This window comes from Salvelinus alpinus, chromosome 31, assembly GCF_045679555.1.
Source record: "Salvelinus alpinus chromosome 31, SLU_Salpinus.1, whole genome shotgun sequence".
NCBI lineage: Eukaryota > Metazoa > Chordata > Actinopteri > Salmoniformes > Salmonidae > Salvelinus > Salvelinus alpinus.
In genome coordinates this window covers 18321505-18393593 of record NC_092116.1, presented here as the reverse complement: position 1 = coordinate 18393593, position 72089 = coordinate 18321505, and the positions used below count along the sequence as shown (strand labels likewise).

Genomic DNA, 72089 nt, shown 5'->3' with positions numbered 1-72089 from the left:
TAACTTTGAATCTCATAAACTGTATGCATCTTTTGATTTTCTTCATGGGTTCGTGCAGGTGACTGTATCATGACCTCCCCAGAGAACTTGCTAGAATGCTTAGAAGTTACTGTTTTGGAGGTTGAAATGTATATCCTGTCTGTTTGGCCCTGTCCGGGGAATCAGTGTCTCCTGACCCCTCCTGTCTAAGCCTCCAGTATTTATGCTGCAAAAGTTTGTGTTGGGGGGCTAGGGTCAGTCTGTTATATCAGGAGTATTTCTCCTGCCTTTTCCGTTGTCCTGTGTGAATTTAAGTATGCTCTTTCTTTCTTTCACTTTCTTGGAGGACCTGAGCCCAAGTACCATGCCTCAGGACTACCTGGCCTGATGACTCCTTGCTGTCCCCAGTCCACCTGGTCGTGCTGCTGCTCCAGTTTCAACTTTTCTGCCTGCGGCTATGGAACCCTGACCTGTTCACCGGACGTGCTACCTGTCCCAGAGCTGCTGTTTTCAACTCTAGAGACAGCAGGAGCAGAAGAGATGCTCTGAACGATGGGCTATGAAAGCCAACTGACATTTACTCCGGTTGCACCCTCTACAACCGCTGTGATTATAAAAAAACTCTTGGGTAGGGGGCAGTATTTTCATGTCCGGATGAAAAGTGTACCCAAAGTAACCTGCCTGTTACTCAGGCCCAGAAGCTAAGATATGCAGGTAATTGGTAAATTTGGATAGAAAACTCAAATGTTTCTAAAACTGTTAAAATGATGTCTGTGAGTATAACAGAACTGATATGGCAGGCAAAACCCAGAGGATTTATATATATATTTTTTGTAATTCAGCATACCACTGATTTCAATGCCTGGCACTTTGATAATAGGGCGAAATCATACCCCGATTGCAGTCCCTAGGGCTTCCACTAGATGTCAACAGTCTTTAGAAAGAGTTTCAGGCTGGTTTAGGAAAAATTAGGGAGAAGTTGTAGTTTTTCTAAGTGGCTCCCATTTTGGCTGTAGTGTTTCCAAGCTCATGGCCGAGACAACGCATTTTTTTCTTTATCTCCGGTAAAGACTTACATTTTATTGTTTATTTGCGTATTAGGGTACCTAAGGATTGATTATAAACGTTTGGATAAGTTTATTGGTATCGTTTGGGATTAATTGTCACGTTCCTGACCTATTTCTGTTAGTTTGTTGTATGTGTTAGTTGGTCAGGACGTGAGGTTGGGTGGGCATTCTATGTTTTCTGTTTCTATGTTGGTTTAGGGTTGCCTGGTATGGCTCTCAATTAGAGGCAGGTGTTTGGCGTTTCCTCTAATTGAGAGTCATATTTAGGTAGGTTGTTTCACAGTGTTCGTTGTGGGTGGTTGTCTCCTGTGTTAGTGTTTGTTGCACCATACGGGACTGTTTCGTGCGTTCTTCGTTTTATGTAGTCATTTTTCCTGTTGTGCGTTCTTCGTGTTTTATGTAAGTTCGTATGTTCAGGTTTGTCTACATTCGTTTTGTTTTTTGTTAATTATTTCAAGTGGTTTCGTTTCGTATTTTTCCCGTCTTGTTTAATTAAAATTATGTCATTTCAAAACGCTGCGCCTTGGTTCAATCCATGCTCCTCCTCTTCGGATGAAGAGGAAGAGGAGTACCGTTACAGAACCACCCACCAAATTACCAGAACCAAGCAGCGTAATACACAGGACTACTGGACTTGGGAGGACGAGCTGGATGGAAAAGGACCTTGGGCTCAACCAGGGGAATATCGCCGCCCCAAAGCTGAGCTGGAGGCAGCTAAAGCAGAGAGGCGGCGATATGAGGAGGCAGCAAGGAAGCAAGGCTGGAGACCGGAGAATCAAGCCCAAAACTGCAGATATGAAGGTACGCGGCTAGCAAGGAAGCCCGAGAAGAAACCCTAAAAATTTATTGGGGGGGGGCTAAGAGGTAGTGGGCCAAGGGCAGGTAGGAGACCTGCGCCCACTTCCCAGGCTAACCGTGGAGAGCGGGAGTACGGGCAGACGCCGTGTTACGCAATAGAGCGCACGGTGTCTCCTGTACGTGTGCACAGCCCGGTGCGGGTTATTCCACCTCCCCGCATTGGTAGGGCTAGATTGGGCATTGAGCCAGGTGCCATGATGCCGGCTCAACGCGTCTGGTCTCCAGTGCGTCTCCTCGGGCCGGCATACATGGCACCAGCCTTACGCATGGTGTCCCCGGTTCGCCTACATAGCCCGGTGCGGGTTATTCCACCTCCCCGCACTGGTCGGGCGACGGGGAGCATTCAACCAGGTAAGGTTGGGCAGGCTCAATGCTCAAGGGAGCCAGTACGCTTACACGGTCCGGTATTTCCGGCGCTACCTCCTCGCCCCAGCCCAGTACCACCAGTGCCTACACCACGCACCAGGCTTCCAGTGCGTTTTAGGAGCCCTGTTTCTCCTCCACGCACTCTTCCTATGGTGCGTGTCTCCAGTCCAGTGCCTCCAGTTCCTGCACCACGCACTAAGCCACCTGTGCGTCTCCAGAGCCTGTACACACTGTTCCTTCTCCACGTACTCGTCCTGATGTGCGTGCCCTCAGTCCGGTTCCACCAGTGCCGGTACCACGCACCAGGCAAATAGTACGCTTTGAGAATCCAGTGTGCCCTGTCCCTGCTCCCCGCACTAGCATGAAGGTGCGTGTCCTTAGCCCGGTGCCTCCAGTTCCGGCACCACGCACCAGGCCTACAGTGCGCCTCAGCCGGCCAGAGTCTGCCGTCTGCACAGCGATGCCTGAACTGCCCGTCTGCCAAGCGCCATCTGAGCCATCAGTCTACCCAGCGCCATCTGAGCCATCCGTCTACCCAGCGCCATCTGAGCCATCCGTCTACCCAGCGCCATCTGAGCCATCCGTCTGCCCCGAGCCATTAGAGCCGCCCGTCTGTCCCGAGCCGTCAGAGGCGTTCGTCAGTCAGGAGCCGCTAGAGCCATTCGTCAGACAGGATCTGCCAGAGCCGCCAACCAGACAGGATCTGCCAGAGCCGCCAACCAGACAGGATCTGCCAGAGCCGCCAGCCAGCCATGTGCAGCCAGATCCGCCAGCCAGCCATGTGCAGCCAGATCCGCCAGCCAGCCATGAGCGTCCAGAGCCGTCAGCCAGCCATGAGCGTCCAGAGCCGTCAGCCAGCCATGAGCGTCCAGAGCCGTCAGCCAGCCGTGAGCATCCAGAGCCGTCAGCCAGCCATGAGCGTCCAGAGCGGTCAGCCAGCCATGAGCGTCCAGAGCCGTTAGCCAGTCATGAGCTGTCCCTCAGCCCAGAGCGGCTATTTATCCGGAACTGCCCCTCAGTCCAGAGCTGTCTCTCTGTCCGGAGCTGCCCTTCAGTCCGGAGTTGCCCTTCTATCCTGAGCTACCTCTCTATCCTGACCTACCTCTCTGTCCTTAGCTATATCTCTGTCCTGAGCTACCTTATCCCGGTGCTGCCCCTTGTCCCGGTGCTGCCCCTTATCTTAAGGTTACCTTTTCAATTTAGGGGGTGTAATATGAGGGTGGTCATTCGTAGGGGAAGACGAAAGCTGGGATTGACTATGGTGGGGTGGGGACCTCGCCCTGAGCCTGAGCCACCACCGTGGTCAGATGCCCACCCAGACCCTCCCCTAAACTTTGTGCTGGTGCGCCCGGAGTTCGCACCTTAAGGGGGGGGTTATGTCACGTTCCTGACCTATTTCTGTTAGTTTGTTGTATGTGTTAGTTGGTCAGGACGTGAGGTTGGGTGGGCATTCTATGTTTTCTGTTTCTATGTTGGTTTAAGGTTGCCTGGTATGGCTCTCAATTAGAGGCAGGTGTTTGGCGTTTCCTCTAATTGAGAGTCATATTTAGGTAGGTTGTTTCACAGTGTTTGTTGTGGGTGGTTGTCTCCTGTGTTAGTGTTTGTTGCACCATACGGGACTGTTTCGTGCGTTCTTCGTTTTATGTAGTCATTTTTCCTGTTGTGCGTTCTTCGTGTTTTATGTAAGTTCGTATGTTCAGGTTTGTCTACATTCGTTTTGTTATTTTGTTAATTATTTCAAGTGGTTTCGTTTCGTGTTTTTCCCGTCTTGTTTAATTAAAATTATGTCATTTCAAAACGCTGCGCCTTGGTTCAATCCATGCTCCTCCTCTTCGGATGAAGAGGAAGAGGAGTACCGTTACATTAATTTTGTATGCATTTTGAAGGAGGGAAACTGAGTGGATTATTGACTGAAGCGCACCAGCTAAACTGAGTTTTTATGGATATAAAAATAGACTTTATCGAACAAAAGGACCATTTGTGATGTAACTGGGACATTTTGGAGTGCCAACAGAAGAAGATCTTCAAAGGTAAGGCATATATTATATCGCTATTTCTGACTTTCGTGTCACAACTCCCTGGTTGAAAATGATTTGTTATGCATTTGTGTGCCTGACACTGTCCTCAGATAATAGCATGGTTTGCTTTCGCCGTAAAGCCTTTTCGAAATCTGACACCTTGGCTGGATTAACAACAAGTTAAGCTTTATTTTGTTATATTGCACTTGAGATTTCATGAAAGTTTCATATTTATAATATTTAAATTTGAATTTGGCGCTCTGCCATTTCACCGGATGTTGGCCAGGTGGGATGCTACTTTTCCACCTATCCATAAGAAGTTTTAAGGCAGTTCAAGATTATATTGTAATCTCATAGCATTGACGGTTCTGATATACTTATTTTCAGTTTATCCTTTGTATGTCAAGATGATGGCTTCCTTAGATATTGTATAAGGCCTCTATTCAATCGGTATCGCGATATATATTTTAAGGTCATTTCTGACTGAGTCGAAAAATTCAGTGTTTACCGTGAATGCTGTTTCCGCTAACGCGGGAACATTGCCTTTTAATTTAAATCTCGCTGTTATCATGAACTTGTGTGACACAGATAGAATAGAACCCTACGTTTAATGGTAATTAGCACTTCTCTATGTAATCCATTTTATGATTCAATTCGATAAATCGTCTTCACTTTGGGACTTTCAAGTCAGATTCATGTAATAAAAAAATGCAATAATCCAGTTTGAATCATCCACCCTAGTAACCTGTAAATCGGAGTCCTCCTCTTGTTGTTGATTCCCTGTTTTCCTGTAACGTATTTACCATATTCATATTTTTCTAATTAATGGAAAAATGTCATTATATTTCACATTCATGGAAAATATTGTACCAGATGGTGAAGTGTGATTCATCACTTTAAAAGAGTTTATGTTACGACCATCATAAACCTGTGGTGGGGGAGAGAGAAACAGGCGGGGGGGGGGGGGGGCTATGATCCTCACCCAACAGGGAAAGTCATGACAGTCCCCATCTGGTGGGTTCAACCTTGTGGTTATCCTGCAAGTTGCAAACAAACATACAAATTACTGTGGGTTGTCCTAGTTGTGGATCATCGTTGCGTTCCCCCTCTGGTGGTTGACCCGGGTAGGATTTCTGCAAATGAAGCAGTCCACCACAAGGATGGGGAGCGGATGTCTGGTTGGTGATCTCAGTTGCAGTCCCCCTCTGGTGGTTTATCTTGGTAGGTTTTCTGGAAGCTGCAAAGCACCACAGGAACGGCCAGGGGATGTCCGAGTTGGGGATCGCTGTTCCGGAAGTGTCGCCTGGTCATCCAGACTGGAAGATCTGGGCAGTAACTTAGGCAGATGTTAACCTGTTGAGTGTAGGGGGCAGTATTTTGATGTTTGGATGAAAAACGTACCCAAATGAAACTGCCTATTTCTCAGTCCCAGAAGCTAGAATATGCATATAATTGTCAGATTAGGATAGAAAACACTCTAAAGTTTCCAAAACTGTCAAAATATTGTCTATTGTCTGTGAGTATAACAGAACTGATATTGCAGGCGAAAACCTGAGGTAAATACAACCAGGAACTACAACCTCTTATTTTGAAACCTCCTTGTTCCATTGCATGCCTTCCCTCCATTTAAAGGCATATCAACCAGATCCCTTTCCCTATGGCTTCCACATGGTGTGAACAGTCATAGGCATATCAACCAGATCCCTTTCCCTATGGCTTCCACATGGTGTGAACAGTCATAGTAGACATAGACATAGTTTCAGCCTTTTATTCTGAAAAATGAGCGAGAACGATCACATCGCGTCAGTGGATGGCTCGGTGCCAGCAGAGTTTTGCATGCGCCAACAGCTTGGAGCAGACATTTTCTCTCTCTCTCCTATTAAAAATGTGATGGTCCGGTCTAAATATTATCGATTATTTATTGTAAAAACAACCTGACGATTGATTATAAAAAACGTGTGACATGTTTCTGCGAACTTTACGGAAACTATTTGGAATTTTCGTCTGCCACGTCATGACCGCTAGAGCCTGTGGATTACTAAACAAAACGCACCAACCAATGGAGGTTTTTGGATATAAAAGTAACCTTTATCGAACAAAAGGAACATTTATTGTGTAGCTGGGAGTCTCGTGAGTGCAAACATCCGAAGATCATCAAAGGTAAGCGATTCATTTAATTGCTTTTCTGACTTTTGTGACCAATCTACTTTGCTGCTAGCTGTTTGTAATGTTTTGTCTGCTGAGAGAGATGTCCTCACATAAACACTTGGTTTGCTTTCGCTGTAAATCTTTTTTTGAAATCTGACACGCCAAGTGGATTAACAACAAGTTAAGATGTGTTTTGCTATATTGCACTTGTGATTTCATGAAAATTCAATATTTTTTGTAATTTTATTTGAATTTGGCGCTCTGCAATTCAGCGGATGTTGACTAAAATGATCCCGCTAACGGGATGGGTGCGCCAAGAGGTAAGCATCTCCAACCCAAAATTAAATCTAGAATCGGATTCCTATTTCGCAACAAAGCCTCCTTCACTCATGCTGCAAAACATACCCACGTGAAAAACTGACTATCCTACCGATCCTTGACTTCGGCGATGTCATTTACAAAATAGCCTCCGACACTCTACTCAGCAAATCGGATGCAGTCTATCACAGTGCCATCAGTTTTATCCCCAAAGCCCCATATACTACCTGCCACTGCGACCTGTACGCTCTCGTTGGCTGGCCCTCGCTTCATACTCGTCGCCAAACCCACTGGCTCCAGGTCATCTACAAGTCTTTGCTAGGTAAAGCCCCACCTTATCTCAGTTCACTGTCACCATAGCAGCACCCACCCGTAGCACGCGCTCTAGTAGGTATATCTCAGTGGTCACCCCCAAAGCCAACTCCTCATTTGGCCGCCTTTCCTTCCAGTTCTCTGCTGCCAATGACTGGAACAAACTGCAAAAATCACTGAACCTGGAGACTCAAATCTCCCTCACTAACTTTAAGCACCAGCTGTCAGAGCAGCTCACAGATCACTGCACCTGTACATAGCTCATCTGTAAATAGCCCATCCAACTACCTCATCCCCATACTGTATTTATGTATTTATTTTCCTCCTTTACACCCCAGTATCTCTACTTGCACTTTCATCCTCTGCACATCTATCACTCCAGTGTTTAATTGCTATGTTGTAATTACTTTGCAACTATGGCCTATGTATTGCTTTGCCTCCCTTATCTTACCTCATTTGCACACACTCTATATAGACTTTTTCTACTGTATTTTTGACTGTGTGTTTGTTTATTCCATGTGTAACTCTGTGTTGTTGTATGTGTCGAACTGCTTTGCTCTATCTTGGCCAGGTCGCAGTAAATGAGAACTTGTTCTCAACTAGCCTACCTGGTTAAATAAAGGTGACATAAAAATAAATAAAAACTGATGCATTGTGAAACAGTGTTGTTTGAAGAAGACATTGTCTGTATAGTTTTTTAAAAACGTTTCCCCCAGCAATTGGGGTGGCAGGTAGCCTAGTGGTTAGTGTCATGTCAGTAACTGAAAGGTTGCTAGATCGAATCCCTGAGCTGAGAATGTAAAAATCTCTCGTTCTACCCCACTGTTCCTAGGCCATTATTGTAAATAAGAATGTGATCTTAACTGACTTGTCTAGTTAAATAAAATAAAATAATGTCCCAGGCATATCTGCAGCAGCAGGAAGAATTAAGTCCTCCCCAATAGTATGGGGCTTGCCTGTCCTAGCCCCTCGTTAACTCATTATATAAGACGCTTCTAGCCCCTTCTTATTAATGGTATCTGTTGCTTTTATACATGTCTTACTACTCGAAAGTCGTCTAAATTCTCACTCAAAAAACTCCCGTGGCTTATTTTTCAAATTGGCATGTTTCATTTCTAAATGTCTGCGCAAGAGTGAAGGTTTCACTCACGAGAGAGTAACGGGTAATGTGATTGGATGTAATTATTTGACTAGGCTACCTGTATTTGACATTTGTGTTGTTATTTCGCTGAACACTAGATGGTTTAATTTTATTTTTGGCTACTCAGGCGAGAAAAAACTCTCACCCAAATGTATAGCCCCGTTGGAAAATATAAATGGACTGTTTGAAAATGTGAAGAAAACAAAAATATATATATATTTTTTTTTTATGTGAATCACATTTTTATTTGGCGTACCCCTGATGGCATTGCGCGTACCCCTGCTCTACATTAACAGTATGTACCTGCACATAGCTTTTATCTGAAATCAGCTGATTTTCTGAGAGTAGATCTGCAGACTGCATTGTCTCCCCTAGAGCACAAGTTCATCGTTGGAATGACAGTCAAAAAGGTTCACCCTTGGAATGAATGTGAACAATGTTAGTGAAGTGACATAAACCTCTGAACCAAATATTGCGTGTGATACCTAGATCTTCTTGTCACAAGATATGAAATGGACTTTGCACTATGTATACTGTGAGCAATAATGAACTAGAATAGAACAATAATATTTTGTTACATATTTGATCCAGTTTTGTCATTATTTGGCAAAGACATGGAAAAAATAATTGTGGCCCTCATTACTCACTCAGATGGTGTGGAACCTACTAATTCTTTGCAGGCCTTACAAGATGATCCAGTCCCCTGTGCAAAAGACAAGAGCGATCAGTCCATTTATTTCCTATTCAGAAACTGTCAAAGAAAGAAAGTTCCACAGTGGAAAAACACCTCAAGAATCAATGCTAAACAGTGCTAAAAATAGCCCACAATAACATACAGGGCTCTATTTTAACAAACCTAATGCAATGGTAAATCTAAGCGCAGGCAGTAGCACTATAGGTTCAGGAGTGTGTCAGAAATGTTTTTGCTATTTTCACTATCACTGCAGTTGACGCAAAAGGCTGGGTTTTGATGAATAAACAAGTTGTGGGTCTGTAGAGGCTTGGCCCCTCACTGACCAATCAAGACGTGCTCCATGGCGAAATATGTGGTTGCTTCAAGATGTGTATTTACACTCTTTTATGTATTGCCTTGGAATCAACTCCAATCTTAGTCCATTATAGTTTTGGTTTACAGAAATTAAATTAAAATGTAGACCTATCTTTGCTAAATACGTTAATTTAAAAGGTTATGATTGAAGAATTCCACCCTGAAACGTAACTGTGAGTGGTTATTAGTTTATGTAGCATGTATAATGGACGTAAAGTACTAAATTTAAGTCCAATAAGGTTCAGGTGGAGACATGTGAGGGAGAGAAATGTGCATGTGTGTGTGACTAAGAAGATCCTGAGAACAATTAAACTGTGTATGACCTGGCCTGGCTAGAACTCTGAGAAACTTTCGATAGGACAGGGAGTCCTGTTTGGGAACTGCCAGTTTGGTAGTGATAAACAGTGGTGAGAACCATGGGGAAGGATACATTCTACCTACTGTCATTTGTATGTATGTGCGTAGGCTATCTACTGTTTGTGTGAAGGTATGTGTGTAAGTAGGGAGTGAGTTATAAAATGGCATGTCTTTGTATTGAGGACTTTAGAACGTTCTTGTGAATAAACTGTACGAACCTTTTGCATAAGCTGAGTCTTTGCCTAATTATTATTAAACCCAGGGTCTTACAAACCTGGGGGATTGGTCAAAGCTTATTGATTGTTAGTTATTATCATTGAGATTGAAAATTCTCGTGACAGCTTGGTCCTTTGAGCTGGATCTCAATATCTTTTTCTGTCGTTCCATGGAGACACCGTGCACGGGCGGATGAAATATCCGTAGATTAAAGACCAGGCCCCAGTTTGAGGGTTCTTCACAGGCCGGTGGCGAACTGGTATACGACAGAAACGGTGACGAGATCCTACCAACATTGAAACCTCAGCTGCAAAAAATAAGGTCAGTGCTTTTTATTCACGGATATATTGGATAATATCTGTATGATTGCATTAAATGAAGTAAATGATTTTAATGTACTCTGTGTGTTAGACGCTAAAATATCCGAAGGAGTTTATATCTGGTGACCTGTCTTTCAAATTTTGTGTGGAGAAAAATGTTTTAAAGGGAACCAAGTATTCTATGCAAATGGAGACAGGAATTAGTTGTAAATTCAACAATGAGGCAGGGTCCGTAATGACCCTGGGCATCTGTGGCCAAGGCCAATTTAACTTATTTGGTATAGGGGGCAGTATTTTCACTTTCGGATGAATTTCGTGCCCATAGTGAACTGCCTCCTACTCAGTCCCACATGCTAATATATGCATATTAGTAATACTATTGGATAGAAAACACTCTGAAGTTTCTAAAACTGTTTGTATGATTTCTGTGAATATAACAGAACTCATATGCCAGGCAAAAACCTGAGAAGAAAATCCAAACAGGAAGTGAAAATTCTGAGAGTGGTCGTTGTTAAAGTCATCGCCTATTCAATTCCCTGTAATATATGGATCTGTTTGCACTTCATACGCCTTCCACTAGATGTCAACAGTCATTAGAACGTGGAATGAAGCTTATGCTGTGTTGTTGTGGGACCGGATGGGAGGGGAATGAGTCAGTGGTTTGGCAGATTGCCAGTTGGTCTTGCTTTCCTCATTATATCGTCTTGCGTTCCATTACTTATAGAGTCTGAAAAGAATTCTCCAAGTTTTCGTCCGAGTTCGCCTGGACCGGCGCCAGCGTTTGGACATGTGAACTAAACATGCTAGCAAAATTAGCTAATTGGACACTAGTAATGGACATTATCGAACAAAACAACGATTTATTGTGGAACTAGGATTCCTGGCACTGCATTCTGATGAAAGATCATCAAAGGTAAGGGAATATTTATGATGTAATTTTGTATTTCTGTTGACTCCAACATGGCAGAGAAATGTGTGTATTTCTGAGCGCTGTCTCAGATTATTGCATGGTATGCTTTTTCCTAAAGTTTAAAAAAAATCTGACACAGCGTTTGCATTGAGAACCTATAATCTTTAATTATATGTAAAACATGTATCTTTCATCAAAGTTTATGATGAGTATTTCTGTTATTTGACGTGGCTCTCTGTAATTACTCCGGATATTTTGGAGGCATTTCTGAACATGGCGCCAATGTAAACCGAGATTTGTGGATATAAATATGCACATTATCGAACAAAACATAAATGTGTTGTGTAACATGATGTCATATGAGTGTCATCTGATGAAGATGTTCAAAGGTTAGTGATTGATTTTATCTCTATTTCTGGATTTTGTTACTACTATCTTTTGCTGGGAAAATGGCTGTGTTTTTCTGTGGCTATGTACTGAGCTAACATACTTGTTTGGTGTGATTTCCCCGTAAATCCTTTTTGAAATCAGAAATGTTGGCTGGATTCACAACGTGTGTAGCTTTAATTTGGTGTCTTTCATGTGTGATTTCATGTGTGATTGATTTTTATAGTATTATATTTGAATTTGGCGCACTACATTTTTTCTGGATGTTGGCCAAGTGGGACGTTAGCGTCCCACATATCCCAGAGAAGTTAACAATACAGGTTATTCATCTTGTTGACATTTGTCCAAGGGCACCTTGATTTGCATTACTGCAGAAACATTTCCACATTAAATAATGTGACTTATTGTTAGAGAAAACAATTCCTGTAAACGCTCCCTTCTACAAGCAGGAAACAAGTCGGACGTGCATGACTCCACATAGTATGTTGTACTTCGTTTTAGTTATAACGTTACAGTAGACTGAGTTTCAGAACAGCAAGAGCATACAGTTACCACAATGGCAGTCAGACATGTTTTCATGTTTTTTAAAACTCAACAGTAACTCATCTGCTCAGAGTAGCATAACTTGAGCTATGATCAAAATCAACTCAATGTGTAGTTTGATGCTATCTGCTGGAGTTTTCACAGAGAAACTATCAGGAATCAAGTTAAGACCCAAATGCAGACAAGTCGAATTGACAATGGTTTAATATTCCAACATGGGCAGGCAATAGACAGGTCAGGGGTCAGTAAACCAGATGTGGGGCAACGGTACCGGATGGCAGGCAGGCTCAGGGTCATGGTAGGCAAAAGTAAACAATCCAGAGGTGGGGCAAAGGTACAGGTCGGCAGGCAGGCGTTGAAAATCTGTGATGAGGCCTGCATTCAGGACCCATCACCTCTCCTCCGGGCCATAACCCTCCCAGTCAACCCCCTGCCCCAATGCCGAACCTTCAGGAGACATCTCACCGTGTTAGCCGGTTGGCCGTCGATGAGACGGGGAAGAGGGGTGTGCCTGGAAACAGGAGACAAAGGGCTATGAGACATAGGTTTGACTCTGGACACATGAAAGGTGGGATGTATGCGAAGGGTACGGGGCAACAGAAGATGAACAGCAGAGGGGCTAATAATCTTGGAGATACGAAATGGGCCGATAAACCGAGAGGAGAGTTTGCGGGATTCCACCCGGAGGGGCAGATCCCGGGTGGATATTCATACCTTCTGCCAGAGATAATGCCGGGGTACAATGGCGATCCGCTTGTCATCGATATCTGGAGATAGTCTTGAGGAGAGCCAACCGGGCTCTCTTCCCGGTTCGACGACAGCGGTGGACAAACATCTGGGCAGAAGGTACGCCGACCTCTTCCTCCTGCTCGGGGAAGAACGGGGTCTGATACCCCAGGGAAAACTCAAATGAAGATAGGCCCATGGGAGCAGGGAAGGGTGTTGCGGGCATACTCGGCCCACCCCAGCTGCTGGCTCCAGGAGGTGGGGTTGGCGGAGACCAGGCAGCGCAGAGTAGTCTCAAGATCCTGGTTGGCTCTCTCCTGCTGGTCATTGGACTGGGGGTGGAACCCAGAGGACAGGCTGGCCGACAACCCAATGAGGGCGCAGAATGCCTTCCAGAATCACCGGGATGAGAGCTGAGGCCCCCGGTCGGAGACCATGTCTACGGGCAGTCCATGGATCCAGAAGATGTGCTGCACCATGAGCTGGGCCATCTTCTTGGCAGAGAGTAGTTTGGGGAGAGGAATGAAGTGAGCGGCCTTGGAAAACCGGTCAACCACAGTCAGGATGGCAGTGTTACCCTCAGACGGAGGTAGACCCGTGACAAAATCCAGGGATATGTGGGGCCAGGGACGGTGAGGAACAGATAGTGATTGCAGAAGACCAGCCGGAGCTTGCCGAGGAGTCTTATTCTGAGCACAGACCATGCAGGAGGAGATAAACTCGGCGACATATGGAACCATCGTAGGCCAGCAAAAGCACTGTCGCACGAAGGCCAGGGTCCGATGGGAGCCCGGGTGGCAGGCAAGCCTGGAGGAATGGGCCCACTCCAGGACCGCAGAGTGGACAGCGTCAGGCACAAACATCCGATTATCAGGGCCCCCCCAGGGTTCGGCTGCGACCGCTGCGCCTCCCGGACCTGTGTCCTTATACCCCAGTTGAGTGCCGTCACCAGGCACGAGGTGGAAATGATGTTTTTGTGCTCCAGGTTGGTACCCATGGGGCTATGGCGGCGGGACAGTGCATCTGGCTTGACATTCTTGGATCCCGACCGGTACGAGAGGGAGAAGTTGAACCGTGTGAACAGCAGGGCCCATCTGGCTTGCCTGGATTTGAGGTGCTTGGCAGGGCGGAAATACTCCATGTTCTTGTGGTCAGTCCACATGATAAATGGGTGCTCCGCCCCCTCCAGCCAGTGCCTCCATTCCTCCAATGCAATTTTTCACGCTACAAACTCACAATTCCCCACATTGTAGTTGTTTTCCGTGGCGTTGAAGCGGTTGGAGAAGAAGGAACAGGGATGTAGCTTGAGGTCCAGGGCAGAACGCTGGGACAGGACCGCCCCCACTCCGACATCAGAAGCATCGGGCTCCATCACGAACTGACGGGAAAGATCCGGATGAACCAAGATGGGAGCTGTGGTGAAGCGATGTTTGAGGTCCCGGAATACCCGGTCAGCTGCTGGAGACCACGTGAACGGAACCTTGGGCGAGGTGAGTGTGGACAAGGGAAGCAGGGTGTTATAACCTCGGAAAAAGTGTAGATAGAAGTTGGCGGATCCCAGGATGCTTTGCAGCTGCACCCTGGAAGTAGGCTTGGGCCAATCCACCACCTCGCTCACCTTCCCGGGATCCATTTGCACACTCCCTGCGATGATGATGAAACCTAGAAAAGGGATGATGGAACAATGGAACTTGCACTGCTCTGCTTTTACAAACAGAACATCATTGACCAGAGCCTGGAACACAGCAGGGGGTGTTGGTAAGGCCAAATGGCATGACCAGATACTCGTAGTGACCGCTGGCCGTGTTGAAGGCGGTCTTCCACTCATCCTCTTCCCGTATCCGCACCAGGTGATAGGCGTTCCATAAAACACGGTGGCCCCCTGGAGCAGCTCGAAAGCCGAAGAGATGAGTGGTAGTGGGTAGCGGCTCTTTATCGTTATGTCATTGCGACCCCGGTAGTCGATGCACAGGCGCAGGGTCTTGTCCTTCTACTCCTGCGCCGGCGGGAGAAGAAGAAGGATGGATGAATCCTGCAGCAAGGGAGTCCCCAATGTAGGTCTTCATCGCCTTGGCCTTGGTCTCTGGTCCCGACATAAATTACAGTCGTCCCCGGGGTGGAGTCATGCTAGGAGAAGGTCAGTCCCGCAGTCATAAGGTTGGTGCGATGGGAGCAAAGTTGCCCGGGCCTTGCTGAACACCTCCCGGAGGTCCTTGTACTCCGCGGGAATGGCGGAGAGGTTCGGGGCACCTTCCAAGCCCCCAGGAAGACGTACCGGGGCAGGTTGTGCTGACTTCAGGCAATGGCCATGGCAGAATGGGCTACAGCCCAGTTAATGAGGGGATTGTGTCGCTGGAGCCAGGAGAATCCCAATACCACTGGAATCAGACGGGACTTGAAGAGCAGGAACTGAAAAGCCTTGCTGTGGTTCGCTGAAACACGTAGGTTGATGGGAGTGGTGTTGTGGTTGACTCTGCCTATAGAGCGCCTGCCCAGCGCTCTAACATCGATGGGAATGGAAAGGGGCTGAGTGGGGATGTTCAGCTCGGACGCCAGGATAGCATCCAAAAAGCTCTCGTCTGCCCCAGAGTCAGTGAGGACCCGGAGAGATTTGGACTGGTCTCCCCACAGCAGAATGTCATGAAAAGGGGTGCAAGCAAGTCCGTCGGCAGCTTCCGGGATGACTCGGAGGCAAGGTGGGATCCCTGGGTGTGCGAGCGAAAACCAATTTCCTCTCCCTCCATCGTTCCCGTAATCGGCCATTGATACGGATGGTCAAAGCAATGAGGGAATCGAGCTCCGTAGGTAACTCCCGGGCTGCAAGCTCGTCCTTGACCTCCTTCGAGATGCTGTGCAGGAACATATCGAACAGTGCCTCTTGATTCCATGCACTCTCCGCAGCCAACGTGCGGAAATCCACCGCATAATCAGCTACACTGAAGCTGGATTAGTTTCCGGGCGGCCTCTCACCCGGAGAACGTGGCATCAAAAACCTTCCTTACTTCTCCCATAAACCCCTCCAGACTAACGCATATGGCCGGCTGTTGTTCCCACACAGCAGTAGCCCAGGTGAGAGCCCTTCCGGGCATCAGCATGATGAGGTAGGCTATCTTGGAGCGATCAAAGGGGAAGGAGGGCGGCTGAAGCTCGAAGACGAGGGCACACTGAGGTAGAAATTCCCGACAGGTGCTCGGCTCTCCATTGAAACGTTCTGGAGGAGGTAAGTGGGGCTCCCGTAAAGGTGGAGTGACCTATGAGATGTCACTGATAGTAGCTAAATCGCTGAGGAGCTGTGGGGTTACCACTGTGGTAGGCGGCCTCCCAGACAACCCATGGAATTGCTCCAGCAAACTGTCCAACGCCCGGTCATGGTGTTCAGCCAATGTTTGGACCTCCTCCACAAGGCCACGAAGCAATTCCTTGTGCCTACCGATAGTGGCTCCCTTGGTGGAGATGGCGTTGCGCAGCTGGCCCAGGTCTAGTTCGAACTATCAGGAATCAAGGTAAGAAGCAGACGCGTCGAATTGACAATGGTTTAATATTACAACATGAGCAGGCAATAGACAGGTCAAGGCAGTCAGGGGTCAGTAAACAAGAGGTGGGGCAATGGTACTGGAAGACAGGCTCATGGTTAGGGTTGGCAGAGGTCAACAATCCAGAGGTGGGGTAAAGGTACAGGTCGGAAGGCAGACTCAGGGTCAGGCAGAGTGGTCAGGCAGGCGGGCTCAGAGTCAGGACAGGCAAGGGTCAAAACCAGGAGGGCGAGAATAAGAGAAACTGGGAAAAGGAGGAGCTGGTTGACTTGACAAACAAGACAAACTGGTAACGGACAAACAGAAAACACAGGTATAAATACACAAGGGAAGATGGGCGACCCCTGGGGGTGGAGACAATCACAAGGACAGGTGAAACAGATCAGGGTGTGACAGAAACAGTTCGAACTTCGTATCTCTGATTCATTCTCAACTTTTTCCTTGCTTCAAGGAACCCATTTGCCTGTTGAAAAAACAATTGCCCTAATCCCTACACACAATGTATTTGGTGAAATATTACAGTGTCAAATGATTTCCCCCTCTATTAAATGATGTGACTTCTTGTTAACACTAGGTACCTGAATAATAAAAGCATTTTGACTCAACAGAAATCCCTTCATGGATAGACCTTTTCACACAGCCTCACCATTTTTTGTTTCACAATCTATCTCTTGATAGAGTCCAGGCAACTTTAGGTTTGTTTAAATCTGGTCATGTTTTAATACATAGATGTTATATATATAATATATATAGTAAATATGGCTATCAGAGTTAATCCTTTAACTCAAGTACATTTTTTCTTATTTTAGTGCATTAATCTGTTTTAATCGTCATTAATCTCACCGTCTGAAAGCATTGACAATACACTGAAAACATCCAAAATACATAATCTAAGCAGTTGAAATCAACAATGCCATGTAAAAACAAGTTGACCATGAGGTTAAATGAAGTGAGCTTTCTCAATTTACCAAATATTGTTACTTTAGACAAAATCTAGACATCAATATTCTTGTAATGCTTTTGTATGAAAGAAATCTTAAATCACATTGAGCAAATTTTGAAATTGCAAATCCTTTGAGTTAACTCAATAACATTTTTACAATCTTTTGACAGCCCTAATTGTAACTAATCTCACTTCTGCAGAAGTCTCGCTTTGAGGAGTAGGTTCCCAAATGCCCTCACAATTGACGATTTACTTATTTATTTACTTTGAAATGGTATGATTGTGAAACAGACTAGTAATTGTCTGGTGAGTGGCAGAATGAGTCAGAAATGTTGGTGTAGCTTAGTTCTGAATGTATGCTAGAGAGAAATGCCACCCTCCAGAGTACTATTTGGATGCTCTCACACTGAAAGCTTAAAATAAATACAGAGCAATTCATTGATTTCTAATTGTTAATTATGTTAGGTCAGAGCCGAGTCACAAAAACACACAGCCATTTTTTTCAGCCAACGATAGGAGTCACAAAAAGCAGAAATATAGACAAAATTAATCACTAAACTTTGATCATCTTCATCAGATGACACTCATAGGACATCATGTTAACTTCTTTCGGCTGCAGGGGCAGTATTGAGTAGCCTGGATAAAAGGTGCCCATTTCAAACGGCCTCGTACTCAATTCTTGCTCGTACAATATGCATATTATTATTACTATTGGATAAAAAACACTCTCTAGTTTCTAAAACCGTTTGAATTATATCTGTGAGTAAAACAGAACTCATTTTGCAGCAAACCTCCTGACAGGAAGTGGAAAATCTGAAATCGATGCTCTGTTCCAGGGCATCCCTGTTAATTTGCTTGATATGTATTAGTATACATGCACTTCATACGCCTTCCACTAGATGTCAGTAGGGAGTGAGAGAAGAAATGGAGTGTATAACTTGATCTGAGGTCGAATAAGAGCTCTTGGCATGACTTGACACCAATTTCTTGTTTTCAGGAAGGCGCGAGAAGGAACCGGGGATTGCCTTGCCTGTCGTTATAGACGGCTACTATCTCCGGCTTTGATTTTGACAATATCATCGTAAAGTATGTTTTTTCAATATAGTTTTATTAGATTATTGCATTTTTTTCCGGGAGGTTAGGCCTGTTGCGTTGTCTGCGTTTGTTCACGAAGGAGAGCTTCGCGCCACTTGGCTAGTCTGCTTGCTAATTCAAGTGGGAAAAAGGCCATTCTAAAACCAAACAACGATTGTTCCCGACAAGGACCCCTTGTACAACATTCTGATGGAAGATCATCAAAAGTAGGACCCATTTATTATGCTATTTCATATATCTGTCGAACATGTTTACTATTAGTTTGCGCCCAGATTTTGTGCGCTCTGTCGCTATAACGTAAGCTGCATGTCGTACTGAAGTTATGTTTAGAATTCTAACATGGCGATTGCATTAAGAACTAGTGTATCTATCATTTCCTATACAACATGTATTTTTTAGTAACGTTTATGAATAGTTATTTGGTTAGAATAGCAGAGTGTCAGAAACATATACGGAGATTCTGGAAAATAATTGCTACATGGGCACATTGTATAACCACGAATGTCAGCTCTAAATATGCACATTTTCGAACAAACCATATTTGTATTGTGTAATATGATGTTATAGGACTGTCATCTGATGAAGTTTATGAAGGTTAGTGAAAAAATTAATATCTTTTGCTGGTTTATTCGTTATCGCTACTGTTGGCTTGAATCAATGCTGTTGTGTGGTTGGCTATTGTAGTAAGCTAATATAATGCTATATTGTGTTTTCGCTGTAAAACACTTAAAGAATCGGAAATATTGGCTGGATTCACAAGATGTTTGTCTTTCATTTGCTGTATATCATGTAATTTTCATAAATGTTTTATGATGAGTATTTAGGTATTTCAATTTGGTCTCTGTAATTGTTCTAGCTGCTTCGGTGCTATTTCCGTATGTAGCTGCAATGTAAAACTGATTTATACCTCAAATATGCACATTTTTCGAACAAAACATAGATTTATTGATTAACATGTTCTAAGACTGTCATCTGATGAAGTTGTTTCTTGGTTAGTTTGGTTGGTTCTTGGTTAGTTTGGTTGGTTTTGTGCAAGCTACCTGTGCTGTGAAAGAAATGTCTGTGCTTTTTTTTATTTGGTGGTGAGCTAACATAAATATATGTGGTGTTTTCGCTGTAAAACATTTAAAAAATCGGACAGGTTGACTGGATTCACAAGATGTTTATCTTTCATTTGCTGTATTGGACTTGTTAATGTGTGAAAGTTAAATATTTCAAAAAAATACCTTTTGAATTTCGCGCCCTGCACTTGGACGGGCTGTTGTCATAAGTGTACCGGCACCGCCCTGCAGCCATAAAAGGTTAAACAATACATGTATGTTTTGTTCGAAAATGTGCATATTTATATAAAAAATCTCAGTTTACATTGGCGCGTTACGTGCAGTAATGTTTTGATTCCTAAACATCCGGTGATTTTGCAGAAATAATCATAATAAACATTGATAAAAGATGCAAGTGTTATTCACAGAATTAAAGATAAACTTATCCTCTATGCAACCGCTGTCTCAGATTTCAAGAAAAATGTCTGGAAAAATAATCATCTGAAAACGGCGCTCAGAACCCAAAACAGCCAAAGAAATAGCCGCCGTTTTGGCGTCAACGGAAGCTACAAAAACACTATAAATATTCACTTACCTTCGAATAACTTCATCAGAAGGCACTCCCAGGAATCCCAGTTCGACAATAAATGACTGATTTCTTCCATAAAGTTCCATAAAGCCCATCATTTAGCCACTTGTTGTTAGCATGTTCAGCCCAGTAATCCATCTTCATGAGGCTCGAGAACTTCCTCCAGACAAAAACTTCTGTTACAGGTCGTAGAAACAAGTCAAATGATGTATGCAATCCATATTTAGGATGTTTTTAACAATAATCATCAATAAGTTTCCAACCGGAGAATTTCATTGTCTGAAGAAAGCATTGGAACGAGAGCATACTCTCTCGTGACCCCGCATCATGAGCCCGAAGCTCACTGCCAGACCCCTCACTAAAAGAGCTCCTATGAGCCCCTCCTTTATAGTAGAATCTTAAAACCAGTATCTAAAGACGGTGACATCTAGTGGAAGCCCTAGGAAGTGCATAGACATCCATAACTAACAGGGATTTCAATAGGCACTGTTTTGAAAATCGATTTCTCACTTCCTGTTTGGATTTCTTCTCAGGTTTTTGTCTGCCATATGAGTTCTGTTATACTCACAGCCATCATTCAAAAACTTTTAGAAACTTCAGAGTGTTTTCTATCCAATACTACTAATAATATGCATATATTAGCATCTGGGACAGAGTAGAAGGCAGTTCAGTTTGGGCATGCAATTCATCCAAAAGTGAAAATGCTGCCCCCTATCCCTAAAAAGCTTTAGTAACATAACTATTTACTCTATTGCATAAGTGATATTGAATTGTGTTTTGTTGTAAACCAACCATATATCAACATTTGAAGGAGATGTACAGTTGAATTCGGAAGTTTACATGCACATAGGTTGGAGTCATTAAAACTAGTTTTTAAACCACTCCACAGATTTCTTGTTAACAAACTATAGTTTTGGCTAGTCTGTTAGGACATCTACTTTGTGCATGACACAAGTCATTTTTCCAACAATTGTTTACAGACAGATTATTTCACTTATCATTAACTGTATCACAATTCCAGTGGGTCAGAAGTTTACATACAGTAAATTGACTGTGCCTTTAAACAGCTTGGAAAATTTCAGAAAATGATGTCATGGCTGTAGAAGCTTCTGATAGGCTAATTGGCATCATGTGAGTCGAATGGCGGTGTACCTGTGGATGTATTTCAAGGACTACCTTCAAACTCAGTGCCTCTTTGATTGACATCATGGGAAAATCAAAAGAAATCAGCCAAGACCTCAGAAAACAAATTGTAGACCTCTGGTCTGGTTCATTCTTGGGAGCAATTTCCAAATGCCCGACGGTACCACGTTCATCTGTATAAACAATAGTACGCAAGTATAAACACCATGGGACCACGCAGCCGTCATACCGCTCAGGAAGAAGACGCGTTCTGTCTCCTAGAGATGAACGTACTTTGGTGCTAAAAGTGCAAATCAATCCCAGAACAACAGCAAAGGACCTTGTGAAGCTGCTGGAGGAAACAGGTACAAAAGTATCTATATCCACAATTAAATAAGTCCTATTTCGACATAACCTGAAAGGCCGCTCAGCAAGGAAGAAGCCACTGCTCCAAAACCGCCATAAAAAAGCCAGACTACGGTTTGCAACTGCACATGGGGACAAAGATTGTACTTTTTGGAAAAATGTCCTCTGGTCTGATGAAACAAAAATAGAACTGTTTGGCCATAATGCCCATTGTTATGTTTGGAGGAAAAATGGGAACGCTTGCAAGCCGAAGAACACCATCCCAACCATGAAGCACTAGGGGTGGCATCATCATGTTATGGGGGTGCTTTGCTGCAGGAGCGACTGGTGCACTTGACAAAATAGATGGCATCATGAGGTAGGAAAATTATCTGGATATATTAGTGTATCCGGTGCCGACAGAGATGGCCGCCTCGCTTCGTGTTCTTAGAAAACTATGCAGTATTTTTATTTTTTATGTATTATTTCTTACATTGTTACCCCAGGAAATCTTAAGTTTTATTGCGTACAGCCGGGAGGAACTATTGGATGTAAGAGCAACGTCATTTTACGACTAGGAATACGATTTTCCCGAAGCGGATCCTCTGTTTGGTCCACCACCCAGGACAATGGATCGGATCCCAGCAGACGACCCAAAACAAAGGCGCCACAGAAGGGGTAGACAGAGCGGTCTTCTGGTCAGGCTCTGTAGACGGGCACATCGCCCACCGCTCCCTAGTATACTACTCGCCAATGTCCAGTCTCTTGACAACAAGGTAGACGAAATCCCGAGCAAGGGTTGCCTTCCAGAGAGACATCAGAGATTGTAACATTCTCTGTTTCACGGAAACATGGCTCACTCAATATACGTTATCAGAGTCGGGACAGCCACCTGGTTTCTTCACGCATCGCGCAGACAGAAACAAACATCTCTCTGGTAAGAAGAAGGGCGGGGGTGTATGCCTTATGACTAACGAGACGTGGTGTGATCATAACAACATACAGGGACTCAAGTCCTTTTGTTCACCTGACCTAGAATTCCTTACAATCAAATGCCGACCGCATTTTTTTTTTTTTTTTTTTTTTTCACCTTTATTTAACCAGGTAGGCTAGTTGAGAACAAGTTCTCATTTGCAACTGCGACCTGGCCAAGATAAAGCATAGCAGTGTGAACAGACAACAACACAGAGTTACACATGGAGTAAACAATAAACAAGTCAATAACATGGTAGGAAAAAGAGAATCTATATACAATGTGTGCAAAAGGCATGAGGTAGGCAATAAATTGAATAATTACAATTTAGCAGATTAACACTGGAGTGATAAATCATCAGATGATCATGTGCAAGAAGAGATACTGGTGTGCAAAAGAGCAGAAAAGTAAATAAATAAAAGCAGTATGGGGGTGAGGTAGGTAAATTGGGTGGGTAGTTTACAGATGGACTATGTACAGCTGCAGCGATCGGTTAGCTGCTCGGATAGCAGATTTTTAAAGTTGTTGAGGGAGATAAAAGTCTCCAACTTCAGAGATTTTTGCAATTCGTTCCAGTCGCAGGCAGCAGAGAACTGGAAGGAAAGGCGTCCAAATGAGGTTTTGGCTTTAGGGATGATCAGTGAGATACACCTGCTGGAGCGCGTGCTACGGGTGGGTGTAGCCATCGTGACCAGTGAACTGAGATAAGGCGGCACTTTACCTAGCATAGCCTTGTAGATGAACTGGAGCCAGTGGGTCTGACGACGAACATGTAGCGAGGGCCAGCCGACTAGGGCATACAGGTCGCAGTGGTGGGTCGTATAAGGTGCTTTAGTAACAAAACGGATGGCACTGTGATAAACTGCATCCAGTTTGCTAAGTAGAGTATTGGAAGCTATTTTGTAGATGACATCGCCGAAGTCGAGGATCGGTAGGATAGTCAGTTTTACTAGGGTAAGTTTGGCGGCGTGAGTGAAGGATGCTTTGTTCCGGAATAGAAAGCCGACTCTAGATTTGATTTTGGATTGGAGATGTTTGATATGAGTCTGGAAGGAGAGTTTGGAGTCTAGCCAGACACCTAGGTACTTATAGATGTCCACATATTCTAGGTCGGAACCGTCCAGGGTGGTGATGCTAGTCGGGCATGCGGGTGCAGGCAGCGAACGGTTGAAAAGCATGCATTTGGTTTTACTAGCATTTAAGAGCAGTTGGAGGCCACGGAAGGAGTGTTGTATGGCATTGAAGCTCATTTGGAGTTTAGATAGCACAGTGTCCAGGGAAGGGCCGGAAGTATACAGAATGGTGTCGTCTGCGTAGAGGTGGATCAGGGAATCGCCCGCAGCAAGAGCAACATCATTGATGTATACAGAGAAAAGAGTCGGCCCGAGAATTGAACCCTGTGGTACCCCCATAGAGACTGCCAGAGGACCGGACAACATGCCCTCCGATTTGACACACTGAACTCTGTCTGCAAAGTAGTTGGTGAACCAGGCAAGGCAGTCATTAGAAAAACCGAGGCTATTGAGTCTGCCGATAAGAATATGGTGATTGACAGAGTCGAAAGCCTTGGCCAGGTCGATGAAGACGGCTGCACAGTAATGTCTTTTATCGATGGCGGTTATGATATCGTTTAGTACCTTGAGCGTGGCTGAGGTGCACCCGTGACCGGCTCGGAAACCGGATTGCACAGCGGAGAAGGTACGGTTGGGATTCGAGATGGTCAGTGATCTGTTTGTTGACTTGGCTTTCGAAGACCTTAGCTAGGCAGGGCAGGATGGATATAGGTCTGTAACAGTTTGGGTCCAGGGTGTCTCCCCCTTTGAAGAGGGGAATGACAGCGGCAGCTTTCCAATCCTTGGGGATCTCAGATGATACGAAGGAGAGGTTGAACAGGCTGGTAATAGGGGGTGCGACAATGGCGGCGGACAGTTTCAGAAATAGGGGGTCCAGATTGTCAAGCCCAGCTGATTTGTATGGGTCCAGGTTTTCCAGCTCTTTCAGAACATCTGCTATCTGAATATGGGTAAAGGAGAAGCTGGGGACGCTTGGGCGAGTAGCAGCGGGCCGGGCGGGGCTGCTGGCCAAGGTTGGAGTCGCCAGGTGGAAGGCATGGCCAGCCATTGAGAAATGTTTGTTGAAGTTTTCGATTATCACGGACTTATCAGTGGTGACCGTGTTATCTAGCCTCAGTGCAGTGGGCAGCTGGGAGGAGGTGCTCTTGTTTTCCATGGACTTTACAGTATCCCAGAACTTTTTGGAGTTAGAGCTACAGGATGCAAATTTCTGCTTGAAAAAGCTGGCCTTTGCTTTCCTGACTGACTGCGTGTATTGGTTCCTGACTTCCCTGAACAGTTGCATATCACGGGGGCTCTTCGATGCTATCGCAGTTCGCCACAGGATGTTTTTGTGCTGGTCGAGGGCAGTCAGGTCTGGAGTGAACCAAGGGCTATATCTGTTCTTGGTTCTGCATTTTTTGAACGGAGCATGCTTGTCTAATATGGTGAGGAAGTAACTTTTAAAGAATGACCAGGCATCCTCAACTGACGGGATGAGGTCAATATCCTTCCAGGGTACCCGGGCCAGGTCGATTAGAAAGGCCTGCTCGCAGAAGTGTTTCAGGGAGCGTTTGACAGTTATGAGGGGTGGTCGTTTGACCGTGGACCCGTGGCGGATACAGGCAATGAGGCAGTGATCGCTGAGATCTTGATTGAAGACAGCAGAGGTGTATTTGGAGGGCAAGTTGGTCAGGATAATGTCTATTAGGGTGCCCATGTTTACGGATTTGGGGTTGTACCTGGTGGGTTCCTTAATGATTTGTGTGAGATTGAGGGCATCAAGCTTAGATTGTAGGACTGCCGGGGTGTTAAGCATATCCCAGTTTAGGTCACCTAACAGAACAAACTCTGAAGCTAGATGGGGAGCGATCAATTCACAGATGGTGTCCAGGGCACAGCTGGGAGCTGAGGGGGGTCGGTAGCAGGCGGCAACAGTGAGAGACTTATTTCTGGAGAGATTAATTTTTAAAATTAGAAGTTCAAACTGTTTGGGCATAGACTTGGAAAGTATGACAGAACTTTGCAGGCTATCTCTGCAGTAGATTGCAACTCCTCCCCCTTTGGCAGTTCTATCTTGACGGAAAGTGTTATAGTTGGGTATGGAAATCTCAGAGTTTTTGGTGGCCTTCCTAAGCCAGGATTCAGACACGGCAAGGACATCAGGGTTGGCAGAGTGTGCTAAAGCGGTGAGTAAGGCAAACTTAGGCAGGAGGCTTCTGATGTTGACATGCATGAGGCCAAGGCTTTTTCGATCACAGAAGTCAACAAATGAGGGTGACTGGGGACATGCAGGGCCTGGGTTTACCTCCACATCACCCGAGGAACAGAGGAGTAGTAGGATGAGGGTGCGGCTAAAGGCTATCAAAACTGGTCGCCTAGAGCGTTGGGGACAGGGAATAAAAGGAGCAGATTTATGGGCGTGGTAGAATAGATTCTGGGCATAATGTGCAGACCAGGGTATGGTGGGGCACGGGTACAGCGGAGGCAAGCCCAGGCACTGGGTGATGATAAGAGAGGTTGTATCTCTGGACATGCTGGTCTCAATGGGTGAGGTCACCGCATGTGTGGGGGGTGGGACAAAGGAGGTATCAGAGGTACGGAGAGTGGAACTACGGGGTCCATTGCAAACCAAAACAATGATAACTAGCCTGAACAACAGTATGCAAGGCATATTGATATTTGAGAGAGACATACAATAAGGCATAAAGTGATTGCAGGTCATGATTGGGAGAGCTAGCTAAAACAGCAGGTCAGATAACAGCAGCTAGTCGGCTAACACAGCAACAGAAGGTAAAAATGGCGACGACTGGGCAGAGAGGGTCGGATTAACTACACACAGATCCTGAGTTAAGGCACAGAGCCGACAGATAAAACACAAATAAACAGAATGGAGTACCGTGAATTAATGGACAGTCAAGCAGGCATAAGCTATGTAGCCAAGTGATCATAGTGTCCAGGGGCCAGCCGTAGATGAAGTAGTGAGGCCTCCACTAAGCTAGCCCGCGGTGTTTAAAGTTAGTAGCCCGGGGGGGTGGTCGGCTCAGACGGAGGGGGTCTGCTCAGACGGAGGCCGGTTGAGGGCACAGCGGATGGGGTATTTGTCTGCAGACCAGACGTGGTCGTGTCGACAGAGAATCCAAGCCGGATGGCGGTGGCGAAAGAGAGGTTGTGAGTTGTAGAATTGTGTTTGCTAACTGGTGCTAGCTTCGTGATTCAGACAGCTAGTCATGGGTAGCAAGCTAGCAGAAGATGGAGGTCTGTTTTTAGCCACTTCGTGCAATTCCGTCGGTAGATTAGTGGGGTTCCGTGTGGTAGAGGGGACCAATCCAGTTGTCAAAATAGTTATAGTGGCCTAAGAAGATTGTTCGATAGACCTGTTCAGATAGCAGCCGATATGCTCAAGACAGCTAAAGATTAGCGGGCCGCAGTTAGTATATGGACGTTCAGGTTACGTCGCGATGGAGGGGCCGGTTGAAATACTCCCTCGGGCAGATAACGTCTGTATCCCAGTCGTGAATGCCCGGTGGGGCTCCGCATCGGCAGTAAAACGGGTCCGGATAGGTGATTGTAGCCCAGGAGTGGCTGATGGCACTCTTCAGCTGGCTAGCTCTGGGATAATTGGTGTTTGCTCCGGAATTGATGTTAGCCGATAGTCACTCGGATAGCAGCTAGTTAGCTGCAAGATCCAGGTGTAAATGTCCAGAGCTTGAGGTAAAAATCCGGGGATATGGAGAGAAAAATAGGTCTGGTATGCTCTGGTCTGAGTCGCGTTGTACAAAACTGGCAATAGTTTTCCGAGCTAAAGGATAGCTGATGAGCGCTAGCTGTGGTTAGCTGAACTATTAACGTTAGCTACTAACGTTAGCTTGTGAGCTGGCTAACTTCTGGTTAGCTTGTTAGCTTCTGTTGTAGATTTCGGATACGAGGTGAATAATACTTTTGAGGAAGAAAAAAAACAGATCCGCACCACATTTGGTGAGGTGGGTTGCAGGAGAGTGTTTTGAAGTTGAGTTTTTAAGAAGAAAATAATATATATATAAAAAAGATATGCGAAGAAAAATATATATACACGGGACAAGACGAGGACAATAGACATCTGACTGCTACGCCATCTTGGATTTTAGCGAGGTTTCATTATCTACCAAGAGAATTCTCTTCGTTTATAATCACAGTTGTGTATATCCCCCCCAAGCACACACATCGATGGCCTTAAAATAACTTAATTGGACTCGATGTAAACTGGAAACCACATATCCTGAGGCTATATTTATTGTAGTTGGGGATTTTAACAAGGTTAATCTGAAAACAAGGCTCCCTGAATTAAATCAGCATATCGAATGCGCGAACCGGGCTGGAAAAATATTGGATCATTGGTACTCTAACTTCCGCGACCCATACAAAGCCCTCCTTCGTCCTCCTTTGGAAAATCTGACCACGACTCAATTTTGTTGCTCCCAGCCTATAGATAGAAACTAAAACATGAAACGCCTGTGCTCAGGTCTGTTCAACGCTGGTCCGACCAATCTGATTCCACGCTTCAAGATTGCTTCGATCACATGGACTGGGATATGTTCCGCATAGCGTCGGACAATAACATTGATGAATACGCTGATTCGGTGAGCGAGTTTATTAGCAAGTGCATCTGTGATGTTGTACCCACAGCGACTATTAAAACCTTTCCCAACCAGAAACCGTGGATTGACGGCAGCATTCGCGCAAAACTGAAAGTGCAAACCACTGCTTTTAATCAGGGCAAGGAGACCGGAAATATGACCGAATACAAACAGTTTAGCTATTCCAACCGCAAGACAATCAAATAAGCTAAGCGTCAGTATAGAGACAAAGTAGAGTCGCAATTCAACGGCTCAGACACGAGAGGTATGTGGCAGGGTCCACGGTCAATCACGGACTACATAAAGAAAACCAGCCCCGTCGCAGACCACGACGTCTTGCTCCCAGACAAACTAAATAACTTCTTTGCTCGCTTTGAGGACAATACAGTGCCACTGACACGGCCCGCTACCAAAACCTGCGGGCTCTCCTTCACCGCAGCCAACGTGAGTAAAACATTTTAAACGTGTTAACCCTCGCAAGGCTGCCGGCCCAGATGGCATCCCTTGCCGCGTCCTCAGAGCATGCGCAGACCAGCTGGCTGGTGTGTTTACGGACATATTCAATCAATCCTTATCCCAGTCTGCTGTTCCCACATGCTTCAAGGGGGCCACCATTGATCCTGTTCCCAAGAAAGCTAAGGTAACTGAGCTAAACGACTATCATCCTGTAGCACTCATTTCCGTCATCATGAAGTGCTTTGAGAGACTAGTCAAGGATCATATCCCCTCCACCCTACCTGGCATCCTAGACCCACTCCAATTGTCTTACCGCCCCAACAGGTCCACAGACGACGCAGTCACAATCACAATCACACTGCACTCTGCCCTAACCCATCACCCACCTCTGGATGAGGAATACCTATGTAATAATGCTGTTCATCGACAACAGCTCAGCATTTAACACCATAGTACCCTCCAAACTCATCATTAAGCTCGAGACCCAACCCGCCCTGTGCAACTGGGTCCTGGACTTCCTGACGGGCCGTCCCCCAGGTGGTGAGGGTAGGAAACAACATCTCCACCCCTCTGATCCTCAACACTGGGGCCCCACAAGGGTGCGTTCTCAGCCCTCTCCTGTACCCCCTGTTCACCCATGACTGCGTGGCCATGCACGCCTCCAACTCAATCATCAAGTTTTCAGACGACACTACAGTGGTAGACACTCAAAGTCTAAGAGATGATCGTGGACTTCAGGAAACAGCAGAGGGAGCAGCCCCCCATCCACATCGACGGGACAGTAGTGGTGAAGGTGGAAAGTTTGAAGTTCCTCGGCGTACACATCACGGACAAACTGAAATGGTCCACCCACACAGACAGCATGGTGAAGAAGGCGCAACAGCGCCTCTTCAACCTCAGGAGGCTGAAGAAATTTGGCTTGTCACCAAAAACACTCACAAACTTTTACAGATGCACAATCGAGAGCATCCTGTCGGGCTGTATCACCGCCTGGTACGGCAACTGCTCTGCCCTCAACCGTAAGGCTCTCCAGAGGGTAGTGAGGTTTGCACAATGCATCCCCGGGGGCAAACTACCTGCCCTCCAGGACACCTACACCACCTGATGTCACAGGAAGTGATAAAAAAGATCATCAAGGACAACAACCACCCGAGCCACTGCCTGTTCACCTCGCTATCATTCAGAAGGCGAGGTCAGTACAGGTGCATCACAGCTGGGACCGAGAGACTGAAAAACAGCTTCTATCTCAAGGCCATCAGCCTGGTAAACAGCCATCACTAACATTGAGTGGCTGCTGCCAACATACTGACTCAAATCTCTAGCCACTTTAATAATAAAAAATGTGATGTAATAAATGTATCACTAGTCACTTTAAACAATGCCACTTTATATAATGTTTACATACCCTACATTACTCATCTCATATGTATATACAGTACTCTATAGCATCTACTGCAACTTGTCTATGCCGTTCAGCCATCGCTTATCCATATATTTTTAAGTACATATTCTTTTTCATTGCTTTACACTTGTGTGTATAAGATAGGTGATGTGAAATTGATAGATTACTTGTTAGATAATACTGCATGGTCAGAACTAGAAGCACAAGCATTTCGCTACACTCACATTAACATCTAATAACCATGTGTATGTGACAAATATTTCTCTATTTTTGTTATTATTTTTTATTTTATTTGAAGCAACATCTCAAGACATCAGTCAGGAAGTTAAAGCTTGGTCGCAAATGGGTCTTCCAAATGGACAATGACCCCAAGCATACTTCCAAAGTTGTGGCAAAATGGCTTAAAGACAACAAAGTCAAGGTATTGGAGTGGCCATCACAAAGCCCTGACCTCAATGCTATAGAACATTTGTGGGCAGAACTGAAAAAGCATGTGCGAGCAAGGAGGCCTAGAAACCTGACTCACTTACACCAGCTCTGTCAGGAGGAATGGGCCAAAATTCACCCAACTTATTGTGGGAAGCTTGTAGAAGGCTACCCGAAACGTTTGACCCAAGTTCAACAATTTCAAGGCAATGATACAAAATACTCATTGAGTGTATGTAAACTTCTGACCCACTGACCCAACTTCTGACCCACTATTATTCTGACATTTCACATTCTTAAAATAAAGTGGTGTTCCTAACTGACCTAAGACGGGGAATTTTTACTAAGATTAAATGTCAGGAATTGTGAAAAACTGAATTTAAATGTATTTGGCTAAGGTGTATGTAAACTTCGGACTTCAAATGTATATATAAATACCTATGGCTGAAAGAGTTAAACCATTAACTCAAGTTAACTTTCTCAAATTGTAGTGCATTAATCTTTTTTAATCGTGTTTATTCTCACTGTCTGAAAATGTTGGAAATACACTAAAAACATCTAAAATACATAATCTAAGCAGTTGAAATCTACAATGCCATGTAAAAACAATTTGACATTGAGGTTAAATGAAGTGAGCTTTCTCAATTTACCAAATATTGTTACTTTAGACAAAATCTAGATATCAATGTCCTTGTAATGTTTTTGTATGGAAAAATCTTCGATCAAACTTGGAATTTGCAATTCCTGCGAGCTAACTCAATAATTTGTTTAAATCTTTTGCGACAGCCCTAATTGTAACTGATCTCACTTATGCAGAAAGTGTCTCACTGTGAGTAGTAGGTTCCCAAATGCCTTCACAATTGACCATTTTACATTTTTCTTCTTCTGAAATGGTATGATTGTGAAACAGACTTCTTTTCTAATAATTGTCTGGTGAGAGGCAGAATGAGTCAGAAATGTTGTTGTAGCTTAGTTCTGAATGTATGCTTGAGAGAAATGCCACCCTCCAGAGTGTTGTTTTGATACTCTCACTCTGAAAGTTTAAAATACAAATCAATTCAGTGATTTCTAATTGTCAAAAATAAATGTTTAAATATAACTATTTACTCTATTGCATAAGTGATATTGAATTGTGTTTTGTTGTCAACGCAACCATATATCAACATTTGAAGGAGATGTATCTTCTGCTTTGTTAGTCATATCAGTGCCATTTACTTAGTGTGGCTATAATTCCAGTTTATCTACAAATTAATAATTGCTATGTTGGATTAACGTCTCCATCTCAACCAGAACACTAAGTTAAAGAAAGTTAAAGAATAGGACTGCACACATACACTTTATAATGTTTTTTTAAGAAATCATGTGACTTATACTTAGAGAAAAGCATTCCTGTAAACACTACCTGCTACAAGCAGGAAACAAGTTATGAATGACTGATAAATCTGACACATATCTGTTTTACAGCAACCCTGAATGATACATGTGTTACCTAATTATAGTGGAATTTTACTGTGTCTCTCTCTTTTCACGTTCAACATGTATTTTAAACTTGTAGTATACTTAGTTTCCTGTTGTTGACAGACAGGATGTTTGAGGTTTGCTAACAGGGGAGCTGCTCAGCAGAAGTCGAACTGTGGCTGAACGCCCAGACTGTAACGGTCCTGACCTGTTTTATGTTGTTTTTGTATGTGTTTAGGTCAGGGCATGTGTTTTGGGTGGGCAGTCTATGTTATCTGTTTCTATGTTGGTTGTGGTTGCCTGGTATGGCTCTTAATTAGAGGCAGGTGTTTTGCGTTCTCCTCTAATTAAGAGTCATATTTAGGTAGGGTGTTCTCACTGTTTGTTTGTGGGTGATTGTCTCCTGTGTCGTCGAAATGTATGTACCATACGGGACTGTTTGGCTGTTCGTTTATTTTGATGTCGTCTGTTTCCTGTCCGTGAGTTTACGTTTAGTTATGTAAGTTTATGTTCAGGTTTCGTCAACGTCGTTTTCTTGTTTTTTGTAAATTTGTAAGTGTTTTGTTTCGTGTTGCCATCGTGTTCAAATAAAGATGGCTTATTTCCCGAATGCTGCATATTGGTCTGATGATCCTTCTCTCCTCTCCTCGTCCGAGGATGAGGAGAGCGACAGCCATTACAGAATCACCCACCACGCTAAGACCAAGCGGCAAGGGAATGCTCAACAGAGCAACAAGGACTCCTGGACTTGGGAGGAGATCCTGGATGGTAGAGGACCTTGGGCTCAGCCAGGGGAATATCGCCGTCCCAAGGAGGAGTTGGAAGCAGCGAAGGCTGAGAGGCGCTGGTATGAGGAGGCAGCGCGTCGACGCGGTTGGGAGCCCGTGAGTCAGACCCAAAAATTTCTTGGGGGGGGGCACACGAGGAGTGTGGCAAAGCCGGGTAGGATACCCGAGCCAACTCCCCGTGCTTACCGTGGAGGTAGAAGGCGTCGTACTGGTAAGACACCGTGTTATGCGGTAAAGCGCACGGTGTCCCCAGTACGCGTGCTTAGCCCAGTGCGGGCTATTCCACCTTGCCGCACTGGGAGGGCTAAGTTGGGCATCGAGCCGAGTGCCATGAAGCCGGCCCAACGTATCTGGTCTCCAGTACGTCTCCTCGGGCCGGCGTACATGGCACCAGCCTTGCAGGTGGTGTCCCCGGTTCGCCTGCATAGCCCAGTGCGGGCTATTCCACCTCGCCGCACTGGCAGGGCTACGGGGACCATTCAACCTGGTAAGGTTGGGGAGGCTCGGTGCTCAAGAGCACGTGTCCTCCTTCACGGTCCGGTATACCCGGTGCCACCTCCATGTACCAGTCCTCCGGTGGCAGCCCCCCGTACCAGGCTGTCTCTCCGGGTTCTCTCTCCAGCTGTTTCCTCCTCTCCAGCGCAGCCAGTGCCTAGACCACGCACCAGGCTGTCTCTCCTTCTCCTCCCTACAGAGCCGTCCTGCCATGACCAGCCAGAGCCGTCCTGCCATGACCAGCCAGAGCCGTCCTGCCATGACCAGCCAGAGCCGTCCTGCCATGACCTGCCAGAGCCGTCCTGCCATGACCTGCCAGAGCCGTCCTGCTATGACCTGCCAGAGCCGTCCAGCCAGGACCTGCCAGAGCCGTCCAGCCAGGACCTGCCAGAGCCGTCCAGCCAGGACCTGCCAGAGCCGTCCAGCCAGGACCTGCCAGAGCCGTCCAGCCAGGACCTGCCAGAGCCGTCCAGCCAGGACCTGCCAGAGCCGTCCAGCCAGGACCTGCCAGAGCCGTCCAGCCAGGACCTGCCAGAGCCGTCCAGCCAGGACCTGCCAGAGTCCCTCAGCCAGGACCTGCCAGAGTCCCTCAGCCAGGACCTGCCAGAGTCCCTCAGCCAGGACCTGCCAGAGTCCCTCAGCCAGGACCTGCCAGAGTCCCTCAGCCAGGACCTGCCAGAGTCCCTCAGCCAGGACCTGCCAGAGTCCCTCAGCCAGGACCTGCCAGAGTCCCTCAGCCAGGACCTGCCAGAGTCCCTCAGCCAGGACCTGCCAGAGTCCCTCAGCCAGGACCTGCCAGAGTCCCTCAGCCAGGACCTGCCAGAGTCCCTCAGCCAGGATCTGCCAGAGTCCCTCAGCCGGGACCTGCTCCTTGTCCCGGTGCTGCCCCTTGTCCCGGTGCTGCCCCTTGTCCCGGTGCTGCCCCTTGTCCCGGTGCTGCCCCTTGTCCCGGTGCTGCCCCTTGTCCCGGTGCTGCCCCTTATCCCGGTGCTGCCCCTTATCCCGGTGCTGCCCCTTATCCCGGTGCTGCCCCTTGTCCCGGTGCTGCCCCTTGTCCCGGTGCTGCCCCTTGTCCCGGTGCTGCCCCTTGTCCCGGTGCTGCCCCTTGTCCCGGTGCTGCCCCTTGTCCCGGTGCTGGCCGTTCATTTAGGGGATGTTAGTTTTAGGGTGGTCATTGGGAGGGGAAGACAGAAGTGGGGAGTGACTATGGTGGTGTGGGGACAGCGTCCAGAGCCGGAGCCACCACCGTGGTCAACTGCCCACCCAGACCCTCCCCTGGACTTTGTGCTGGTGCGCCCGGCGTTCGCACCTTGAGGGGGGGGTTCTGTAACGGTCCTGACCTGTTTTATGTTGTTTTTGTATGTGTTTAGGTCAGGGCATGTGTTTTGGGTGGGCAGTCTATGTTATCTGTTTTATGTTGGTTGTGGTTGCCTGGTATGGCTCTTAATTAGAGGCAGGTGTTTTGCGTTCTCCTCTAATTAAGAGTCATATTTAGGTAGGGTGTTCTCACTGTTTGTTTGTGGGTGATTGTCTCCTGTGTCGTCGAAATGTATGTACCATACGGGACTGTTTGGCTGTTCGTTTATTTTGATGTCGTCTGTTTCCTGTCCGTGAGTTTACGTTTAGTTATGTAAGTTTATGTTCAGGTTTCGTCAACGTCGTTTTCTTGTTTTTGTAAATTTGTAAGTGTTTTGTTTCGTGTTGCCATCGTGTTCAAATAAAGATGGCTTATTTCCCGAATGCTGCATATTGGTCTGATGATCCTTCTCTCCTCTCCTCGTCCGAGGATGAGGAGAGCGACAGCCATTACACAGACTTTGTGGTTTCCAAGTTTTCTTTCGAAAGCAGCCGCTCCCTGAGAGCAAGCACTTTTCTGAGGAAGAATGTGCTTAGTTATTCTTGTGTAACTTGTTGTTATGATGGTATAAATATGCTAAGGGTGACATACTTCCTCAGAGCTTCTGACTAACTTGTACATATCTTTATTCTCCGCTGGCGTGAATAAAGATATGTTCATTTAAGTTTGACTTTGGGCTCCTTAGTGGTGATTTCCACGACACTATGTTGTCATCTTTTTGGCTAACCACATTCTCATCTTGAAGGACTTGAACTGTAGAGAAAAGAGGACGCAAGGAGAATGCAATTGAGATTCTCCCAGCAACTGCCCTACAAAGGCAAAGATTGACACTGTTTTTTGCTGTCCAGCCAAATATGTTGTGTAGGTAGATGAGTGATTATGCACTGATATATGATCTTATTATGAAGTATTATCCTATTATGTCTGCATGTCAACCATGAACCATTATCGGACCTATGACCCCTAAAATGCTCATGCAGCACTTTGCCTTTGCATAATGACCTTAAACAACGACTGTATATGGGCAATGCAAAATAGGTGCAGTATCTACAATCAAAATGTGTTCATCCAACTTTCTTTTTCTGTTTGATGGGAACAGTTTGAGTTCTAACTACACTACAGTGCCAGCCAAATATATTGGCACCCTTGCACTGTTCCCGTAATCATTCCCTATTTCTCAAATATGTCCACATTTTAAAAACACTTTGGTTACCACACCTTGTTATTCGAATTTCACCAATTTAGTTTTAATAAACTCAAGTTTAGAATTTTTATTAAAGACAAAAACAATAAAGACATGGCATGGACATAATTACTGGCACCCTTGAGCTGTACTTTGTTGCACAGCCTTTACCCAAAATAACTGTAGACAAACGTTTCTTGTAGCCATCAGTGAGCTTGCTGCATCTTTTTACTTGTATTTTGGCCCCACTTTTCAATGAGGTGTGCCCTCCAAATACTGTTTTCAGGTCTCGCCATAAGTTTTGGATGTGATTCAGATATGGACTCTTTTCTGGCCACTCCAGAACAGGCCAGTGTTTCTTCTTGAACCATTTCAGGGTGCTTTTGATGTGTGTTTGGGCCTGTTGTCCTGCTGGAATATCCAAAACCTTCCACAGAGACACAGTTTATGGACATTGGCTTCAACAAAACACCTTGATGATTTCATGATGTCATGCTCAAATTCAAGGCCCCCAGTACCAGAGGCAGCAATGCATCCCCAGCATTACTGAACCTCCCCATGTTTGATTGTAGGGAGTGTGTTTTTCTTTGAATACTTCATTTGGTGGTTGGTATGCTACTTTATCAGTTTGAGCCAGTTCAACGTTATATTGTGATCTCATAGCAGTCACAGTGCGGACATACTACTTTCTGTATTTACTGTGTATGTCAAGATATAATTTTCATAGAATTTAGCACCACTAAAATAATATTTTAATAATATAATAATAATACTTTTCAACTCAGTTCAATAATCTCCATCTAGCACATAACATTCTGAGAACCATGTTTTTTAGAGATTGGTATGAGTGTGTGTGTTTTGTGTGTATGAGTGGCTTGGGGTAGAAGCTCTAAAGGAGCCTTTTGATCATGGACATGGTACTCCTTTACCGCTTGCTGTGCGTTGTCATGCCCTCTTCACGGCTGTCTTGGTGTGTTTGGACCATGGTAGTTTCTTAGAGATGTGGACACCAAGGAACTTGAATCTCTCGACCCGCTCCACGACAGCCCCATTGATGTGGATGGTGGCGTGCTCGGCCCTCCTTTTCCTGTGGTCTACTATCTGGTGGATTAAAATAATACGAATATATGTTTTATCAAAGTGCAGCTCATTAGATGAAAACATATATAATACTAATACTATTTTGTGAAATCGATATTCAAATATATTATTCTATCATCTGATTGATGGAGATAATACATTTAAATACATATACAACACAACAATTCGTTGCACAATATAAAGCAGTTACAATTGCTGTAGTTGCTGATAAGAACATTCATTATTAAACCATATTAAATAAAATATATTTATTGGTTTGTGTGTGTATTTTTTTTGTTAGTGTGTGTTTACGTACGTCAGGCACACCCTTCCCTCAAAAGTATTTTTGAAAACTCTGGGTCTTAGTTGGTGGGATATGACAGTTGAACTAAGCTCATGAGGCAGTTTTGTTATATTCTTCCAGAATCATTTTTTGTCTTACAGTAACATTACACTGTTATTATATTTGGTTCTCTTATGTACAATACTATACTTCGGTCTTGCAGACACTAATTTAGCTTGGATCTAACTTTAATAAACGCACACCCGTCGCCAGAGTAGACTGTCCTCTACCAGTAGTCTAGAGCAGAGACATTGGGATGATCTCAATTGCACACTTCTCGTGTCCTTCTCAAAACCTACTGTAGGTGAAGTTTAGAGGGAAGGTAACATTGGCTTTCTCATCCTATGGGTTTTAAGAAGGAATCAAGGCGAAAGGACGTGAGGATTATGCCATTGAGATCTTCCCTGTGAGTAAGTAGAGAATCCCGCACATGAGCAGATGTTTAGGCACCTTTAGCCCCCTTAGATCCACAGTCACTCCGAAGATTTTCTAAAATCAGATTCTAAAATGGCAAGTAGCTTACACTGTGCACTCTCAACACTGCGCTCCCAGCCCCCGGGCACATAGCTTGTAGCTCCCCTATTGACTATGTTTTTTAGGGACAAGAACATTTTCCTACCTAGGCTACAACACAACGCATTGAAGAATATTATTGCTTACTTTGTTTTCAAAACTATAGTCCATAAACCATGCCTTAGCAGCAAGTGTGAATGTGGATATGTCACGCCCTGACCATAGAGAGCCTTTTATTCTCTATTTTGGTTAAGTCGGGGTGTGACTAGAGTGGGTAATCTAGTGTGTGTATTTCTTTGTTGGCCTGGTATGGTTCCAAATCAGAGGCAGCTGTTTAGCGTTGTCTCAGATTGGGGATCATATTTAGGCAGCCAATTCCCCACTAGTTTTTGTGGGATCTTGTTTATATGTAGTTGCCTGTGAGCACTCCGTAGATTCACGTGTCGTGTATTCTTTATTGTTTTTGTGCGGTTGACTTATAATAAAAATATGTTGATCCGATATCACGCTGCGCTTTGGTCTGAATGTTCCTACGATGATCGTGACAGAAGATCCTACCACACCAGGACCAAGCAGCGTGCCCAGGAGGAGAGAGTTGGGTCCTGGGCTTGGGAGGAGACCAAGGAGGAGAAGACATCATGGACTTGGGAGGAAATCTTGGCAGTACACGAAAGCCTGCCGTGGAAGCAGACGCAAGGAGAGAAGGGAGGACAGCGACGATGCCGGGGTTCGCGGCCACAAGGAAAGCCCAAAGGACATGACGAGTGTGGGGAGCAGGCCTTGGAGCTGTGCGGGGACCACGGGGTGGTCGGCGGAACCAGGGTGTGAACCAGAGCCAGTCAGGGAATTGAAGGAGGAACTCGATGAGTTATTCTGGAGAGAGGTGGTAGCGATGAGAGTGCTTCAGCACAGGCGTGCTGAGGAGCGTGACACCAGTCCGGTGTCATCTGCACCGGTTTCACGCATCTGGCCTCCAGTGCGCCTCCCTAGGCCGGTACGTCCTGTGCCTGCTCCTCGCACTCGCCCTGAAGAGCGTGTCACCAGTCCGGTGCAACCTCTTCCGGCCCCTAGCATCAGGCTTCCAGTGCGCCTCCCCAGTCCGGTACGTCCTGTGCCTGCTCCTCGCATTCGCCCTGAAGTGCGTGTCACCAGTCCGGTGCAACCTGTGCCGGCCCCACGCATCAGGCCTCCAGTGCGCCTCCCCAGTCCGGTACGTCTTGTGCCTGCTCCCCGCACTCGCCCTGAAGAGCGTGTCACCAGTCCAGTGCAACCTGTGCCGGCTCCACGCATCATGCCTCCAGTGCGCCTCCCCAGTCCGGAGCTTCCGGCGACGATCCCCAGTCCAGAGCTTCCGGCGACGGTCCCCAGTCTAGAGCTTCCCGCGACGGTCCACAGTCCGGAACCTCCTACAACGGTCCACAGTCCGGAACCTCCTACGACGGTCCACAGTCCGGAACCTCCTACGACGGTCCACAGTCCGGAACCTCCTACGACGGTCCACAATCCGGAACCTCCTACGACGGTCCACAGGCCGGAGCCCTCCTTTGTGCCGGTGCCCAGTCCAGGCACGGCGTCCAGTCCCGCTCCAGGGCAGGAGCCTCCCTCTGCGCCGGTGCCCAGTCCAGGCACTGTGTCCAGTCCAGCTCCAAGGCCGGAGCCCTCCTCTGCACCGGTATCCAGTCCAGGCACGGCGTCCAGTCCTGCTCCATGGCAGGAGCCTCCCTCTGCGCCGGTACCCAGTCTAGGTACGGTGTCCAGTCCAGCTCCAAGGCCAGAGCCTTCCTCTGTGCCGATGCCCAGTCCAGGCACGGTGTCCAGTCCAGCTCCAAGGCCGGAGTCTTCCTCTGCACCGGTGCCCTCCCCTATAGAGTCGGGTTTTCTGGCCGGAATCCACACCTTTGGGAGGGGTACTGTCACGCCCTGACCATAGAGAGCCTTTTATTGTCTATTTTGGCTAGGTCGGGGTGTGACTAGGGTGGGTAATCTAGTGTGTGTATTTCTTTGTTGGCCTGGTATGGTTACCAATCAGAGGCAGCTGTTTAGCGTTGTCTCAGATTGGGGATCATATTTAGGCAGCCATTTCCCCACTGGTTTTTGTGGGATCTTGTTTATGTCTAGTTGCCTGTGAGCGCTCCGTAGCTTCACGTGTCGTGTATTCTGTATTGTTTTTGTGCGGTTTAAATATAATAAAAATATGTCGAACCGAATATGTCTGAATGTTCCTACGATGATCGTCACAGGATATCCCTTTCCGCGCCATGCAATTTGAATTGCACTATCATTCAAATTGCCATAAAGAGGTTAGATCAATATTGATGATAATGTCATGAATTATGAGTAACGTAGAACTTGATTCAACTGTTGCTATAATATTCCATTTAAGTTGTCACCAAAGTTGTCCCCCCCACAGAATCACCACTACTCTTTCAGAATATATTTTTGGACATCAATTAGTCATGTTTACACAAATATAAACAGACAATGCAATAATATAATAAAATATAACTTCATCAAAAAGTAAGGTAAGCCTGAATTACTTGAAAATAAAATGTTCTATCACATTTGAGAAACTATAAAGAGAAAAGATTCTAATCAAACGTCAGACGTGCAGGTCGTGATGAAATTGATCAGTAACAGCTATATACAGAACATAGCCTGGGATGCAGAGAAAGAAGGAGAAGGTTTCTGGGCATCCAACTTTGATCTTGTCATACAGAGTCTGCGGCTAAATGTGACAGACAATCAAGAAGCAACTATTTTAGCATTATGAAAGATAGACAACTTCAAAGTAGACTACATGGTCTTCCATTCGCTCATAGACTGTTTAATTTTATTTTGTTCAAAGATATCAGGTATGACCATTCATGTCTCATTCTCACTTTGTTCAGTCTTGGGTCAGCCAAGTCATCCACAGTCTCATAGATGGACATTACAATTTTGGGCTAACACACATTCAGATACATTGCCTTCTGAAAAGTATTCACACTCCTTGAATTTTTTCACATGTTGTTGTGTTACAGCCTGAATTTAAAATGGATTCAATTGGGATTTTGTGTCACTGGCCTACACACAATAACCCATAATTGTAACGGTCCTGACCTGTTTTATGTTGTTTTTTGTATGTGTTTAGGTCAGGGCATGTGTTTTGGGTGGGCAGTCTATGTTATCTGTTTCTATGTTGGTTTTGGTTGCCTGGTATGGCTCTTAATTAGAGGCAGGTGTTTTGCGTTCTCCTCTAAGAGTCATATTTAGGTAGGGTGTTCTCACTGTTTGTTTGTGGGTGATTGTCTTCCGTGTTTGTGTTATGTTTGCACCATACGGAACTGTATACGGTTTGTTCGGTTTATGTAGTCTGTTTCCTATTCGTGCGTTCTTCTTGTTTCATGTAAGTTCGTCGTCTAGGTCTGTCTTCACCGTTTTGTTGTTTTGTTAGTTTATTCAAGTTCGTGTTTTTTCGTTAATAAATATGTGTTCAAACTTCGCTGCGCCTTGGTTCAATCAATACTCCTCCTTTTCGACCGAAGAGAAGGAGGACCGCCGTTACAGAATCACCCACCATTCCAGACGGAGTCAACGGAGTAAGGGACAGGAAAAGAAGGAGCAATGGACATGGGACGATATATTGGACGGAAAGGGTTGCTACACATGGGAGGAGATCCTGGCTGGTAGGGATCGCCTCCCATGGGAACAGCTGGAGGCACTGAGGAGAGCAGAGGCTACCGGAGAGAGGAACCGGAGCTATGAGGGAACGCGTCTGGCACGGAAGCCCAAAAAGCCCGTAAGTAATTCCCAAAAATTTCTTGGGGGGAGGCTAAGAGGTAGTGGGCCAAGGGCAGGTAGGAGACCTGCGCCCACTTCCCAGGCTTACCGTGGAGAGCGGGAGTACGGGCAGGCGCCGTGTTACGCAGTAGAGCGCACGGTGTCTCCTGTACGAGTGCATAGCCCAGTGCGGGTTATTCCACCACCCCGCACTGGTAGGGCTAGATTGGGTATTGAGCCAGGTGTCATGAGGCCGGCTCAACGCGTCTGGTCTCCAGTGCGTCTCCTCGGGCCGGCATACATGGCACCGGCCTTACGCATGGTTTCCCCGGTTCGCCTACATAGGCTGGTGCGGGTTATTCCACCTCCCCGCACTGGTCGGGCGACCGGGAGCATTCAACCAGGTAAGGTTGGGCAGGCTCAATGCTCAAGAGTGCCAGTACGCCTCCACGGTCCGGTATTTCCGGTGCCACCTCCCCGCCCCAGCCTAGTACCTACAGTGCCTAAACTACGCACTAGGCTACCAGTGCGTCTCCTGAGCCCAGTTCCTCCTCCACGCACTCTCTCTGTAGTGCGTGTATCCAGTTCGGTGCCTCCAGTTCCGGCACCACGCACAAAGCCTCCTGTGCGTCTCCAGAGCCCTGAACACACTGTATCTTCTCCCCCTACTAATCCTGATGTGCTTGTCCTCAGCCCGGTGTCACCAGTGCCGGTACCTCGCATCAGGTATAGAGTGGGCTTTGAGAATACAGTGTGCCCTGTTCCTGCTCCCCGCACTAGTAGGAAGGTGCTTATCCTTAGCCCGGTGCCTCCAGTTCCGGCACCACGCACCAGGTCTACAGTGCGCCGTATCCGGCCAGAGCCATCCGTCTCCCCAGCGCCATCTGAGCCATCCGTCTCCCCAGCGCCATCTGAGCCATCCGTCTCCCCAGCGCCATCTGAGCCATCCGTCTCCCCAGCGCCATCTGAGCCATCCGTCTGCCATGAGCCTGCAAAGCCGCCCGTCTGCCATGAGCCTGCAAAGCCGCCCGTCTGCCATGAGCCTACAGAGCCGCCCGTCTGCCATGAGCCTACAGAGCCGCCCGCCAGACAGGAGCCGCTAGAGCAGCCCGCCAGACAGGAGCCGCTAGAGCCGCCCGCCAGACAGGAGCCGCTAGAGCCGCCCGCCAGACAGGATCTGCCAGAGCCGCCAACCAGACAGGATCTGCCAGAGCCGCCAACCAGACAGGATCTGCCAGAGCCGCCAACCAGACAGGATCTGCCAGAGCCGCCAGCGTGCCATGAGCGTCGAGAGCCGTCAGCGTGCCATGAGCGTCGAGAGCCGTCAGCCTGCCATGAGCGTCGAGAGCCGTCAGCCTGCCATGAGCGTCGAGAGCCGTCAGCCTGCCATGAGCGTCGAGAGCCGTCAGCCTGCCATGAGCGTCGAGAGCCGTCAGCCTGCCATGAGCGTCGAGAGCCGTCAGCCTGCCATGAGCGTCGAGAGCCGTCAGCCTGCCATGAGCGTCGAGAGCCGTCAGCCTGCATAGACCTGCCAGAGTCCCACAGCCGGGATCTGCCAGAGTATATCAGCCGGGACCTGCCCCTTGTCCCGGTGTTGCCCCTTGTCCCGGTGCTGCCCCTTGTCCCGGTGCTGCCCCTTGTCCCGGTGCTGCCCCTTGTCCCGGTGCTGCCCCCTGTCCCGGTGCTGCCCCTTGTCCCGGTGCTGGTCTTTATCCTGGTGCTGCCCCTTATCCTGGTGCTGCCCCTTATCCTGGTGCTGCCTCTTGTCCCGGTGCTGCCCCTTGTCCCGGTGCTGCCCCTTGTCCCGGTGCTGCCCCTTGTCCCGGTGCTGCCCCTTGTCCTGGTGCTGGCCGTTTATTTAGGGGATGTGAGTTGTAGGGTGGTCATTGGGAGGGGAAGACAGAAACGGGGAGTGACTATGGTGGTGTGGGGACAGCGTCCAGAGCCGGAGCCACCACCGTGGTCAACTGCCCACCCAGACCCTCCCCTGGACTTTGTGCTGGTGCGCCCGGCGTTCGCACCTTGAGGGGGGGGGTTCTGTAACGGTCCTGACCTGTTTTATGTTGTTTTTTGTATGTGTTTAGGTCAGGGCATGTGTTTTGGGTGGGCAGTCTATGTTATCTGTTTCTATGTTGGTTTTGGTTGCCTGGTATGGCTCTTAATTAGAGGCAGGTGTTTTGCGTTCTCCTCTAATTAAGAGTCATATTTAGGTAGGGTGTTCTCACTGTTTGTTTGTGGGTGATTGTCTTCCGTGTTTGTGTTATGTTTGCACCATACGGAACTGTATACGGTTTGTTCGGTTTATGTAGTCTGTTTCCTATTCGTGCGTTCTTCTTGTTTCATGTAAGTTCGTCGTCTAGGTCTGTCTTCACCGTTTTGTTGTTTTGTTAGTTTATTCAAGTTCGTGTTTTTTCGTTAATAAATATGTGTTCAAACTTCGCTGCGCCTTGGTTCAATCAATACTCCTCCTTTTCGACCGAAGAGAAGGAGGACCGCCGTTACAATAATGTCAAAGTGGAATTATGTTTGTAGAATCTTTTACAAATTAATAAAAAATGAAAAGCTGAAATGTCTTCAGTCAATAAGCATTCAACCCTTTTTTATGGCAACCCTAAATAAATTCAGGAATTTGCTTAATTCTTCAGTCTAAGACGTTCGGGGGGAGGGGAATTTAGCTATTTGATTTAGCATTTTAGGTCCCCTTTAGGTAACAAAAGCAATTCTACAAAAATTATTTGATAAAATATAGATTTTGGCCTTTACTACTAAAGCCCATAGAAATGCATTGAATAACACATTTATAAATGGCAAAAAGGACAATGAAAAAATGAATCATAAGAAACAAGGTTTTGAACTGTCTTTCCTAAATCTAGGATGATTTAGAAAAAAACTCAGGACAGGATATGAAGAAAAAAGTGAAGAAATATGAAGAAAAAAAACTCAGGACACATTTTGGGTTTATTTTACACATATTTAACCCCTTTTTGGGGGGTAGGCACAAAACTACCATCATAGTTCCATTCGTTTTTTTAAACCAGTACTGGCTACCTTCAGACGAGTCTCCAGACACTTGTGGGGGTATTAGAGCAAAACGGAGTAATGATCAACAACCACAGAGCTTAAAGAATCCTAAAAAAGAATCGTGTGAAAATAATGTACAATCCAGGTGTGCAAAGATCTTAGATATTTACCCCGAAGGCTCACAGCTGAAACCGCAGCCAAATGTGTTTCTAACATGTATTAAGTCAGGGGGTTGAATACTTATCTAATCAAGATATATTAGTGTTTTAGATTTCTTTTAATTTTTCTTCCACTTTGACATTACATAGTATTTTGTGTAGATTGTTGACCTAAAATAACAATGACATCCATTTTAATCCCACTTTGAAACACAACAAAATGTGGAAAAAGTCAAGGGGTGTGAATCTTTTCTGAAGGCACTGTAAATTTCAATCTGGGTTAGGTGGCCATCATTTGACAGCTTGTTCTATTACCAACATGACTAGTTAAGTAATAACATACCATATTAGAGTGTTAGGCTTTCACAATGCAATTCAGTGAAACAGATCATAATTTTGTTGCCAGAGAAAGAAGTCATTATGAGTACATTCAGGTGTGTGCTACGGCGAATTTATCACAAGAAAAAATAAAGCAACACCTCTCGGCACAGCGCCTCTCCCCATGTGACCTACTTGTTGTGTGTATGCACAGACATGTACAGTATGTGTACCTGATAGATGTACACACACACACACACTCACTACATGTTAATGTTTTTAAATGTATGTAAATTGTAAAGTATTTAATCTGTAATGTATTTTTCGTTATGTGTCGGATCCCAGTAAGACTAGCTGTCGCCATTAGTGTCGGCTAACGGGAATCCTAATAAATAAAAAATCGAATCACAATAGACAAACAAAGGCGCTAACTTTTCAGAACAACCCGGGGTATGTCTCCATTTTATCTTGTAACTGTATATCAAACATAGTGATCATAAACATTGACACTTTAAAAAAATGATATTCCAAGAAACAGTATATGTTCTTTTGTCCTGATACTAACTGTGGCAAGGAGGGGTCTTACCAAAAAGTGTGTAAGATTGCTCTTCTCACCACCGAGGATATACACAAATTTGAGGAGACATTGGCAGATTTATTTTCATACCAAAACTCTTCTGAATACAAACCAGTGAGTGTTAATTTATTCAAATGCATTCAGCTGTCAATGAAAAGAGACAATATCCCCTTTTCCAAGCTCCACTTACAAGGCTGCAATACTGCAGGAGCAATCACATTTTGCTTAATAATGTAACAACCCCTTTTCTTACCAAAGTGCCCTGGCTGCAGGTCAAATGTTTCTAGAAGCAGCCCCTCTAACCTGTGTGTCCACCGCATAATGTGCTAGGCAGAAAAAGGCCAGCGCTACGAGTTCTGCTGGCTGTGCATATGGCAGTGGAACGGTTGAAGACCTGCTCTACCAACTAATTTACTAAGTTTGCAGGTGTAACCGGCTGCCCCTCCATACGTGCCTGTCCTACCAGTGGTAAGCTGGCAAAGCATGATCAGAGCGGCTGTAAGAATATAACCTGTGTAAATTGCAGAAAAGAGTTTTGCTTAGTTTGCCTTAAACTCACATCTGCGTACAGCAACAAGGATATAGGGTGGTATAAACACTTCTCTGATGGTGTGGCTCCTAGACAGACCTCTATACCCTCCTAGAGAGGTAAATAAAGATTGTATCCATAACTACCATGTTCCTTTGTAGAGAGACTTAAATAACTTACACTGATACTCAGCCAGAAGATTTATAACATCACACAAAAGTGAGCATGTATTAGTACAAAAACTTTTATGAAAATGTCAATGTATCAATGGGGTTTGTAGGCTTTGGCATTGTAGAGAAGGTTTTATGGATGAGGTTGTTGTTTGAGGCATACGTCTCTCTTAAAACCTGTTTGGGATAGGGGGTAGTATTTTCACGTCCGGATGAAAAGCGTGCCCAAAGTAAACTGCCTGCTACTCAGGCCCAGTAGCTAGGATATGCATATAATTGGTAGATTTGGATAGAAAACACGCTAAAGTTTCTAAAACTGTTAAAATAATATCTGTGAGTATAACAGAACTAATTTGGCAGGCGAAACTCCGAGGACAAACTATCCAGGATTTTCTTTTTTGTTGAGGTGACTCTGTTTTCAATTGTATTTCTATGGGAACCTAGATTTCTGTGGCACTTGGTTGCAGTTCCTATTGCTTCCACTAGATGTCAACAGTCTTTAGAAATTGATTGATGTTTTTGTTTAGAGAAATTAAGAAGTACGGCTATTCAGAACGAGGGTCCAGCCTAGTGCTCTCTACTGTTTTGATGCACGCTCCAGGTCCGGTATTGAACACGGTTTATCCTGTCTTAAATTTGATTGATTATTTAAGTTTTAAAATACCTAAAGTTGGACTAGGAATGTTGTTTGAAATGTTTGGACAGCGTTTACAGGTAACTTATTAGATATTTTGTAGTCATGCTGGGCGAGTTGGAACCAGTGTTTTTCTGAATCAAACACGCCAAATAAATTGACATTTTGGAGATATAACGACGGAATTAATCGAACAAAAGGACCGTTTGAGATGTTTATGGGACGTATTGGAGTGCCAACAGAAGAAGTTATTCAAAGGTAAGGCATGAATTATATAGTTATTTCTGCGTTTTGTGTCGCGCCTGGCGGGTTGAAATATGATTGTCATGTGTTTGTTTGATGGGGTGCTGTCCTCAGATAATCGCATGGTTTACTTTCAACGTAAAGCTTTTTTGAAATCTGACACGGTGGCTAGATTAACAAGAAGTTAAGCTTTAATGTGGTGTATGGCACTTGTGAATATATGAAAGTTAAATATTTCTAATATCTTTTTTTGAATTTCGCGCTCTGCTATTTCACCGGATGTTGTCGAAACGTTCCGCTAGCAGAACCCCTAGCCATAACAGGTTTTAATATTTGTATACAGTAATCGGAAGAAGTGTTCTACAAATTGGGATCTTGTTGCCTTTATCAAATATATTTTAGCTAAGCTTATGTTGTACATTAAAATATGTGTTTTATGTCTGAATATTTGTTATTGTACAACATAGAACTGCATATTAAACAACTTTCCATTGGGCACACACTGAGTCATCATACAGGGACAAAATAGATATGCTTTACGTATCAAGTTGAAATACGTATCTTTAATAATAATTGCATACTACTACTAATAATAATAACCCCCTCGAACTTCTTTCACATTTTGTTGTATCAGTGTGTCATGACGTTGGCCTGTTGATGAGGTTTATGACCCCCATATATACCTTCCCCCCTTTTCTCTCTCTCTACTCTACAGAGGACTCTTGGAAAGCCCTTTGTTAACATAGCAAGAGAGTTTAGTAACATCAAAAGGTGGTGAAAGGAACCATATTTCGGTTATCCAACCAGTTGAAAATATGCGTTGGTACCTAATGAATATGATGCCAGATCAGTTGGCGTCTGAGACATTATTACTGATGATAGGATGACATAAACTGTATCTTGGAAAGTCTACACATTCTAGTTATCAGATTCACATGGAATTGTTGTGCAATTGAAATGTGTAAATATGAAACTATTTGTGAAAAGATTAAATGTAATTTTAGCTTCTAAATGAGAGAATGGTTTTCATAAGGTTAAAACTCTGCTCACTGAGTGGCCCCGCCCAAGTGAACAGACATTGTCTGTAAACTATGAAACACGCCCTTCTCTCCCCTACTATATAAGGCCTGTTACAAAAATGTAACTTTCTGTTTCGAGGACGTGAGGACAACGGTCCTACGTTAACTTCTTAGCGCTAGGGGTCAGATTTTTTTTCTTTCTTAAAATAACGTGCCCAAGGTAAACTGATATTTTCTCAGGCCCAGATCGTAGAATATGCATATAATTTACAGATTAGGATAGAAAACACTCCAAAGTTTCAACAACTGTCAAAATATTGTCTGTGAGTATAACAAAACTGATTCTGCAAGCGAAAACCTGAAGAAATCTAACCCGGAAGTTATTATTATTATTATTTTTTTAAATCTGTGTTTCCTGGTCCGTCTTTCTTCCATTTAAAGGTGTATCAACCAGATTCGTTTTCCAATGGCTTCCTCAGGCTGTGACCAGGCTTTAGACATAGTTTCAGGCTTTTATTTTGAAAAATTTGTGAGATTTTTCCAAATTAGTCAGGTGTCCTCTGAATAGTTCCTGCGCACGAGAGGGGTAGCTCTCCAATTTCTTTCTCTCTTTTATTGAATAGGTTACGGTCCGGTTGAAATATTATTGATTATGTTTGTTAACCTTTACAGCCCCAGCGTTCCGCTAGCGGAACTCCTCCCACATTCCACTGAAAAGCCAGAGCGCGAAATTCAAAAAATATTTTTTCTAAATATTTAACTTTCACACATTAACAAGTCCAATACAGCAAATGAAAGATACACATCTTGTGAATCCAACCAACATGTCCGATTTTTTTAATGTTTTACAGCGAAAACACCACGTATATTTATGTTAGCTCACCACCAAATACAAAAAAGGACAGACATTTTTCACAGCACAGGTAGCATGCACAAAACCAACATAACTAACCAAGATCCAACCAAACTAACCTAGAAACAACTTCATCAGATGACAGTCCTATAACATGTTACACAATAAATCGATGTTTTGTTCGAGAAATGTGCATATTTGAGGTATAAATCAGTTTCACATTGCAGCTACCATCACAGCTACCGTCAGAAATAGTACCAAAGCAGCCAGAGTAATTACAGACACCAACGTCAAATACCTAAATACTCATAAAACATTTCTGAAAAATACATGGTGTACAGCAAATGAAAGACAGGCATCTTGTGATTCCAGCCAATATTTCCGATTTCTTAAGTGTTTTACAGCGAAAACACAATATAGCATTATATTAGCTTACCACAATAGCCAGAAACACAACCCATTTACCAGCAGCGAAAGTTAGCGATCATAACAAACCAGCAAAAGATATATAATTTTTGACTAACCTTGATAAGCTTCATCAGATGACAGTCCTATAACATCAGGTTATACATACACTTATGTTTTGTTCAAAAATGTGCATATTTAAAGCTGAAATCAGTGGTTATACATTGTGCTAACGTAGCATCTTTTTCCCACAACGTCCGGATATTTTTCTGACACTCACATATTCTGACCAAATAACTATTCATAAACATTACAAAAAAATACATGTTGTATAGGAAATGATAGATACACTAGTTCTTAATGCAATCGCAGTGTTAGAATTCTAAAAATAACTTCATTACGACATCCAGCTTAGTTATAGCGAGAGAGTTCCCAAAATCTGGGCGCAAACTACTAGTACAACATGCTCGACAGATATATGAAATAGCATCGTAAAATGGGTCCTACTTTTGATGACCTTCCATCAGAATGTTGTACAAGGTGTCCTTTGTCCAGAACAATCGTTCTTTGGATTTAGAATGTCCTCTTCTCCAGTCAATTAGCACGGAAAGCTAGCAAAGTGGCGCGAAGCTCTCCTTCCTGAACATACGCAGACAAAGCAACACGCCTAACGTCCCGAAAAAATTTCAATAATCTAATAAAACTATATTGAAAAAACATACTTTACGATGATATTGTCACATGTATCAAATAAAATCAAAGCCGGAGATATTATTTGTCTATAACGACAGCTTTACAGAAGGCAATACCAGGTCACTTCTCGCGCGTTCCAGGAAACAGGAAATTGGGGTCACGTCATGCCAAGAGCTTTTATTCGACCGCAGATCAAGTAATACACTCCATTTCTTCTCTCACTCCCTGTTGACATCTAGTGGAAGGTGTATGAAGTGCATGTATACTGATAAATATGAAGGCCATTTATAGGCAGGCCCTAGAACAGAGCATCGATTTCAGATTTTCCACTTCCTGTCAGGAAGTTTGCTGCAAAATGAGTTCTGTTTTTCTCACAGATATAATTCAAACGGTTTTAGAAACTAGAGAGTGTTTTCTATCCAATAGTAATAATAATATGCATATTGTACGAGCAAGTACGAGGCCGTTTGAAATGAGCACCTTTTTCCAAGTTACTCAATACTGCCCCTGCAGCCATAAGAAGTTAAAAGTCACCATTGGCCTCGTGTTTAAAATCGCTGAGCGTTTTTCTTCCTCCCCGGTAACTGAGTTAGGAAGGACGCCCGTATATTTGTAGTGACTGGGTGTATTGATGCACCATCCAAAGTGTAATTAATAACTTCAGCATGATCAATGTCAGTTGTTTTATTTATACACATCTACCAATAGGTGCCTTACTTTGGAAAATCTTCCTGATATTTATGGTGTTTGAAATTCACTGAGGAACCCTACAGATAATTGTATGTGTTGGGTACAGAGATGAGATAGTCATTCAAAAATCATGTTTCTGTAACGGCAGCCTTCCCTCTCTTTACTGGAAGAGGGGGTGTAACAGGGATCAGACCAACTCGCAGCGTAGCCAGTGCTCAACATGTCTAATTAAACGAATAAACAGTGAACACTACAAATACAAAATAACAAAATGTGGCAAACCGATACAGTCCTAGCTGGTGCATAGAAAACACAAAGACAGGAAACAACCACCCACAAAATCCCAACACAAAACAAGCCACCTATATATGATTCTCAATCAGGGACAACGATTGACAGCTGCCTCTGATTGAGAACCATATTAGGCCGAACACAGAAACAGACAAACTAGACACACAACATAGAATGCCCACCCAGCTCACGTCCTGACCAACACTAAAACAATTAAAACACATAAGAACTATGGTCAGGACGTGACAGTTAAACACTATTACTGTAAAAGAGTGAGTCCTTGCAACTTATTATGTGTTGTTAAGCACATTTTTCCTCCGGAACCTATTTAGGCTTGCCATAAAAAAGTGGTTGAAGACATTTCAGCTTTTCGTTTTTAATTCATTTGTAAAAATGTTATAAAACATACTTCCACTTTGACATTATGGGGTATTGTGTGTCGGCCAGTGACATGAAATCTCGGTTTAATCCATTATAAATTCAGGCTGTAACACCACAAAATTTTGAAAAAGTCAAGGGGTGTAAACACTTTTTGAAGGTACTGTATGATCAAATTAAACTCAGGGTGTGGATTGATACTATCCCTTACAGAAAACAACACATGCAATTCTCATGTGATTACATGTGATCATATATGAAGTTAATGTGATAACATGTGACAACATGTAAAAGCAGCTTGTGATAACATAAAACTACACGTGAAAAAAATGATCTCTTCTGAAATAAATGTGACAACTTGGGGATGCAAAACAAATGATACCATGAAACTGCACATCTGACAACATTTGAGCTAGACAAAAACCTCCAGGGAAACATGACACAACATAAAATCAATTTGTATTTGTCACATGTGCCAAATACAACAAGCCCATAACCAACAGTGCAATTTTAAGAAAATACCTAGTGTTAGAGATGCACACAATCACAGCACCAGATCAGGTGTTGCTGATGTGTGCTTATACAGGTTCAGGAGTAATGCTTGGATAGGTCCCTCTCTTGTATACTGGAGCCTCAGAATGGAATGAGTTACCTCTGCCCATAAAAACAACGTTCTCTCTGGACAGCTTTAAAAATAAAGTAAAAATATGTTTGATGTCTTCTGTGCCCATATGAATAATCCCTATTAGGTAACTGCAATGATAAGATAGATGTACTTCTTTGTTTTTGTTTTATTATTTCACATCCATACTCTGTTTATCTGTGTTCGATCTTGCCTAGCCATCTTGTCTCAAGAGGACCACAATGGAAATAAGTCCCAGACTTTATTGTGGGTTATCCTCCATAGTTTTACTCATGTGCATGTATGGCTTTTTCAAGTTTTACGTGTGCTTGTTTTTTTAAATGGTCGAATTAATAAAAATAAAAAGCTTGAAACATGTTGGTATTACAGACTCAGACAGGGAGAGGTTGAAAATGTCAGTGAAGATACCTGCCAGTTGGTCAGCGCATGCTCGGGGGTACACGTTCTGGTAATCCTTCTGGACCTGCGGCCTTGTGAATGTTGATCTGTTTAAAGATCTTACTCACATCATCTGTGGAGAGTGTGATCACACAGTCATCCGGAACAGCTGATGCTCTCATGCATGTTTCAGTGTTACTTGGCTCTAAGCGAGCAGAGAAGTTATTTAGCTCGTCTGGTAGGCTTGTGCCACTGGGCAGCTCTCGGCTGTGGGATGTAATAGTTTGCAAGCCCTGCCACATCCAACGAGCGTCGGAGCCGGTGTAGTACGATTTGATCTTAGTCCTGTATTGATGCGTTGCCTGTTTGGTGGTTTGGAGGAGGACATAGCGGGATTTCCTATAAGCTTCCAGGTTAAAGTCCCGCTCCTTGAAGCGACAGCTCTACCCTTTAGCTCAGTGCGAATGTTGCCTGTAATCCATGGCTTCTGGTTGGGGTATGTACGTACCATCACTGTGGGGACCACGTTCGGCTCTGCTCAGCCAAATTTCAGCTGGGTCACATAGCGCGTTTTTGCCATTACCTATGTCTGCTGGGAATAATGACTTCTGTGATGAAAGTTGTTCCCGTGGGGCTATTGTTAATGCAGGTGTAACAGTATAACTTTAAACCGTCCCCTCGCCCCGACCCGGGCGCGAACCAGGGACCCTCTGCACACATCGACAACAGTCACCCACGAAGCAGCGTTACCCATCGCTCCACAAAAGCCACGGCCCTTGCAAAGCAAGGGGCAACACTACTTAAGTCTCAGAGCAAGTGACGTAACTGATTGAAATGCTACTAGCGCGCACCCGCTAACTAGCTAGCCATTTCACATCCGTTACACTCACCCCCCTTTCAACCTCCTCCTTTTCCGCAGCAACCAGTGATCCGGGTCAACAGCATCAATGTAACAGTATAACTTTAAACCGTCCCCTCGCCCCGACACGGGCGCGAACCAGGGACCCTCTGCACACATCGACAACGGTCGCCCACGAAGCATCGTTACCCATCGCTCCACAAAAGCCGCGGCCCTTGCAAAGCAAGGGGCAACACTACTTAAGTCTCAGAGCAAGTGACGTAACTGATTGAAATGCTACTAGCGCGTACCCGCTAACTAGCTAGCCATTTCACATCCGTTACACTCACCCCCCTTTCAACCTCCTCCTTTTCCGCAGCAACCAGTGATCCGGGTCAACAGCATCAATGTAACAGTATAACTTTAAACCGTCCCCTCGCCCCGACACGGGCGCGAACCAGGGACCCTCTGCACACATCAACAACGGTTGCCCACGAAGCACGGTCGTTACCCATCGCTCCACAAAGGCCGAGGCTCTTGCAAAGCAAGGGGCAACACTACTTAAGTCTCAGAGCAAGTGACGTAACTGATTGAAATGCTACTAGCGCGCACCCGCTAACTAGCTAGCCATTTCACATCCGTTACACAGGCCCTTCCCGCGCTGAGTGCTAGCCACTCAACTGGACATATCTCGCAGCCTAAGCCTGTCACTTCAGGTGTTCCTGTTTTTGTCAGGCCGATTTGTGCTGGTCAGAACCGACTGCATCTTAGTGCTGGCGTGCATCAACAGATGGGGGGAGACTGTCTCTTTTCCTCCTAACGTTGGCTCGCTCCCTATTGCTGGGGAGCAGTGTGCACATGCTTTTGCTTTGGGGGGCGCATGTCCCCGGTTTCCTCAACTCGGGTACAGATCTTATATCCAGGTGGGACCCTATCGCTCAGTAGTGGAGGCTTTCCCAGGTATGGTAAATTTTCGGCAGGGCCGACGTGGATCTTTACGCATGGAAAGAAAACACTCATTGTCATCTATTTTCTCTATGAGGGTCCCGAGTGCCCCATTGGGAATGGTTGCTCTGGCGCACCAGTGGCCTCTGATCCTCCTTTACGGTTTCCACCAGTAGATCTGTTTCAGCCCAGGTTGGAGAGGGTGTGCCGGGAGGACTTACCATTAATTATTCTGGCTCCCCGTTGGCAGGCAGCCTTACGTCATGCATTCACCTTTTAGGCGTGGACCCGTGGCAACTTCCATTGCGCAGGGACCTGTTGTGGCAGGTTTGGCAAGCGAGGCCAGAGAGTGGATTCCTATGGGCCAGAGGTTTCCCTCTAAATGTAATTGCTACCATTCAGTCTGCAAGGGAATCCTTCACGAGAAGGCTGTATGCGTATAAGTGCAAGCCTTTTAGTTCTGGAGGACTTGTTCCTTTTCAGTGTTCTGTGAGCGGCATCCTTATGTTCCTACAGGAGCTTTTGAAGCATTCTCTACATTAACAGTGTACATGGCCGCTGTCTCAGCATGTAATTGGAATTGATGGAGCCTCACCATGGTGGTGCAGTTCCTCAAAGGTGTACTTCTTCTCAGAACGGTCCCTAAATCCATTGCACCCACATGGGACTGGCTTTGGAGACACTGTGTGCGGCCTCCGAAGTCGGTGGATTTGAAGTTCCTGTACTACAAAACCTCCCAGCTCATGGCTTTGGCCTTGGCTAAACGTGTTGAGAACCTCCACGTGTTATCTGTACACCCATCCTGTCCTCAGTTCACCCCATGTGACTCTAACATGCGACCAAATGAGGCCTTCGCCCCGAATGTCATGGCTACTGTATGTCCTGCAGGTCCTTAGCTTTTGAGCTATTACCCTTTTTGCCTCCACCGTTTTCTTCTGAAGAGCAACAGAGGCTGCATGCACTGTGTTCGGTGCAAGCTTTATGCACGTACATTCAACAGACCCGGGATATCCGATTATGTGACAAGATTTTTGTCTATTTTGCTAATCCAGCTCCTGGCAAGGTGCTCTTTAAGCAGCATCTCGCCCAATGGATGGTGGAGGCTATCTCCCTGGCATATAACAGCAAGGGACAAGGGTTAACCAGCGGTGTATGCGACTCACTCCACCAGTAGTCTGGAAGCGTCTTGGGCGTTGTTTAAATGATTGACTAAAGGAGATATTTTTGTGAGGGTTTATCTCTTGGATATTGCTGCTCCCAGCGTATCCCACAGTGTGCTTACAGATGGAATAGGGGAAAGTCACTAGGCAGAGTACCGTGTGCGAAGGAGCTAGACTGATGCATCAGGCGGGGTCAGGTCTGGGTGGTCTGCCACGGGCCATTTAATTTGATATCCAAAATAAAATTAAATTCAATGGCCATCTCAGTCTCTGAACTTGAAACCCATTGAAAACGTGTTGTTTGATTTGAAGAGGGCAGTCCAAAAGCTCAGACAAAATATATCAAGGATCTGGAAGGATTCTGTATGGAGGATTGGTCTAAGGTCCCTCCCAATGCTTTTTCCAACTCATAAAACATCTTAGAAAAAGGTTAAGGGCCGTTGTCCTCGCAAGGTCAGGTATTGAAAGTTATTGAATACAGCGGTGTAAATCATTTTGACCCCTACCTTTTTGAGAGAAAAAAAATATTACTTGTTAAACAAAATCTCTCCCCCTGAGCAATTGTACTAGCATTTTTTTGTTGAATACAATATAGCTCAGTATTTGAAGATCATTTTTACAGTCATTTTTGCTCATCTTTATCAAGCGTTGTCAATCATTTCGAACCCCACTGAACATATTATAGATAAGCGGACAGAGAAATGTGAAGAGCAGCATCCGTTAACCTCTCTGGGATATAGGGGGTGCTGTTTCGACTTAGGGAAAATTGGTCTCCAAATTAAACTGCCTAGTACTCAATTCTTGCTCGTACAATATGCATATAATTGTTATTATTGGATAGAAAACACTCTCTAGTTTCTATAACCGTTGGAATTATGTCTCTGAGTGAAACAGAACTCATTCTACAGCACTTTTCCTGCCAGGGAGTGAGATTTCAGAAATCTTGGCCCCTGCTCCCAGGTCAGTTCATAAGTCCCTGTGAATGCTATGATGCTACAAACACTGCCTACGCCTTCCTCTAGATGTCAGTAAGCGGGGAGATTTTGAATGGAGTGGATTGCGCAATCCGGGCTCTATAAATAGACCCTGGAGCGGAAAGAACGTCCTTTTCAACAGTGCGCTCGACTCAGAGTGGTCGTCGGACTGGCCTCCTTCCAAGCTTTTTTTTAGCCACTTATATATCGCCGGTCATGTTTTTATTCGTTATAGGTGTTAAAGACATCATAAGGTAGTTAATTTAAACCGTTTTATAGCAATTTATATCCGTTTAGTGCGATTTTGAGGCATTTCTTTGTTATGCACTTTGAAGCGCTGGGCACGTTTCCAGGACCGGTCGAACGTTAGTGGCCATTTCAACAGGACAAGAGGACATCTTTCGACCAAAAGACGATTAGACCGGAGAAATGATATATTGCCCAAGATTCTGATTGAAGATCAGCTCATAGTAAGAACTATTTTTGATGATAAATCGTTATTCTGTTGAAAAATGTCAAACGCATAAGCCGCCATTTTGTTTTGTGTAGCTTCGCTTGGCGAACCTTGTATTGCACAGTAAGGATAATTTTAGAAATGTAATTCAGCGATTGCATTAAGAACTAATTTATCTTTCGATTGCTGTCCACCCTATATTTTTTAGTAAAGTTTATGATTAGTTATTCATTACGCTAGGTCACTGTCCAAAATGGCGCCCGACATTTTCAGCCCAGGTTGGCTACTATTCTCATTGTATAACCACGTTTTTTTGTGGCTAAATATGCACATTTTCGTACAAACTCTATATGTATGTTGTAATATGATGTTACAGGAGTGTCATCGGAAGAATTCTGAGAAGGTTAGTGAAAAAATTAATATATTTTGGCGATGATAACGATATCGCTCTCTTTGGCTTGAATCAATGCTCGGGTAACGTTTGCATATGTGGTATGCTAATATAACGATTTATTGTGTTTTCGCTGTAAAACACTTAGAACATCTGAAATATTGTCTGAATTCACAAGATCTGTGTTTTTCCATTGCTGTGAGCTGTGTATTTTTAAGAAATGTTTTATGATTAGTAATTAGGTAATACACGTTACTCTCTGTATTTATTCTAGTCGAGTTGTGATGGTGGGTGCAATTGTAAACTATGATTTCTACCTGAAATATGCACATTTTTCTAACAAAACCTATCCTATACAATAAATATGTTATCAGACTGTCATCTGATGAGGTTTTTTCTTGGTTAGTGGCTATCAATATCTTTATTTGGCCGAATTGGTGATAGCTACTGGTGGAGAGAAAAAATGGTGGACAAAGAAAAGTGGTGTCTTTTGCTAACGTGGTTAGCTAATAGATTTACATATTTTGTCTTCCCTGTAAAACATTTTAAAAATGTGAAATGGTGGCTTTATTCACAAGATCTGTATCTTTCATTTGATGTCTTGGACTTGTGATTTTATGATATTTAGATTTTCCTTTTTCATTGTGACGCGATGCTAATCAGTGAGGGGGGGGTTGGGGGTGCTTGTCAGTTGGGACACTAGCGTCCCAATATGTTTAATGTTGATGTATTTCTATTTCATGACAATGATGGAAATCTACAAACCATTGGACAATCCAAGACAAATGTATCTTCTTGTGAATGCACAAGTTAAGTACTTACCCCCTTAAAGCTGGAATGCTTAGTTGCTACATTCGCTACATCTATTTTTGGACATATAAATTAATGATATATACCCTTTAATTCTTAAAAAATCTAACTTATAAATGCCTGAGCTTATTTGTACCCCATCAGAAACCCGAAAACAAGCTTGTTTTTCTCCAATGTTTATAAAAAATGTACATGCAAACAAAAACAGTATATCCTCAAAACATGGTTAAAACTGTCATGGATGGTCAGTAGTTGCATCCGTAGCTTTGTCTATGAATTTGAGAGTGGTTATAACCCTCTGTTTTTTCCTAAACACAGGTGGACTGACCACGTTGTTATTGTTTAAATTAAGGATTCTAGCTTCAATGGAAAATTCAGTTTCGTGCCAAGCGTATACACATTTTAACTGATGATAGCCCATCAAACAATGGTGTGTTCAAAACAGTGAGGGGAATGAGGAAATTATGAATAACTGTGTTTACATTCATCAACAGAGATCTTGACTGATACAGTAGACTGACATTCAGAACCGCAAGTTCTGAACGTAACCACAATGGCAGTCAGAAAGGTTTTCATGATTTTACAATAAGTAAATTAAAATTACCTGTCAGAGTCAACATGTTATCATCTCAGAGTAGCCTTACTTGATATATGATCAAAATAAAGTGTGGATTATTTCTATCTGCTGGACTTTTCACAGAGAAACAGTCATTCATTCTCAATCAATTTCCTTGCTTCAAGGAACACATTTGCCTATTATACAAACAAGTTACCTAAACACATTTGTAATGTATTTGGTGAAATAGGCTACCAGCGCTCCGTGTGTTATCATTTTCAACAATTACTGAACATGTATCAAATTAATTTCCAACAATAAACTTCAGAAACCCATTTTAAATTCCCAGTTTCTATCAGCAGTTATTTTAATCACATTGGGGAAAGTCCAACTGCAGGTCACTGATGGCCTCTGTTAAATGTGACTTTGTGTAAACACTATGTACCTGATTAGGTATTTACACCAGTGCAATGTTGTCACCTCTTATCCTCCAGGGTAGATAAAATAAACAGTAGACCATAAAGTATAATAAAGACATGCTACGATAGGGCGGCTGGTAGCCAGCGCATAAGAGAGTTGGGCCAGTAACCGAAAGGTCGCTGGTTTGATTTCCCGAGCCGGCAAGGTGGAAAAATCTGCTTTCGATTTAAGGCAGCTCCTTGCACCTCTCTGATTCAGAGGGGTTGGATTAAATGCAGATGACACATTTCTGTTGAATGTATTCAGTTTTGCAACTGACTAGGTGTCCACTTTTCCAAAGATCATATTATATGATCCCATGACATTTGGTCAAAATATTGTGTTTCTGTCTTTCTAAAATGAAAAAGGAATACAATTCAATGGGGAACCAGGATTGAGACAACGCAGGATCATTTTTATCTGGATAAATGCTTTGGCCCTTTAGGCGACTATCAGGACAGCCAGGAGACCGACAGCAGTGGAGACCCCCAGGACTGCAGCCTAGGTGGAGACTGTACTAAGGTGCAGTTCCCCTTGCTGCTCCGTAGGCAAGCACCAGGGTCTTGAAGATGATGCGAGCTTCGACTGGGAGACAGTAGAGTGTGCGGAGGAGCGGGGTGACATGGGAGGATTGATGGCGGTCAAACACCAGGCTGTGAAATAACAGGGAAGCCTTTTTGCAAAACACAAAGGAGCTTTTAAGAGAGATGTGATACCTGTTTTCAGAAAGTTAATTCTGTTTCAGTAAATGTTTATGATTGAGAAAAACGAATCTATTTGCTAACGTGTGAATGCAAGTCTAATTCCCCCATCTGTTAAATCAAGTGACTTATTAGAAACACTGGGTACATGAATATGGGAGCATTTACACCAGTACAAAGTTTTATTATACTCCACAGGGATAATAAACATTATCAGCAGGCCGTAATAAAGACTAAGTGAAGGATAATGTTACATATTACAGAAACAAGTCACATTGAAAGAGAAAGTTAAATCTATGTTGAACAACAAATCCAGTTGACGGTCAAAGGACAACTCAGCTTTGTTGAGTCAGCTTTGCATTTCTCATTGGTCTGGAGTACATTTTGGTTTGTACAATTCAACTGTTAATGAATAGTTGATTTCAGCGTCTGTTAAATCATGTGACTTCTTGGAAACACATTGGTCACTGTGGGCCGCAGAGGCAGCATGCTACTTTTATCAGTTTGAGGCAGTTCAAGATTATATTGTGGTCTCATAGCATTCACAGTGCTGACATAGGAGCCCATAGGTCAGGCTAAAAAACGTGTAATGTCCACCCAGATTAAAGGTTAGAGTTACAGTATATGTAAATTCTTAATTCTTTACTGCACAAGTTATGTGGCAAGGTATACCAGATGTGGTCATGGTCAAGTGTTAGGCCTACCTGACAGACAGAAAAATACATTTATGATCATGTAGAATATGTTTATTTTTCTCTGGGGCTAATCCTTACATTTACAATGTGATAATTGAAACATTAAAAAAATTCATTTTTGTTTAAACATTTTGTGATCTGTTACTGTAGGGACATCACTCAATTATAGTTTATTTCTATTGCATCCCATGACATTTTCTCTAGAGGATTATAATCACATGAAATAATACTACAGTTGTGGTTGGCAAATAGCAGGTTGACTGGCATGCCGGACCCAGTGAAACCTGGCTAATGGTAAAGTGCAGCACAACAACACAACAAAGGAAAAACATAACTCAGGCACACATAGCTGTCTATGCGGTTCACTACAATATAACTTAAATACGTCTTTCTCAGTGGTCTTGTGGTGAGAGTGTCCACCTTGACAATGGAAGGTTGTGAGTTTGTTCCCAGGCCGAGTCTCACCAAAGTTTTTAAAAATGCTACCTGATGTGTCTCTACTTGGGACTCAGCATTAACAAGCTAGATTTGGGGTAAGGCCCTGCGATATACTATTGTCCTGTGCAGTGGGTATACTGGCTCAATCTATGGAGATATGCTCCTGCCCTATGAGCCACCAAGGCGACTTACTATGTCTAGGATATACACATCTGAGTAAAATGAACAACAAGGATGATTGAAATTCCCCTGTACATAAATCAAATAGTTTAATTTATTTGTGCCCCTGGACATCACATACTATATAAACACACACAAGAGTCTGGAGCAGTTTAAGGGTTGTGCCTTGTTCAAGGCACATCGGTAGTAAATGTTAGTATAGTAATGTTCCAATCGCCAGTTTAGCCTTCCAGTTACTGGTCCGCCCCTCTAACCTCTGGGCTACATATAGCTAACTACTGATTATGTTTTCCTGCCCCATTTTTCCTCATAAATTCATATTCTCTGTTCTTAAGTTCCCCTTCACTTGTATTTCAACAAATGTACCTCTTCTCTTTTTTTCAGTTCCTTTTCTCTTCTCGTCATTTCATCTTCTCTCCATTTCAGTTCCCTTTCTCTTCCAATCTGCTCCATCTTCATTTCCTCTTCTCGTTTAATCTGTTCCATCCTAATTTCTTCTTCTCTTCTCAACCCTTCCACTTCTCGTCTCCTCAGGTCCCTTTCTCTCCACATATGTTCCTCTTCTCTTCTCTTGAGTTCCTGTTCTCTTCTCATCAATTCTTCTTCTCGTCTCCTCATTTCCTCTTCTCTTCTTTTCTTCTTTTCATCTTCCTTTGTCACATCATCATTCAGTCCCTTTTGTCTGTCAGCACCCTGACGACTTTTGAAGGTTTTAGAGTGTGTATCTCCCTGTACCGAATCAACTGACAAGAAATATATTACACAGAGCAATTGGTTCATTAATAATATTTCAGTTTTAGCCATACATATGTACTCTATGGGATCACAGATCTACATGGATCCAACAGGAACTATTAAGGCAAGGTTGAAGACAGAGTATAATTTATGTTAAGTTTCTTTAAAGAGGAGTAAACTGATCAAAACCTCTGACTTTTGATGATCTTTTGTACATAATCAGACAAATACTGCAGGATTTGGCTGATGGTGATTGGATCTGTATGGGAGGATTGTGAGAAACACTTTATAATGGAGTTATAATTCATTGTAATATGCTGTGCATACACTGACCTTGGAAGATGTATTAAGGAGAATGGTATTAGTTTCCCAATTCCCAAATACATTCTCATTTAAATAGACATACCACTTGTCTAGTCTAGTTTACCCAAAGTTAAACAGCACAATATATTTATGACAAGGTATAACGACAAAGAAATCTCTCTTACCATTGTAACTTTGGTGTCATCAAAGTGATACCAATTCTGATCCTCATAGGACTTGATTGTAGCAGTGTAATGTCCACCATACAAATGTCCTGAATGGTCCACCATTGCATAAAGCTCATATCCACAACTCTGGTCAGAGAGATTGGAAAAATCAAAAGTAATTCCCTGAACTGTGGTTTAAAAGCATTCTCAATGGAGATTTGTAAACCTTGTTTTAATCTGATAGCCTGGGGTTAATTTAATATTGAATTGGGAGGTGGGGAGCCCTCTTTTTTGGTGACCATTCAAAACCAAAAGCAGTTTTTTTGCTATTAATATATATGTTGTGATAGTTGTTTTTTGAATTTATTAGCCCAGTAGGCTAGTGCAATTTAGGTTTGAAAATAGGGGAAGGGGGATACCTAGTCAGTAGTACAATTGAATGCCTTCAACTGAAATGTGTCTTCCGCATTTAAACCAACCCCTCTGAATCAGAGAGGTGCGGGGGGATGCTATAATCGACATCCACGTCTTCGGCGCCCAGAGAACAGTGGGTTAACTGCCTTGTTCAGGGGCAGAACGACAGATTTTTACCTTGTCAGCTCGGGGATTCGATCCAGCAACCTTTCGGTTACTGGCCCAACACTCTAATACCTGCTGCCCCAAAATTAAACATAATTGAACAACTTGCTATTTAGAGCATTTCCCCAAAATGCATGTCTTGTTTTTGGCTTGAAAGACAATGGCATGGATCCCCCGGTACTGCTGCTCATTCCGTGCGCCAGTTCCGGAGGTCTACGCCACCGGCCTCTAGGCGTCACTGAACTGTCTCATTACGTACGCCTGGTTCCCGTTCCCCCTGATTAGTATATGTATATATGTGCCCTCTCACTCTATCACTCTTGCTATCACTTGGCAAAACATCATTAAATACTGCTACGTTATTTAACAATAGCGTGGATGTAGGGCTGTTTTTTATATAGGCTAATGAGCACCCATATGTTGTGTAGGCATCAGACAGAGTGACAAGCTAGCCCGGAGAAAGATTATCGCGGGCTGCCTCCGCGTTGGCTGCCATGTTGCAATATTAATATTCTCGTAGCCCTCTCGTTGATACAAAATGTTTCAGTATTCTCCGAGCAATCTGTTCGTAGATGCAATGTTTCGATATTCTCAGACCCACCTTGTTGATGCAATGCAATATTTCCAGAATGTTTCATTTCCCTGGTGCATAATGCAATTAGGCAAATACACAAATTATCTGGGCGAACACATTATAAGGAACATCAATGAATGCAGAGCAACAATTTTGGTGGGAAGCGCAGGAGACAATGACACTGTCATAGTACACTGAATGTGCAGTTCCACAAGTGTGACTTCACATAGCCTATAGCAGGGTGTAGGCAACCTTTTTCACACGAGTGCCAATTTACAATTGATCCTACCATTTCTAAAGATCTGCATGCCTGTTATGATTTGTATATAAGTACTGTAGGCTACTCAACTGTCCCCAAAAAATGTGTAACTGCCCACAAACGGAATAATTCTGGCTACTCGACAGAGATGCTGTCCGTCCCGCCACATGCCATAGAGCTCCAGTATACCTACCTGCACCGATGCAATGTCGATTCAGCAGTGCTGAATCACGGGTGAGGGCATAATGTGTAGATACACCAAGTCACTTGGCTCTGTCATATCCTCACATGGTCTCTCCTATCATTGCTATGCAGACGACACACAATTAATCTTCTCCTTTCCCCCTTCTGATAACCAGGTGGCGAATCGCATCTCTGCATGTCTGGCAGACATATCAGTGTGGATGACGGATCACCACCTCAAGCTGAACCTCGGCAAGACGGAGCTGCTCTTCCTCCCGGGGAAGGACTGCCCGTTCCATGATCTCGCCATCACGGTTGACAACTCCATTGTGTCCTCCTCCCAGAGTGCTAAGAACCTTGGCGTGATCCTGGACAACACCCTGTCGTTCTCAACTAACATCAAGGCGGTGACCCGTTCCTGTAGGTTCATGCTCTACAACATTCGCAGAGTACGACCCTGCCTCACACAGGAAGCGGCGCAGGTCCTAATCCAGGCACTTGTCATCTCCCGTCTGGATTACTGCAACTCGCTGTTGGCTGGGCTCCCTGCCTGTGCCATTAAACCCCTACAACTCATCCAGAACGCCGCAGCCCGTCTGGTGTTCAACCTTCCCAAGTTCTCTCACGTCACCCCGCTCCTCCGCTCTCTCCACTGGCTTCCAGTTGAAGCTCGCATCCGCTACAAGACCATGGTGCTTGCCTACGGAGCTGTGAGGGGAACGGCACCTCCGTACCTTCAGGCTCTGATCAGGCCCTACACCCAAACAAGGGCACTGCGTTCATCCACCTCTGGCCTGCTCGCCTCCCTACCTCTGAGGAAGTACAGTTCCCGCTCAGCCCAGTCAAAACTGTTCGCTGCTCTGGCATCCCAATGGTGGAACAAACTCCCTCACGACGCCAGGTCAGCGGAGTCAATCACCACCTTCCGGAGACACCTGAAACCCCACCTCTTTAAGGATTACCTAGGATAGGATAAAGTAATCCTTCTAACCCCCCCCCCCCTTAAAAGAGTTAGATGCACTATTGTAAAGTGGTTGTTCCACTGGATATCATAAGGTGAATGCACCAATTTGTAAGTCGCTCTGGATAAGAGTGTCTGCTAAATGACTTAAATGTTAAATGTAGATTTTCCTTTTTTATTCCATGATTTTCTTCATTCCTTGGTCAAGTTTGTTTGTCTTTATGAGTCATTGTCGATTGTAGACCTATGTAAATCTTTTGCTGTAGCCTATGCCTTTTATTTTAATGCATGTGTAGGATTTATCTGCTATTACTTTCACATTGATGTCGGTATTTGAAGTCGGCCTTGACAGTGTGTATTATGTATCTATTTCATTGCACTGTATGCGCTGTTCCACAAGTAGGCTAAATGAGTCCATCTAGCCTCTGTATGATGAAGTTGAGGAGTACATTGTGCACGCATTCCACAGAACTTTAAACCAAAAATAAACCTAATATTGCTGTGATAATGTCTTGGGGCATTTTTGTTAGTTTTTGCTGTTCTCCAAATAGCATTTTATTGTTTTTAAATTGTGTAGAAGTACTGTAAATGAGCTTCAACTGGTGGGTGTATTTCTACACGACGCCACTGCCCCCTTCAATTTCAACTTATTTGAGAAGAAATAGTAAATTATGCAACGGGGCCAATATATTTGAATGCAACTACATATATATATATATACACTGCTCAAAAAAATAAAGGGAACACTTAAACAACACAATGTAACTCCAAGTCAATCACACTTCTGTGCAATCAAACTGTCCACTTAGGAAGCAACACTGATTGACAATAAATGTCACATGCTGTTGTGCAAATGGAATAGACAAAAGGTGGAAATTATAGGCAATTAGCAAGATACCCCCAATAAAGGAGTGAATTGCAGGTGGTGACCACAGACCACTTCTCAGTTCCTATGCTTCCTGGCTGATGTTTTGGTCACTTTTGAATGCTGGCGGTGCTTGTGGCCTGCTTTGTGGCCTGCTGACGATTTTGCAGGTTTTTATCATAGGTACACTTCAACTGTGAGAGACGGAATCTAAAACAAAAATCCAGAAAATCACATTGTATGATTTTTAAGTAATTAATTTGCATTTTATTGCATGACATAAGTATTTGATCACCTACCAACCAGTAAGAATTCCAGCTCTCACAGACCTGTTAGTTTTTCTTTAAAAACCCTCCTGTTCTCCACTCATTACCTGTATTAACTGCACCTGTTTGAACTCGTTACCTGTATAAAAGACACCTGTCCACACACTCAATCAAACAGACTCCAACCTCTCCACAATGGCCAAGACCAGAGAGCTGTGTAAGGACATCAGGGATAAAATTGTAGACCTGCACAAGGCTGGGATGGGCTACAGGACAATAGGAAAGCAGCTTGATGAGAAGGCAACAACTGTTGGCGCAAATATTAGAAAATGGAAGAAGTTCAAGATGACGGTCAATCACCCTCGGTCTGGGGCTCCATGCAAGATCTCACCTCGTGGGGCATCAATGATCATGAGGAAGGTGAGGGATCAGCCCAGAACTACACGGCAGGACCTGGTCAATGACCTGAAGAGAACTGGGACCACAGTCTCAAAGAAAACCATTAGTAACACACTACGCGTCATGGATTAAAATCCTGCAGCGTACGCAAGGTCCCCCTGCTCAAGCCAGCGCATGTCCAGGCCCGTCTGAAGTTTGCCAATAACCATCTGGATGATCCAGAGGAGGAATGGGAGAAGGTCATGTGGTCTGATGAGACAAAAATAGAGCTTTTTGGTCTAAACTCCACTCGCCGTGTTTGGAGGAAGAAGAAGGATGAGTACAACCCCAAGAACACCATCCCAACCGTGAAGCATGGAGGTGGAAACATCATTCTTTGGGGATGCTTTCTGCAAAGGGGACAGGACGACTGCACCGTATTGAGGGGAGGATGGATGGGGCCATGTATCGCGAGATCTTAGCCAACAACCTCCTTCCCTCAGTAAGAGCATTGAAGATGGGTGGTGGCTGGGTCTTTCAGCATGACAACGACCCGAAACACACAGCCAGGGCAACTAAGGAGTGGCTCCGTAAGAAGCATCTCAAGGTCCTGGAGTGGCCTAGCCAGTCTCCAGACCTGAACCCAATATAAAATCTTTGGAGGGAGCTGAAAGTCCGTATTGCCCAGCGACAGCCCCGAAACCTGAAGGATCTGGAGAAGGTCTGTATGGAGGAGTGGGCCAAAATCCCTGCTGCAGTGTGTGCAAACCTGGTCAAGAACTACAGGAAACGTATGATCTCTGTAATTGCAAAAAAGGTTTCGGTACCAAATATTAAGTTCTGCTTTTCTGATGTATCAAATACTTATGTCATGCAATAAAATGCTAATTAATTACTTAAAAATCATACAATGTGATTTTATGGATTTTGTTTTAGATTCCATCTCTCACAGTTGAAGTGTACCTATGATAAAAATTACAGACCTCTACATGCTTTGTAAGTAGGAAAACCTACAAAATCGGCAGTGTATCCAATACTTGTTCTCCCCACTGTATATATAAACTACCATTCAAAAATTTGGGGTCACTTAGAAATGTCCTTGTTTTTGAAAGAAAAGCAAATTTTATGTCCATTAAAATAACATCAAATTGATCAGAAATACAGTGTAGACATTGTTAATGTTGTAAATGACTATTGTAGCTGGAAACGACAGATAAACGGCGTAAAGAGGCCCATTATCAGCAACCATCACTCCTGTGTTCCAATGGCACGTTGTGTTAGCTAATCCAAGTTTATTATTTTAAATGGCTAATTGGTCATAATTGCAATTATGTTAGCACAGCTGAAAACTGTTGTTCTGATTAAAGAAGCAATAAAACTGGCCTTCTTTAGACTAGTTCTGTATCTGGATCATCAGCATTAGTGAGTTCGATTACAGGCTCAAAATGGCAAGAAACAAAGAACTTTCTTCTGAAACTCAGTCTATTCTTGTTCTGAGAAATGAAGGCTATGCCATGCGAGAATTTGCCAAGAAACTGAAGATCTCGTACAACGCTGTGTACTACTCCCTTCACAGAACAGTACAAACTGGCTCTAACCAGAATAGAAAGAGGAGTGGGAGGCCCCGGTGCACAACTGAGCAAGAGGACAAGTACATTAGAGTGTCTAGTTTGAGAAACAGACGCCTCACAAGTTCTCAACTGTCAGCTTCATTAAATAATATCCGCAAAACACCAGTCTCAATGTCAACAGTGAAGGGGCGACTCCGGGATGCTGGCCTTCTAGGCAGAGTTCCTCTGTCCAGTATCTGTGTAATTTTTCCCATCTTAATCTTTTCTTTTTTTTGGCCAGTCTGAGATATGTCTTTTTCTTTGCAACTCTGCCTAGAAGGCCAGCATCCCGGAGTCGCCTCTTCACTATTGACGATGAGACTTGTGTTTTTATATACTTTTTTTATCAGGAATAATATTTGATTTGATGTGTATGAAATTGTTTGGTGAAACATACATAAAAGGAGAGTATTTTCCCATAATTCTGCACCTTTGGATAGTTGTACTTCCCATTTTGATCGGTGAATGCAAACAAAATGTATTGATCTACTGCGATTTTTAAAAGACAGACAAAACAGAAAGTTAATCTGCCTAATCTCTTGGACTCAGAGATAAGTATGGCTGTGTTAATTTTTTTGCAGGCAATTGCATTCTTTTGATGAATCTATTTGAAATTTTGACAGTATAATATACACTGCTCAAAAAAATAAAGGGAACACTTAAACAACACAATGTAACTCCAAGTCAATCACTCTTCTTTGAAATCAAACTGTCCACTTAGGAAGCAACACTGATTGACAATAAATTTCACATGCTGTTGTGCAAATGGAATAGACAAAAGGTGGAAATTATAGGCAATTAGCAAGACACCCCCAAAAAAGGAGTGATTCTGCAGGTGGTGACCACAGACCACTTCTCAGTTCCTATGCTTCCTGGCTGATGTTTTGGTCACTTTTGAATGCTGGCGGTGCTCTCACTCTAGTGGTAGCATGAGACGGAGTCAACAACCCACACAAGTGGCTCAGGTAGTGCAGTTCATCCAGGATGGCACATCAATGCGAGCTGTGGCAAAAAGGTTTGCTGTGTCTGTCAGCGTAGTGTCCAGAGCATGGAGGGGCTACCAGGAGACAGGCCAGTACATCAGGAGACGTGGAGGAGGCCGTAGGAGGGCAACAACCCAGCGGCAGGACCGCTACCTCCGCCTTTGTGCAAGGAGGTGCACTGCCAGAGCCCTGCAAAATGACCTCCAGCAGGCCACAAATGTGCATGTGTCTGCTCAAACGGTCAGAAACAGACTCCATGAGGGTGGTATGAGGGCCCGACGTCAACAGGTGGGGGTTGTGCTTACAGCCCAACACCGTGCAGGACGTTTGGCATTTGCCAGAGAACACCAAGATTGGCAAATTCGCCACTGGCGCCCTGTGCTCTTCACAGATGAAAGCAGGTTCACACTGAGCACATGAGCACGTGACAGACGTGACAGAGTCTGGAGACGCCGTGGAGAACGTTCTGCTGCCTGCAACATCCTCCAGCATGACCGGTTTGGCGATGGGTCAGTCATGGTGTGGGGTGGCATTTCTTTGTGGGGCCGCACAGCCCTCCATGTGCTCGCCAGAGGTAGCCTGACTGCCAATAGGTACCGAGATGAGATCCTCAGACCCCTTGTGAGACCATATGCTAATTTCCATGAACCTTATACAATATCTAAGGAAGCCATCATCTTGACAAACAAAGTAAATACAGAAAGTATTATGTCCGCACTGTGACTGCTATGAGATCACAATTTAACCTTGAACTGGCCCAAACTGATAAAGTAGAATACCAACCACCAAATGAAGCACTACAATCTAACATGGGGAGGTTCAGTAATGCTGGGGTTGCGTTGACTTGAGTTTACAAAAACAAAATAGGAGAAAATCCAATAACAAGTTGTGGTAACAAAACTTATTTGAGAAATAGGGAATTATTTAAGGACAGTGCAAGGGTGTCAATATATTTGGCTTGCACTGTAGTTAGAACTCACAAAATGTTCCCATCAAACAGAAAAACAAAAAAAGTTGGATAACCACTTTTAGATTGTAGATACTGCACACCTTTTTCCTTACCCATCGTTGTTTAAGGTCATTAAACACAGGCAGAGTGCTGAATCAGCATTTTAGGGGTCATAGGTCAGATCAGTGGTCATGGCTGATATGCAGACATAATAAGATAATATATCAATGCATAATCACTCATCGAACAACACAACATATTTGGCAGGACAGTAAAAAACAGTGTCAATGTTTGCCTGTATAGTCCTTCAAGATGAGAATGTGGTTTGCCAAAAAGATGACAAGATAGTGTCGTGGAAATTACCATCTAAAGACGCCAAAGTCAAACTTAAATGAACATATCTTTATTTACACCAGCGGAGTGTCATGTTTTGTCATTGATTATCATGTCTTGTCCCTGTGCTTCCCTCTGCTGGTCTTATTAGGTTCTTTCTCTTTCTCTCTCTCTATCGTTCCGTTCCTGCTCCCAGCTGTTTCTCATTCTCCCTACGACCTCATTTACTCTTTCACACCTGTCCCCTATTTTGCCCTCTGATTAGAGTCCCTATTTCTCCCTCTGTTTTCCGCTCCTGTCCTTGTCGGATTCTCGTTTGATGTTTGCTGTTCTGTCCTTGTTCCGCCCTGTCGTGTTTTTGCCTTCTTCAGATGCTGCGTGTGAGCAGGTGTCTATGTCAGCTACGGCCTGTGCCTTCCTGAAGCGACCTGCAGTCTGTGGTCGCGTTTCCAGTCGTTCCTCTCTACTGACGAGAGGATTTCAGTTTCCTGTTTTGGATTTACCATCGATATATCCAGGAGAATCATTATTTGTTTAATACTGGAATAAAGACTCTGTTTCTATTACGTCGCTTTTGGGTCCTCATTCACCAGCATAACAGAAGAATCCGACCTGGAATGGACCCAGCGACTATGGATTCTCTCAACACTACCGTCAAGTTCCAGGGAGCAATGCTCGGCAGACACGAGCAGGAATTGTCTGCTGCTCGTCATGCCGTTGAGACCCTGGCCGCTCAGGTCTCCGATCTCTCAGGACAGTTTCAGAGTCTTCGTCTCGTACCACAAGCTACTTCCTGGTCTTCCGAGTCTCCGGAACCCAGGGTTAATAATCCACCATGTTACTCTGGACAGCCCACTGAGTGTCGCTCCTTTCTCACCCAGTGTGATATTGTGTTCTCTCTCCAGCCCAACACATACTCTGGAGAGAGAGCTCGGATCGCCTACGTCATATCACTCCTTACTGGGCGGGCTCGGGAGTGGGGCACAGCTATCTGGGAGGCAAGGGCTGAGTGTTCTGACGTTTATCAGAACTTTAAGGAGGAGATGATACGGGTCTTTGATCGTTCAGTTTTTGGGAAGGAGGCTTCCAGGGGTCTGGCTTCCCTATGTCAAGGTGATCGATCCATAACGGATTACTCTATAGAGTTTCGTACTCTTGCTGCATCCAGTGACTGGAACGAGCCGGCGTTGCTCGCCCGTTTTCTGGAGGGACTCCACGCTGAGGTTAAGGATGAGATTCTCTCCCGGGAGGTTCCTTCCAGCGTGGACTCTTTGATTGCACTCGCCATCCGCATAGAACGACGGGTAGATCTTCGTCACCGAGCTCGTGGAAGAGAGCTCGCGTTAACGGGGTTTCCCTTCTCCGCATCTCGACCATCTCCTTCCATCGGTTCAGAGACTGAGCCCATGCAGCTGGGAGGTGTTCACATCTCGACTAAGGAGAGGGAACGGAGAATCACCAACCGCCTTTGCTTCTATTGCGGTTCTGCTGGACATTTTGTCATGTCATGTCCAGTTAAAGGCCAGAGCTCATCAGTAAGCGGAGGGCTACGGGTGAGCGCTACTACTCAGGTCTCTCCATCAAGATCCTGTACTACCTTGTCGGTCCATCTACGCTGGACCGGGTCGGCTGCTTCCTGCAGTGCCTTGATAGACTCTGGGGCTGAGGGTTGTTTTATGGACGAAGCATGGGCTCGGAAACATGACATTCCTCTCAGAGAGTTAGGGAGGATCACACCCATGTTCGCCTTAGATGGTAGTCCTCTCCCCAGTATCAGATATGAGACACTACCTTTAACCCTCACTGTATCTGGTAACCACAGTGAGACCATTTCTTTTTTGATTTTTTGTTCACCTGTTACACCTGTTGTTTTGGGTTATCCCTGGCTAGTATGTCATAATCCTTCTATTAATTGGGCTAGTAATTCTATCCTTTCCTGGAACGTTTCTTGTCATGTGAAGTGTTTAATGTCTGCTATCCCTCCTGTTTCTTCTGTCCCCTCTACTCAGGAGGAGCCTGGTGATGAGACAGAAGTGCCGGAGGAATATCATGATCTACGCA

At 44.6% G+C, this 72089-nt stretch overlaps 1 protein-coding gene and 1 long non-coding RNA gene across 2 annotated transcripts; one reads left to right on the top strand and one right to left on the bottom strand.

Moving 5' to 3' along the window:
* The first annotated feature begins 41180 nt into the window (after window positions 1–41180).
* On the top strand, window positions 41181–45044 carry LOC139561704 (uncharacterized). The gene is made up of 2 exons (XM_071378958.1): window positions 41181–41301; window positions 41976–45044. The coding sequence occupies exons 1-2, from the start codon at window positions 41264–41266 to the stop codon at window positions 43306–43308; spliced, it is 1371 nt and encodes a 456-aa protein (XP_071235059.1). The 5' UTR covers window positions 41181–41263; the 3' UTR covers window positions 43309–45044.
* A 15257-nt stretch (window positions 45045–60301) lies between these two features.
* Window positions 60302–62952, bottom strand: LOC139561627 (uncharacterized). The gene is made up of 2 exons (XR_011672169.1): window positions 62107–62952; window positions 60302–61877 (listed from the first exon to the last, which is right to left on the bottom strand). It is a non-coding gene; the product is annotated as an uncharacterized lncRNA (long non-coding RNA).
* Window positions 62953–72089: the final 9137 nt, after the last annotated feature.

Bases quoted from the DNA above. Each gene is read 5' to 3' on its own strand.
- LOC139561704 (XM_071378958.1), top strand. From the start codon at position 41,264: ATGAGGGAACGCGTCTGGCACGGAAGCCCAAAAAGCCC. The intron at 41,302-41,975 runs GTAAGTAATTCC...GCTTGTCCTCAG, and splicing joins CACGGAAGCCCAAAAAGCCC to CCCGGTGTCACCAGTGCCGG.